The 68,533-nt window shown below is 49.2% G+C and overlaps 4 protein-coding genes, 1 long non-coding RNA gene and 2 pseudogenes across 15 annotated transcripts in view; 3 read left to right on the forward strand and 4 right to left on the reverse strand.

Annotated features, from left to right (window-relative positions):
- The first annotated feature begins 15,010 nt into the window (after positions 1-15,010).
- LOC143652553 (la-related protein 7-like) lies at positions 15,011-17,314 on the forward strand (annotated as a pseudogene).
- A 4,728-nt stretch (positions 17,315-22,042) lies between these two features.
- On the reverse strand, positions 22,043-23,092 carry LOC143651476 (spermine synthase pseudogene; annotated as a pseudogene).
- Positions 22,614-29,306, reverse strand: RCCD1 (RCC1 domain containing 1). The gene is made up of 7 exons (XM_077124246.1): positions 27,376-29,306; positions 26,803-27,199; positions 26,587-26,708; positions 25,040-25,138; positions 24,492-24,653; positions 24,029-24,058; positions 22,614-23,524 (listed from the first exon to the last, which is right to left on the reverse strand). Exons 1-7 carry the CDS (start codon positions 27,785-27,787, stop codon positions 23,373-23,375), a joined length of 1,374 nt encoding a protein of 457 aa, XP_076980361.1. The 5' UTR covers positions 27,788-29,306; the 3' UTR covers positions 22,614-23,372.
- On the forward strand, positions 28,551-40,527 carry LOC143652555 (uncharacterized). Its single transcript, XR_013160754.1, has 3 exons — positions 28,551-30,238; positions 31,472-32,075; positions 32,492-40,527. It is a non-coding gene; the product is annotated as an uncharacterized LOC143652555 (long non-coding RNA).
- UNC45A (unc-45 myosin chaperone A) lies at positions 29,433-42,523 on the reverse strand. Of its 3 annotated transcripts, XM_077124243.1 has the most exons (20): positions 42,395-42,523; positions 42,029-42,190; positions 41,774-41,810; positions 41,327-41,502; positions 39,579-39,671; positions 38,905-39,072; positions 37,430-37,598; positions 36,959-37,129; positions 35,978-36,149; positions 35,089-35,389; positions 33,818-33,912; positions 33,399-33,540; positions 32,882-33,022; positions 32,546-32,673; positions 32,304-32,370; positions 31,786-31,899; positions 31,446-31,561; positions 30,460-30,577; positions 30,199-30,354; positions 29,433-30,071 (listed from the first exon to the last, which is right to left on the reverse strand). In XM_077124243.1, exons 1-20 carry the CDS (start codon positions 42,398-42,400, stop codon positions 29,814-29,816), a joined length of 2,790 nt encoding a protein of 929 aa, XP_076980358.1. In that variant the 5' UTR covers positions 42,401-42,523; the 3' UTR covers positions 29,433-29,813. The 3 variants fall into 3 exon arrangements, with proteins under 3 accessions (XP_076980358.1, XP_076980360.1, XP_076980359.1); XM_077124245.1 differs by lacking the exons at positions 29,433-30,071; positions 30,199-30,354 and having other exon boundaries at positions 30,467-30,573; positions 31,442-31,561; XM_077124244.1 differs by lacking the exons at positions 29,433-30,071; positions 30,199-30,354; positions 30,460-30,577 and adding an exon at positions 30,599-30,905.
- A 309-nt stretch (positions 42,524-42,832) lies between these two features.
- Positions 42,833-46,824, forward strand: HDDC3 (HD domain containing 3). 3 transcript variants are annotated; one of them, XM_077124249.1, is made up of 7 exons: positions 42,833-43,043; positions 43,232-43,341; positions 44,347-44,426; positions 45,033-45,476; positions 45,687-45,742; positions 45,828-46,068; positions 46,370-46,824. In XM_077124249.1, exons 4-7 carry the CDS (start codon positions 45,365-45,367, stop codon positions 46,498-46,500), a joined length of 540 nt encoding a protein of 179 aa, XP_076980364.1. In that variant the 5' UTR covers positions 42,833-43,043; positions 43,232-43,341; positions 44,347-44,426; positions 45,033-45,364; the 3' UTR covers positions 46,501-46,824. The 3 variants fall into 3 exon arrangements, with proteins under 3 accessions (XP_076980364.1, XP_076980362.1, XP_076980363.1); XM_077124247.1 differs by having other exon boundaries at positions 44,347-45,476; XM_077124248.1 differs by lacking the exons at positions 42,833-43,043; positions 43,232-43,341 and having other exon boundaries at positions 43,510-45,476.
- A 14,066-nt stretch (positions 46,825-60,890) lies between these two features.
- The window catches only part of MAN2A2 (mannosidase alpha class 2A member 2), a 14,754-nt gene continuing 7,111 nt past the window's right edge, over positions 60,891-68,533 (reverse strand). For 5 of the 7 annotated variants that reach the window (XM_077124251.1, XM_077124252.1, XM_077124254.1 and 2 more), the window contains 12 exons: positions 68,329-68,443; positions 68,152-68,219; positions 67,774-67,939; positions 67,180-67,416; positions 66,882-67,004; positions 66,551-66,665; positions 66,121-66,254; positions 65,832-65,973; positions 64,798-64,931; positions 63,084-63,278; positions 62,747-62,857; positions 60,891-62,117 (listed from right to left, as the gene is read on the reverse strand). In XM_077124251.1, the coding sequence (XP_076980366.1) occupies positions 61,812-62,117; positions 62,747-62,857; positions 63,084-63,278; positions 64,798-64,931; positions 65,832-65,973; positions 66,121-66,254; positions 66,551-66,665; positions 66,882-67,004; positions 67,180-67,416; positions 67,774-67,939; positions 68,152-68,219; positions 68,329-68,443 (1,846 nt within the window). In that variant the 3' untranslated portion in view covers positions 60,891-61,811. Of the gene's footprint in view, positions 62,213-62,746; positions 62,858-63,083; positions 63,279-64,797; positions 64,932-65,831; positions 65,974-66,120; positions 66,255-66,550; positions 66,666-66,881; positions 67,005-67,179; positions 67,417-67,773; positions 67,940-68,151; positions 68,220-68,328; positions 68,444-68,533 lie in introns of all 7 variants that reach the window. The other 2 variants (XM_077124256.1, XM_077124255.1) reach the window with 1 other exon arrangement.

Genomic DNA, 68,533 nt, shown 5'->3' on the forward strand with positions numbered 1-68,533 from the left:
ATATTTAAAATAACTCAAACACAAAGCCAAGATGGGGTGAAATAAACTGGTTCCTAAGAAATTTCTACTCCAGTGCCAACAGCATACAAAACAGGTGAGTAAAAACAAATTAAGTAATTGTGCTCCCTTATCACGTTTCAAAAGAATCTGAAAAGAAAGAAACATGATGGAAATGGTGATATGAAAGGGAATGGATGTTAGCAGCACTGCTTTAATAATCAATCTATTCTCCATTTCATTTATTTTATTATCTTCATTATTTTTTTCTCTTAAATTTCCCTTCCCTCTGGGGGGTGCCAGCCTGACTTCACTCCCAGTATGTCCTGGGGTGTCTCTTATTTTGTTGTGGTTCTTGTTTTTGTGTTGCACATTTTATTATATTATTATTTTAGTCTATTATTATCTCTTATTTTTTCTTTTCTCTCTTTTTGTACACATAGGCTAAGAGTCCACCTTGGGTCTCCTGCATGGTATCAGCCATTCTGCCACTGGCGTACCTGTGCACAGGCCCACCTTATAACAGACTCGAGTTGAGTTGTATCCCCTACGTGAGATCTGGACCTTGATTTGGCAGTGAATAACTGACAAAGTGCAAAAGGAAACATTCAGCAAAAACTAAGTAAATACAAAACTTTAGAAGAGTAAAGCAAACTAACTTGCATAATAACTGTATCAAGATAATCACACGCTCCAAACACAACAGAAAATCACAAAACACACAAAGATCCAAGCAGAAATGGCCCAGCCAAATGACCAAATTAAACTTCCAGAGGGAACACAGAATATGGAACTGCTCAAGGATATTTATAAAGAAATAAAGGCTATCAGGAAAACACTAAAAGAGCGTAAAGAAGAATTCAGGAGGTTAAATAGAAAAATAGCAGATCTCACAGAAATGAAAGATAAGATAGACCAAATAAAAAATATACTGGAGACACAAAATAGCAAATTTGAAGAAGCAGAAGGAAGAATAAGTAAGCTAGAAGATACAACAATAGACCTAGAATGTACAAAAGAACAAATGGCAAGAAAGATGGAAAAAATACAACTGGATTGTAGGGAAATGTTGGACAACATGAGGCTCAAAAATAAAACAATTATTGGTGTCCCAGAAGGAGTAGACAAGACTAAAGGGTTGGGAAAGTTAGCTGAAGATATAGTCAGAGAAAACTTCCCAACCCTTATAAAAAGACACGAATATGCACATCAGAGAGGCCCAGAAAACTCCAAACAGAATAAATCTGAACAAGCCCACTCCAAGATACATACTAATCAGAAAATCAAGTGTTGAACAGAAACAGAAAGTCCTGAAGGCAGCACAAGAAAAGTGATCTACTACATACAAGGGAAAACACATAAGACTGACTTTAGACTACTCAACAGGCACCATGGAAGCAAGGAGGCAGTGGTATGAAATTTTTAAGATCCTACATGAGAAGGGCTTTTAACCAAGAATTCTTTATCCAGCTAAATAATCCTTCAAAATTGAAAGAGAAATTAAAATCTTCAAAGATAAAGAAAGATTGAGAGAACTGTCAACAAAAGACCAGCCCTACAAGAAATACTAAAGGGAGCCTTGTCAGCTGATAAAAAAAAAAAAGAAAGGAGACGGAAGTCTGAAGGAGTGCACAGACTTGAAGAATAAGGAATATGAGTAAAGGCAATTTACCAGAAAATAATATACAGATTTGATAAATAAAACCTCAGGGACAAGATGTAGAATCAAGAACTGCTTTTACAGTAATTACTTTGAATGTTAATGGATTAAACTCAGCAATTAAAAGATGCAGACTGACAGAATGGATCAAAAAACATAATCCATCTATATGCTGTTTACAAGAGACACATCTCGGACTCAAGGACACAGTTAGATTGAACGTGAAAGGATAGAGAAAGATCTTCTATGAAAGCTGTAACCAAAAGAGAGCAGGAGTAGCTATACTAATAGCAGACAAAATAGACTTTAAATGTAAAGGCATCTTAAGAGGCAAAGAAGAACACTACATATTAATAAAAGAGACAATTAACCAGGAAGAAATAACAATCATAAATGTATATGCTCCCAATCAAGGAGCTCCGAATACATGTGGCAGATATTGGAAAAACTGAAGGGAGCTTTAGACATATCAACAGTAATAATGGGTGACTTCACTACACACTCTCTGCTATTAGAGAGAACAACCACACAGAGGATCAACAAGGAAAGAGAGAACCTAAACAATAAGATAAATGAATTAGATCTAGTATACCTATATAGATCGTTACATCCCCAAACACCAGGATACACATTCTTGTCTAGTGCCCATGGAACGTTCTCCAAAGCAATAGGCTGAGTCCCCAACCTTGTGGTTTGTTCATATGAAACTTAGCCCCACAAAGGATAGGCTAAACCTACTTAAAATTAAGCCTAAGAGTCACCCCCAAGAGAACCCCTTTTGTTGCTCAAGTATGGCCTCTCTCTCCAGCCAACACAACAAGCAAACTCACTGCCCTCCCAAGGGACAGAAATATAAGAATGAGCTGGGACTCAGAATCAAGGGACTGAGAAAACCTTCTCGACCAAAAGGGGGAAGAGCAAAATGAGACAAAATAAAGTGTCAATGGCTGAGAGATTCCAAACAGAGTCAAGAGGTTATCCTGGAGGTTATTCTTATGCATTAAATAGATTTTACCTGTTTAGTTAAGGTGTCATGGAGAGGCTGGAGGGAACTGCCTGAAAATGTGGAGCTGGGCTCCGGTGGCCATGTTTCTTGAAAATAATAGTATGATGATATGGCTGTCACAGAGTGACTGTGTGGTTGTGAGAGCCTTGTGTCTGATGCTCCTTTTGTCTACCTTATCGATGGACAAGTAAAACATATGGATTAAAAATAAATAAATAATAGGGGGAACAAATGTTAAAATAAATTTAGTAGATTGAAATGCTGGTGATCAGTGAAGGGAAGGGGTAAGGGGTATGGTATGTATGAATGTTTTATTCTGTTTTCTTTTTATTGCTTTTTCTGAATAGATTCAAATGTTCTAAGAAATAATCATGATGATGAATATACAACTATGCGATGATAGCGTGAGTTACTGATTATATAACAAGAACAGAATGATCATATAAGAATGTTTATGTTTGTATGTAGTTATGTATCATAAATAAAAATAAATTTTAAAAAAAGAAAAAAAAAGCTAAAAGAAAGAAAAAATGACCTAAAGAGATGGAGAGATATTCCATACTCATGGATAGGAAGGTTGAGTATTGTCAATATGTCAGCTATAGCCAAACTGATCTACAGAGTCAATGTAATACCAATACAAATCCCAAGAACCTACTGTAATTTTTTTTTCATTAGATCTGGAAAAACTGGGTATCAAATTTATATGGAAGGGCAAGAGACCTCGAATAGCTAAACTTATCCTAAAAAAGAAGAGTGAACTAAGAAGTCTATCACTTCCCATTAAAGCTTACTATAAAGCCACAGTGGTCAAACAGCATGGTACAGGCACAAAAACAGAAGGACTGACCAGTGGAATAGAATTGAGAGTGCAGAGACTGATGACCAAATTTATGGACCTCTGATCTTTGATAAGGCCCCCAAATCCACTGAATTGGAACAGAATAGTTCTTTCAATAAATGGGCATGGGAGAACTGGATTTCAATAGCCAAATGAATGAAAGAGGACGCCTACCTTACATCCTATACAAAAGTTAATTCAAAATGGATCAAAGACCTAAATGTAGCAGCCAGTACCATAAAACTTCTTGAAACAAATGTAAAGGAACATCTTCAAGATTTGGTAACAGGAGGAGCTTCTTAAACTTTATGCCTAAAGCATAAGCTGTGAAAGAAAAGAACAGACAAATGGGAACTCCTTAAGATCAAGAGCTTCTGTGTCTCAAAGGACTTCGTTAAGAAGGTGAAGAGGCAGCCAGCCCAATGGGAGAAAATATTTGGAAACCACGTATCAGATAAAGGCTTGATATCCGGTGCTCACCAACAAAAGAACAACAACCCAACTACAAAATAGGCAGAGGAAATGAATAGGCAGTTTTCTGAAGAGCAAATACAAATGGCTAAAAAGCACATGAAGAGCTGCTAGTCTTCACTGGCTGTAAGGGAGATGCAAATTAGGACAATGAGATACCACCTCACACCTATAAGAATGGCTGCTAGTAAACAAACAGGAAACTATACATGCTGGAGAGGATGCAGAGAAATTGGAGCATTTATTCACTGCTGGTGGGAATGTAAAATGATTCAGCTGCTGTTGAAATCATTTTGGCAATTCCTCAGAAAACTAAATATTGAGTTGCCCTGTAACCCAGCAATACCAATATTCGGTATATACCCAGAAGAGTCGAGGATAGTGATGCAAACAGACATTTGCACACCGATGTTCATAGTGGCACTATTCACAATTGCCAAGAGATGGAAACAATCCAGGTGCCCATCAACAGAGGAGCAGATAAACAAAATGTGATTTATATACACGATGGAATATTATGCAGCATTTAGACAAAATGATGTCCTGAAATACATGACAACATGTATGAACTTTGAGGACATAATGCTGAGTGAAATAAGTCAGACATGAAAGGACAGATATTCTATGATTCCACTATTATGAGTCTGATAAAGCCACCAGTGTTTTGGAGCAGCTAGAAGGAAAAATCTGAGTTGAGGGCATGGTAGCCCACAAAAAGATGTGGGAACTGTTCTGTAGCTGCTTGTTGAAGTATGCTTTAAAGATTATTGCTTTTTTTCCTTTTCTTTGTATATTTGTTATATTTTACAATTAAAAATGGTTTAAAAACTATAGGCAGTTATAGTAATACTAGATAAAATAAATTCCTGAAATAAAAAATTTGAAAATATTTAGTAACTATTATAGTGAAATTGATATCTGTAATAGCTTTTTACCTGATATTGTGAGAATGCAGTTTTGATAGTTAATCAAATGGTATTTAAGATACCGTTAATATTTAAAATTCAAGTAATTCTGAAATCTGTATTTATATATTTTTTCCTTCCTTGTTTTAACTGTAAATTGGATTATGAAACATACTGTACAAACAGGCTTTATGATGATCAGATTTTTTTAAATATGTCAATGGATAAGCTAACATAGATACCCATTTTAGGTAGTTAAGATTTCCATATGTTAATTTAAAAAATATTTGTATCTTCATATTTTCCTGAAATCAGGCAAATATTTAGTAACATAGGTCATTACTATAGCAATGCAGATATTTGTAAGAACTTCCTACTTGATATTTTCAGAATATTCACAGTTCTGACAGCTGATCAAATAGTATCTAAGTTAGTGTTTAATACTTAGAAGTTAAGAACTTTGCTATCTGAATATGTAGATTTTTCCTTGTTGCCTTAATTTTAAATTGGTTTATGAAACTTAACTGCCCAACACAGGCTTTATAATGATTATATGGATACTTTATTTAAATATGCCTATGGTTAAGCTAAGATATCCACTGTTGGTGGTTCTAAGTGCATTGTTTCTTTTTTTAAATTAAAAAAAAGAGAGAGTAGACTAAAATACATCATATTCAAAACTGAATAGAGTAGACAGCCAAGACGGTGGCTTAGTGAGGTGTGAAATTTAGTTCGTCCTCCAGCGCAGCAAGTAAATAGCCAGGACAGTACAGAACAACGGCTGGGCTACGTCAGTGACCGGACACACAGTGTATACCAGCTGGACCGGCTGTGAGTCCCCCAAGCTGCAGCGGCCGCTTCCCAGAGGGGAAAAGAAAGGGATTTTACTAGCAGCAGGGGCTGAGCCCAACCAAACGCCAATTGTGGAATTGATTCACCAATTCAAACTACTACAGATAGACCCCCAGCTCAGCTGAACCTCGAGTAAAAGCTGAGGTTGCTGGGTTTTGCCCGTGCACAGAGAGGGCAGGGCTGACAGAAAAAGAAAACAAAACAAAACAGCTTTTTTCAGATCAGACAGCACAAAATACTCAAAAGGGTCTGGGCCCTGAAGGAAAGGAGGGGCACATAGGACCTGAGATACACAGAGCAATGTACCAACTTAAGCTCTTGATTGGCAAATCCGAGGATCACGGGTCCTCCTCTGATTTTTTTTCTTTTCTTTTTTGTGGCTGTGTTTCTATGGCTTGACTGCTCTTTGGATCCACCTGCAAGGCTTCTCAGGCTCCAACTGCCCCAGGCAAGGGTGGAATGAAGCTCCTCTGAAAGTTTGTCTGGGGCCTGGGCCTTCCCCAGGAGACGGGTGGGGCCCAGCTCAGGTGGAATCCCTCCCTTAAGGAGTTCAGACCCCAGGAACTGGAAAACTGAAGCGATTAAAACCAGCCTACAACCTCTCCTCTGTCTCCACCACGCCCCCAGCAGGGAGAGTCTGCCAAAGTTAAAGGTACCGCATCATCTTATGCTGGTGGGACCTGCAGTTAGACAAGTGCCACATACTGGGCAGGATAAGAAAAACAGAGTCCAGAGACTTCACAGGAAAGTCTTTCAACCTGCTGGGTCTCACCCTCAGGGAAAACCGACACAGGTGACTCTTTCCTCCTGATAGGAGGCCAGTTTGGTCTGGGAAAATCTGGCTGGGGTCTATAATACCTAAGTAGACCCTCCTAAGAGGGGGAAAAGGCACCATACAAGCAGGGCAAGAAACAAGAAATGAAAAATTCTGATCTGTTAAATAAAACCTAAGCTAGAGGTCCAGAATAAGCTGAACTGAATGTCAAAGAACAGATAGACAACAAAGTCATCCAGCAGGAAAATCCTAGGTAAAAAAGTGAAAACAATTTTCAGAATAAACTAATTAAGGTAATACCATAAGTACATGGAACCTTGAGTAGGGCATGAGATTTTATAGGTTTGTCCAGAGTGATGCCCCGACAAATCGCAGTGTGATTTGAACAGTGAATAAAAAATATTATTTGCAAAGTCCCCATGGGGGAATGGCAGGAAAGGGGGAAAATTCAGCCTCTCCATGTGGATTCCTGATATTCTCACAAGCAGTGGGGACAACCAAAGCAATAGGTTAAGTCTGCAATCTTGGAGTTTGTCATTATGAAACTTAACCCCACAAAGGACAGGCTAAGCCTACTTAAAGTTAGGCCTAGGGTGGGCCGCGGTGGCTTAGCGGGCAAAGTGCTTGCCTGCCATGCCGGAGGACCTCGGTTCGATTCCCGGCCCCAGCCCATGTAAAAAACAAACAAACAAACGAAATACAATAAAACAAGAAAATGTTTAAAGATGTTTCCCTTTCTTCCTTCCATCCTTCCTTCCTTCTCTCTGTCTTTCCTTCCCTTCCTCCCTCTCTCTTAAAAAAAAAAAAAAAAAAAAAAAGTTAGGCCTAAGAGTCACCCCCAGAGACCCTCTTTTGTTGCTCAGATGTGGCCTCTCAGTCAAGATGACAAGCAAACTCACTACCCTCCCCTTTTCTACATGGGACATGACTCCCAGGGGTGTAAATTTTCCTGGCAACATGGGACAGAAATCCTAGAATGAGCTGGGACTCAGAATCAAAGGATTGAGAAAATCTTCTAGACCAAAAGGGGGAAGAGAAAAATGAGACAAAATTAAGTGTCAATGGCTGAGAGATTTCAAATAGAGTCGAGAGGATATCCTGGAAGTTATTCTTACACATTATATAGATATCACTCTTTTTAGTTAAGGTATGTTGGAGAGGCTGGAGGGAAGTGCCTGAAAATGTAGAGCTGTGTTCCAGTAGCCATGTTTCTTGTATAATGATATCACTTTCACAATGTGACTGTGTGATTGTGAAAACCTTGTGTCTGACTCCTTTTATCTATGGTATGGACAGATGAGTAAAACATATGGATCAAAAATAAATAAATAATAGGGGGAACAAATGTTAAAATAAATTTAGTAGGTTGAAATGCTAGTAATTAATGAAAGGAAGTAGTAAGAGGTATAGAAAAAAATAGGGAAACAAAGGCTAAAATATATTGGGAAATAGGAGCAGTCAATGAGAGGCAGGGTAAGGGGTATGGTATGCATGAGTTTTTTTCTCTTTTATTTCTTTTTCTGAATTGATGCAAATGTTCTAAGAAATGATCATGGTGATGAATATACAACTATGTGATGATATTGTGATTTAGTGATTATATACCATGATGAAATAATCATATGGTAAGAATGTTCATGTTTGTATGTTATGTTTAGAGAAATTTTTTTAAAGTAAAAAAAATACTAAATTACAAAACTAATGTTACCATCAACTGCAACAATTTTTCCCTCACCAATGCAAGGGTTGGAGGTGGGATGGTGTATGGGAATACTGTATTTTATGCATGATTGTTCTGTAAAAACACAACTTCTTTAAAAATTTTTAATTAAAAAAAACTGAATAGAGTATCTAGATATAAGATTAGGAAATAGAAGACTTGAACAATACTATAAATTAACCAGATCCAGTTCCCATATATGGAATCCTTGATCCAGGAGCAGGAAAGTTCACATTATTAAGTGTACACGAGTCATTCTCTAGGAAAGGCCACAGGTTAGGTTACAAAACAATTCTCAATATTAACTTGAAAAGACTGAAATTATACAGTCTCTTCTCCAACCACGTTTGAGTAAATCTAGAAATCAGCATCAGAGTACTGGAAAATTAACAAATTTGTAGAAATTAAACAATAGAGTCTTAACCATTGAGTCAAAGAAGAAATCACAATTGTTCTTAAGATAAATGACAGAACACAACATGCTCATGTTCTCATGGGATGCATGAAAGGCAGTGCTAAGAGGGAAATTGATGGTTCCAACTACTTTCATTAAAAAAGAAGAAAGATCTCAAATCAGTAACCTAGTGTCACTCAGGTAATATCTAGAAAAAGATTTTCTAGATCTATCTAACCAAGGTGAACAGGATAAAGGAAATAATGAAGATTAGAGAAGAGATAGATGAAATGTAGAATTGAAAAAACAACAGATCTCTGGTAAGATCAATAAAGTCAACAAACTTTAGCTATACAAAGAAAAAAAGGACACAGATAAGAAAAATCAGAGGAAACATTATGACACCTCAAAAATAAAAAGGACTGTAAGAAGATAATATGAATAGTTATATGCCAGTATATCAAACAATCTGGATGAAATGCCTAAACTCCAGAGAAAGAGAAACTATCTAATATGACTCAAAAAGAAATTCAAACAATGGGGATAAATTTAAAGTAGAGTTGTATAAAGATGAAACAAAACATCTTTATTTTAGGAAGCCAGGAAAAACTTAGCAGGGAACCTGTATATAGCTAGTACTCTAAATAAATAAATAAGATCTAAGAGGCCAGTAAAATATAAAGAGGGTCAATTAATAGTCAGAAACCTCCCACATCTATTAGAATGACCAGTATTAAAAAACAAACAAAACAAAGCAGAAAGCTTCAAGCGTTGAAGCGGATGTGGGGAAACAGGCAAACTCGTTCACTGTTGGTGGGAATGCAGAATGCACAGCTGCCAAGGAGGACTATGCTGGCACCTCAGGAAGCGAAGGACTGCATGCCACCCGACCCAGGGATATGCTCAGGAGAACGGAAGGCAATCCTCTGCACACTCTATACTCCTCCAGCAGCAGATGCCCAATCTCTACCCTCTTTCTCCTGATAACCTGCGCTCTTAACTTTTAACTCTCAAAGCTCATTAATGACAGTTCATAGTGAGACCACACAGTACTTCCCTTTTGTTTCTGGCTAATCTCACTCAGCATTAAGTCCTCAAGGTTCATCTACTTTGTTACAAGTTTCATGACTTTATTCCTTCTTACAGTTGCATAATATTCCATCGTATGTACATAACACAGCTTGTTTGGCCACTCATCCATTGATGGACGTTTGGGCTGTTACCCTCTCTTGGCAATCATAAATAATGCTGCTATAAACATCAGAATGCAAATGTGTTTGTATCCTTACCCTCAAGTCCTCTGAATAGATACTTAGTAACTGGATTGCTGAGTCACATGGCAATTCTATACTTAGCTTCCTGAGGAACCTCCAAACTGCCTTCCAGAGCAGTTGCACCATTTTACATTCCCAACAGTGGGTACGTGTGCCCCTTTCTCTACATCCTCTCCAGCATCTGTTGTTTTCTTTTTTTTAATTGAGAAATCTTCACACAAATACATTCTATACATGGTGTATAATCAATGGCTCACAATATCATCACCTAGCTGCATATTCATCATCATGATCATTTCTGGAACATTTGCATCACTTTTAAGAATTAAAAAGAAAAAGAAGAAACTCATACACACTATACCCCTCACCCCTCCCTCTCACTGACCACTAGTGTTTCCATCTACCCAATATATTTTCACCTTTGTTCCCCTATTATTTATTTTTTATGATTTTTTATTACTCTTCTATCCATACCCTGGATAAAAGGAGCATCAAACACACGTTTTTCACAATCCCACAGTCACACTGAAAAAGCTAGATAGTTATACAACTGTCTTCAAGAATCAAGGCTACTGGAACACAGCTCAACAGTTTCAGGTACTTCCCTCCAGCCACTCCAATACACCATAAATTAAAAAGAGATATCTATATAATGCATAAGAATAACCTCCAGCCATTTCGCAAACTGAACCAGGTAAGTTGCAGAAATGGGAACTGAAATGGGAATCAAGATAAGAAAATAGAATAAAGATTTAGGCACTGTTCAAAAAAAAAAAAAAAAAAAGATAACCCAAAGATAAACATAGGTTGAAAGTGAAAGGTTGGGAAAAGATACTTCATGCAAATAACAACCAGAAAAGAGCAGGAGGAGCTATACTAATATCCAACAAATTAGACTTCAAATGTAAAACAGTTAAAAGAGACAAAGAAGGACACTATCTACTAATAAAAGGAACAATTAAACAAGAAGACATAACAATCATAAATATTTATGCACCGAACCAGAATGCCCCAAAATACGTGAGGAATACACTGCAATCACTGAAAAGGGAAATAGACACATATACCATAATAGTTGGAGACTTCAAGTCACCACTCTCATCAATGGACAGAACATCTAGACAGAGGATTAATAAAGAAATAGAGAATCTGAATATTACAATAAATGAGCTAGACTTAACAGACATTTATAGGACATTACATCCCACAACAGCAGGATACACCTTTTTCTCAAGTACTCATGGATCATTCTCAAAGACAGACCATATGCTGGGTCACAAAGCAAGTCTTAACAAATTCAAAAAGATTGAAATCATACACAACACTTTCTCGGATCATAAAGGAATGAAGTTGGAAATCAATAATAGGCGGAGTGCCAGAAAATTCACAAATACGTGGAGGCTCAACAACACACTCTTAAACAACGAGTGGGTCAAGGAAGAAATTGCAAGAGAAATTAGTAAATATCTCGAGGCGAATGAAAATGAAAACACAACATATCAAAACCTATGGAACGCAGCAAAGGCAGTGTTAAGAGGGAAATTTATTGCTCTAAATGCCTATATCAGAAAAGAAGAAATGGCAAAAATTCAGGAATTAACTGTCCACTTGGAAGAACTGGAGAAAGAACAGCAAACTAACCCCAAAGCAAGCAAAAGGAAAGAAATAACAAAGATTAGAGCAGAAATAAATGAAAATGAAAACATGAAAACAATAGAGAAAATCAATAAGACCAGAAGTTGGTTCTATGAGAAAATCAATAAGATTGATGGGCCCTTAGCAAGATTGACAAAAAGAAGAAAGAGGATGCAAATAAATAAGATCAGAAATGGAAGAGGAGACATAACCACTGACCTCACAGAAATAAAGGAGGTAATAACAGGATACTATGAACAACTTTACGCTAATAAATACAACAATTTAGATGAAATGGACAGGTTCCTAGAAAGACATGAACAACCAACTTTGACTCAAGAAGAAATAGATGACCTCAACAAACCAATCATAAGTAAAGAAATTGAATCAGTCATTCAAAAGCTTCCCAAAAAGAAAAGTCCAGGACCAGATGGCTTCACATGTGAATTCTACCAAACATTCCAGAAAGAATTAGTACCAACTCTCCTCAAACTCTTCAAAAAAATTGAAGTGAAGGGAAAGCTACCTAATTCATTCTATGAAGCCAACATCACCCTCATATCAAAACCAGGCAAAGATATTACAAAAAAAGAAAACTACAGACCAATCTCTCTAATGAATATAGATGCAAAAATCCTCAACAAAATTCTAGCAAATCGAATCCAACAACACATTAAAAGAATTATACATCATGACCAAGTAGGATTCATCCCAGGTATGCAAGGATGGTTCAACATATGAAAATCAATTAATGTAATACACCATATCAACAAATCAAAGCAGAAAAATCACATGATCATCTCAATTGATGCAGAGAAGGCATCTGACAAGATTCAACATCCTTTCCTGTTGAAAACACTTCAAAAGATAGGAATACAAGGGAACTTCCTTAAAATGATAGAGGGAATATATGAAAAACCCACAGTTAATATCATCCTCAATGGGGAAAAATTGAAAACTTTCCCCCTAAGATCAGGAACAAGACAAGGATGTCCACTATCACCACTATTATTCAACATCGTGTTGGAGGTTCTAGCCAAAGCAATTAGACAAGAAAAAGAAATACAAGGCATCAAAATTGGAAAGGAAGAAGTAAAACTATCACTGTTTGCAGACGATATGATACTATACGTCAAAAACCCGGAAAAATCCACAACAAAACTACCAGAGCTAATAAATGAGTACAGCAAAGTAGCAGGTTACAAGATCAACATTCAAAAATCTGTAGCATTTCTATACACTAGTAATGAACAAGCTGAGGGGGAAATCAAGAAACGAATCCCATTTACAATTGCAACTAAAAGAATAAAATACCTAGGAATAAATTTAACTAAAGAGACAAAAAACCTATATAAAGAAAACTACAAAAAACTGTTCAAAGAAATCACAGAAGACCTAAATAGATGGAAGGGCATACCGTGTTCATGGATTGGAAGACTAAATATAGTTGTCAATCCTACCTAAATTGATTTACAGATTCAATGCAATACCAATCAAAATCCCAACAACTTATTTCTCAGAAACAGAAAAACCAATAAGTAAATTTATCTGGAAGGGCAGGGTGCCCCGAATTGATAAAAGTATCTTGAGGAAAAAAAACCAAGCTGGAGGTCTCACGCTGCCGGACTTCAAGCCATATTATGAAGCCACAGTGGTCAAAACAGCATGGTATTGGCATAAAGATAGATATATCGACCAATGGAATCGAATAGAGTGCTCAGATATAGACCCTCTCATCTATGGACATTTGATCTTTGATAAGGCAGTCAAGCCAACTCACCTGGGTCAGAACAGTCTCTTCAATAAATGGTGCCTAGAGAACTGGATATCCATATGCAAAAGAATGAAAGAGGACCCGTATCTCACACCCTATACAAAAGTTAACTCAAAATGGATCAAAGATCTAAACATTAGGTCTAAGACCATAAAACAGTTAGAGGAAAATGTAGGGAGATATCTTATGAAACTTACAATTGGAGGCGGTTTTATGGGCCTTAAACCTAAAGCAAGAGCACTGAAGAAAGAAATAAATAAATGGGAGCTCCTCAAAATTAAACACTTTTGTGCATCAAATAACTTCATCAAGAAAGTAAAAAGACAGCTTACACAATGGGAGACAATATTTGGAAACGACATATCAGATAAAGGTCTAGTATCCAGAATTTATAAAGAGATTGTTCAACTCAACAACAAAAAGACAGCCAACCCAATTACAAAACGGGAAAAAGACTTGAACAGACACCTCTCAGAAGAGGAAATACAAATGGCCAAAAGGCACATGAAGAGATGCTCAATGTCCCTGGCCATTAGAGATATGCAAATCAAAATCACAATGAGATATCATCTCACACCCACCAGAATGGCCATTATCAACAAAACAGAAAATGACAAGTGCTGGAGAGGATGCGGTGAAAGAGGCACACTTATCCACTGTTGGTGGGAATGTCAAATGGTGCAACCATTGTTTAAGGCAGTTTGGCGGTTCCTCAAAACACTGAATATAGAATTGCCATACGACCCAGCAATACCATTGCTAGGTATCTACTCAAAGGACTTAAGGGCAAAGACACAAACGGACATTTGCACACCAATGTTTATAGCAGCATTATTTACAATTGCAAAGAGAAGGAAACAGCCAAAATGTCCATCAATAGACGAGTGGCTAAACAAACTGTGGTATATACATACGATGGAATATTATGCAGCTTTAAGACAGAATAAACTTATGAAGCATGTAATAACATGGATAGACCTAGAGAACATTATGCTGAGTGAGTCTAGCCAAAAACCAAAGGACAAATACTGTATGGTCCCACTGATGTGAACTGACATTCGAGAATAAACTTGGAATATGTCATTGGTAACAGAGACCATCAGGAGTTAGAAACAGGGTAAGATAATGGGTAATTGGAGCTGAAGGGATACAGACTGTGCAACAGGACTAGATACAAAAACTCAAAAATGGACAGCACAATACTACCTAATTGTAATGTAATTATGTTAAAACACTGAATGAAGCTGCATCTGAGCTATAGTTTTGTTTGTGTTTTGTGTTTTTTTCTTTTTCCTTTTTTATATATTTTTTCTATTTTTTATTTTTATTATTTTTATTTTTTCTCTATATTATCATTCTATATCTTTTTCTGTTGTTTTGCTAGTTCTTTTCCTAAATCGATGCAAATGTACTAAGAAATGATAATCATACATCTATGTGATGATATTAAGAATTAGTGATTGCATATGTAGAATGGAATGATTTCTAAATGTTGTGTTAGTTAATTTTTTTTAATTAATAAAAAAAGATAATACAACAGTGGAGGAAAGGATGTAGAAAAAAGAAACAATCTCCGATTCAGCAGGTGCTTAGTGATACTGTAAGCAGGTGGACTTCTGGTTTGGGGTGCGAATCTTCACAAGGGTAGATTTCTCTGAGGGGAAATAGAAACATGCAGAGCTGGCTATGCAGATATATCACTTCTTGTGTCACTTACCAGAATGAAAAATTAGAGCACTGATGGAAAGCTAACAGCCAGGGCAGTGAAAAGCTCAGCTGTCGACCAGGCTGAATGAGAAGGCACCAGGATTAGAAGAAAAACGGATGAGGATGAGTGGATGCAGATGCGCAATTACTTCTCAAAAACGTTCATCACAGCTAGACTGAAAGAGTACTGGGGAGCTGCGACAGTGCTCTTTACACAAGCATTCCACGTTACACACCTACTGGAGATCCGAAGGGATTTGCCTCCGTGGAATTTGAGACAAAAGAACAAGCAGTAAAAGCTATTGTGTTTCTTAACAATCTCCGGAAGCAGCCAGAAAGCCTGGGCTGTTTCCTAAGCAGTGAAGAATAAGCCCACGCCTGTCCCAAGAGTAGCTGAAGGAAAAAAGAAAGAGAAGAAAGGCCGAGTGAGAAGGAAGACAATGTCCAGGCCAAAGAGGCAAATGTGGACACGAGCAGTGAGAATATTTGTGACATGAAAGACCCAGGACATCTGAGGGCTCCGAACTGCACATTACTGAAAAAGCCCCAAAAGCCACCCTCAAAAAAGAAAAAATGCGAAAGAGCTGAAGCATCCAACGTACCTGAAGTCAGAACAGGAAAAAGGAAGAGCAGTAGCTCTGAAGATGCAGAATGTCTCGCTCCCAGATCAAAAGTAAAGAAAATGGCCCAAAAAAAAGACATTTAAAAAGAAGCTTCAGAAGTTAAAGAAAACAAAGATTTAGAATTCTCTACAGAAGAGGAAGAGGAAATAGGAGAGATAAAAGATGGATCCCTCTTACAATCAGAAAGGAAGCATAGCAGACACTCCCACCCACAGCCCCTCGTGCACAGCCATGGTCAGCCAACCCCGCCGTGTTCCTCCACCCCGCGACTGAAGGTGTGAGCCCTTGGGCCACGTCTTCTCTGACCTGTTTGCAGACAAAGTTCCAAAGACAGCAGAAAATGTTCATGCTCTGAGCTCTGGGGAGAAAGGATTTGGTTATAAGGGCTCCTGCTTTCACAGAATTACTCCTGGGTTTATGTGGCAGGATGGTGACTTCACATGCCATCACAGCCGTGTGGCAAGTCCACCCATGGGGAGAAGCTCGGTGATGAGGCCACCCTGACGCGTGCGGGTCCTGGCATCTCGTCCATGGCCAATGCCGGACCCAACACAGACAGTCCCCAGCTTTCCATCTGCACTGCTAGGGCTGCGTGGTTGGGTGGAGGCCCGTGGTCTCTGGCCAGGTGAGAGAGGGCGTGGACAGCGTGGAGGCCACGGAGCACTCTGGGCCCAGGAATGGCAAGACCACCATGGCCAACGGTGAACAAATCTAGTACATTTGATTGGGTGTTGTCCTCACCACGAGCCCATTCCTTCTGCAGCTCGGAAGAGCGTCCACCTTCCCTTCCGCCTCAGCTCCCATCACCGTGCTCTCACTGCACTCTGGGTTCTACAGCAGCTCCCTTCCCAGTCTACCTGGATGGCAGGTTAGGCTGATGATTGTGAAATAAAAACCTAAACAAAAACTTAAAAAAAAAAAAAAGAGGAAGCATAAGAAAAAGCACAAAGAGAAACACAAAATGGGAAACGAGGGTATGCCACGAAGAGCACTATCAAAGCGTGAATGGATGGATTTGAAAAAAGAATATTTAGTGCTGTGAATATATAGGCCAGCATGACCTATATATTTGAAAAAAAAAACAATATCTCAAATAAAAATGGAAACAGACTGCAGTATACCTAATAAATCAGGGGTGGAAAGTGAAAAGTCGAGCAATGAAGGATGCCGCCCCAAGGAGAAAGAAATGCTGCGGGACCACAGGTGGTGAGAGGAGTAATGTGGAGACTGCCAGCACGGAGACCCCACCCGGCAGGAAGCAAGGCCCGGTACCCTGGCAGCCACCTCAGAAGCTGTTCGTGTTGATATGCCAGGAAAGCTATAGAATGCCACACGAGATTTAGACCTCTCGAGGATGCTCCAACACTAATAAACGCATACATGGACACTGAAAGGCTTTCTGGCGATTGTGACCAGAGAGGTATTGGCAGAAGATTTTGGGAGACAGGCAGGTCACGCTTGCTCAACCTCGAGAAAATAAAAGAGGCGCTGAGAAATTAATCACCAAAACTGACAGATTAGACTGGCAAAGACTCAACAAGCAAGTAACCGTGTTAGATATACTGAAGATGACTGATCAAAAAAAGCAACGACTCACCTGGAATGGATCACTGGGTACTTGAGCTATTCATAGGAAACCAACGTCTCTTATGATTGTGCTGCATAACGAACATTGCTCTAAGACCTGTATCTAACTAAAAGAAATATCTTTGTTCCTCAACTCATAAATAAAACTTTTTTCTAGAGACAAGTACATTTTATACCACAGTTTTTCATTAGTCATTTTATTGGTTGAAGTCATCTTATGTACATCAATCTCAAAGTGATTTAGTAAATAAATGTCTTTTGAACATTATCAAAAGAGAATAACCCTTCTATTCTGTTTGAAATCTCTTAGCAACTGAAATGGTATATTGTCTCATTTTTCTCTTCCCCCTTTTGATCAAGAAGGTTTTCTCAATCCCTTGATGCCAGGTCCGGGCTCATCCTGGGAGTTCTGTCCCATGCTGCCAGGGAGATTTATACCCCTGGGAGTCATGTCCTACATAGGGGGGAGAGCAGCAAGTTCACCTGCCACATTGGTTTAGAGAGAGAGGCCACATCTGAGCAACAAAAGAGGTTCTCTGAGAGTGACTCTTAAGCCTAATTTTAAGTAGGCTTAACTATCTTTTGCAGGGATAAATTCTATAAGGGCGAACCCCAAGATCAAGGGCTCAATCTATTGATTTGGTTGTCCCCACTGCTTGGAAGAATATCAGAAGTTCTCCACATGGGGAAGTTGAATATTTCCTCCCTTCTCCCCAGTTCCCCAAGGGGACTTTGCAAATACTTCTTTATTCACTGTCCAGACTACTCTGGGATTTCTGGGGGCATCACACTAACCTGGACAGACCAACAAAATCTCACACCCTACTGAAGATTCCATGTACTTACGGTGTTCAACTATACTGACCATACAAGTTAAATTAGGAAATGCACTACCCAAAATATAAATTTTGCACCAAATAAACACCCCTTCCTTTGGTCTCACATTGAAGTTGAAGTTTTAAAATACAGACAATGTCACCCTTTACCCTATATTCTGATTTACCTTAGTCCTATTCAGATCAGCTTCATTTATCTCTAGTCGAAATGTGAGCCCTTTTTCAACTTTTTAAACAGTTCCTGTATGGGGTAGTGCTGACTTTCACAGCTTCAGGGCTCTAACTCTGAGTTTCAGGTGTCATATAAATACACAAAGTTTCTGGGAACAAGCAGGTTATATACAGAAAGCTCAGTATCTCAGAATTTAGAAATATCAGTTACAGCTCCTAAACATATGTGACTGCTTTAAGAGTTTACAATCTAGGAACCTTTACAATAGACCCCACCTGATAACCCACTATAGCTCTCGACTTCAGTTCACTGAGTTTTTATATTATAGTTAGTCCCTATGAGTTAGGCATGATAAAATTTTCCTTTTTGTTTCTGACATTTCGTTCGATATACAGTCCTTAAGGTTCATTCACCTAGTTGCATGCCTCACAACTTCATTCCTTCTTGCAGCCACTCAGTAGTCTTTTGTACGTGTAGGCCATAGTTCCCCCTTCCTCAGCCATCGCACCTTTAGGCCACCTCTATCCACTGTGGATCACAAACACAGCCGCCATTAAGACCAGTGTGCAAATGCCCATTTGTGTCCCCGCACTCAGCTCCTCCAGGTGTACACTGAGCAACGGGGTTGCAGAGACCCATTAATTTTTTGTTGTTGTTGCGTGGGCAGGCACCAGGAATCGAACCCGGGTCTCCGGCATGGCAGGTGAGTACTCTGCCTGCTGAGCCACCATGGCCCACCCAACCATTAATTTTTTGTTGTTGTTGTTCTTTGAAAATTATTGCTTTTTATTTCTTTTCTTTGTATACATGTTATATTTCACAATAAAAACTTTTTTAAATTTATTTATTAAAAAATAAGAAACAAAATAAAACATACATAATCAGTAATTCATAGTATCATCACCTAGTTGTATACTCATCATTTCTTAGAACATTTGCATTAATTCAGAAAAAGAAACAAAAAGACAATAGAAAAAGAAATGAAACGAACACAGGAAAAAAAAAAAGATTATACCTATCATACCCTTTACCCCTTGCCTTCATTGATCACTAGCATTTCAAACTAAATTTATTTGAACATTTCTTCCCCCTATTATTTATTTTTATTCCACATGTTCTACCCGTCTGTTGAAAAGGTAGATAAAAGGAGCATCAGACACAAGCTTTTCACAATCACACAGTCACATTGTTACAGCTGTATCATTATTCAATCATCCTCAAGAAACATGGCTGCTGGAACACAGCTCTACATTTTCAGGCAGTTCCCTCCAGCCTCTCCATTACATCTTGAATAACAAGATGATATCTACTTCATGCATAAGAATAACCTCCAGGATAACCTCTCCACTCTGGAATCTCTCAGCCATTGACAGTTTGTCTCATTTCCCTCTTCCCTCTTTTGGTCGAGAAGGTTTTCTCAATCCTTTGATGCTATATCTCAGCTCATTCTAGGGTTTTTCTCAATCCCTTGGTGCTGAGTCTCCGCTCATTCCAAGATCCCTGTCCCACGTTGCCAGGAAGGTCCACACCCCTGGGAGTCATGTCCCACGTAGAGAGGGGGAGGGCGGTGAGACTGCTCATTGTCCAACCACTAATTTTTAACTATTGCCACACCATTCTATCTATCCGTCTATAAACCTTTCTATTTATCTATTTTCTAAACATTTGAGAATAGATTATATGCATCTGCTCCTGAACACATAACACCTCCATTTACATTTCCTGCATAACCCCAGTGAAGTATAGTTAATGAGCTCAGGAAATTAAAAATTGATACAAAGTTTAGAGTCTATAAAGCTTAGAGTCTACATTCCAATGTTTTCGTCTGTCCCTAGGATGTGAATTTTCTCCTCCACTGTTAGGTTCAGCCTGGGATCATGTATCGTGTTGAATTGTTGTCTCATTAGTCTCTCTCTCTCTCTTTTTTTTTTTTTACAGTATGCTGTGGGAGGTCACATTTTATTCTTTTCCATGTGAATGGTGGGTCAGGAATTGAACCTGGGTCTCTGGCAGGATTCAGGCTTTCTTTTGCTTTATAAAAGACATTATTGGAACATCTGGAAAAGTCTGAACAGTCTGTAGATTAATAATGTATCAATTTTAATTTTCTGATTTTTATCATTATATTGTGGTCATATAAGAAATTGTTATTGTTAGGAAATATGTACCAAACTATTTAGGGGTAAAGGGGAATCTAATAGAAAATAGACAAAAAACATGTGAGTATCTTAGAGACCTCATGCTGGGGGAAAATGTCTTAATTCTCTCTTCTTCCCCCCTTTCCCCCTCTCCCCCCGCCCACAAATTAACCATAAAGGAAACTGCTGACTACATTAAAATGACAGAAAATATTCTGAGCACAGAACAAAGAAGACATCACTAAGAAAAACACAGAAAATTTAAAAAGGTTAAAAACTTGAACAGCTTCTTCACAACAGAAAAACTCCAAACAGCCAATCAGCAAATGAAAAGCTGCTCAACCTCATTAGCATTTAGGGACATGCAAATTAAAATCCTCAGCACCTGGAATGTGGGCCACGGAAACCCCAATTATCTTGTAAAGTTAACCGTCTCCCTTCCCCCCAAGTCTACTCTGAATGGACTGCAGAGAACCTGTGCCCATGGGCCCAAGACTGCTCGTGGCAGAATCTATGTGTAATCACAAAAACACAGAAACAACAGAAAGCACCAACATCAGAGGTGAGCGGAGGGAGGTGTATGCACACAGCAGTGATAGTGAATGCACGCGGCGCACAATATGGATGGATCAACCAGGTTTGGTGAAAAAAATGACACAGGATTCCACTGACCTCAAGTTCTAAAGCTGACACTAAGCTATGCTGCATGAGAACTTACGCAGGGGCTGATGCCAAGATGGGGGCTGGGAGGTGTGTGTGGGAGGGTGCTGAGCCTGAGGACGGGGTGGCGCCTGGTCTGCTCTCCCCAACACTGAGTAGGGCCCCGTGGCCCTCAGTCTTTTTGCCCTGGCAGCTGCCCACGGCCCAAATCATGCAAGAGGAACTGCTAGGGCTTCACGATTTGATTCGAGTGATCTGTGACCCAGAGAAGCCCAATACATTAGAAGAAACTGCACAGAGGCATATGAAGGCCATGTCGTTATTGTCAGGTTCACGGTGACAGGACCTCGCTGCTCTCTGCAACTCTTACTGGGCTTAACGGTAAAATCTGAGTGGCGTTTATGCTTAAACACAAAGTGGAACTCGACATCTGTGAGGGGACCACCCAGAAGAGGGCATGGACAAGCAGAGAGAGGACGAACAGTGGGTGGCAGTTGCCGTGGAGGCCCCAGCTTAGGGGACATGGCAGAAGAGTGCATCCTTGAACCTACTTAGCAGCTGGTTAAGTGATGCTGAGCTGTGATTTTATTTTTTTCTCTTTTGCAATTTTAATGGAAGTGATGCTATTCATTTTTTTTTTTTAACTCTTATAAGCACCAAATTGTAGTGTCTAAGTCAGTTTTTCGACAAGAAACACCATCAAGAACTTCCCACAGGAACAAAACAGCGATGTTTATTCTTCCTAACATTCAAATTGAAGGCCTACCAAAACCAAAACAGAAAAGCCTGCACAGAAACGAAAGCAACAAAAATTACATTCCAGGGGTTCAGTGCATTCGCCTAAACATCCTTTGGTGGACTTTCAAAAAATAACACCGTAGCTTACCAAAATATACATTTTCCATTTCCTTTTTCAAAATTAGAAATAATAATTAAAAAAGAAACTTTAAAGGAATTCACAATCAATTGCCTGACTCATTTTGGTGTCACAAATAGCATATAAAGGTCAGGACGGCTATTTGCAGAACACATGATTAGGTGATATTACTCTTCGAGGTTTCGTTTTCTTCCAAACAGTTTAAAATACCCACAACTCCAAGTATGAAGGGACCCAGACGATCTCCTTCGAGAATTCTGTGGGACAATACAGGTGCCCAAGCTGCTCATAGAGAAACAGTCCCCCTGTGTAAAATATTCCCTATCCTGTTTCAATACTTTGATTGAAAGGTCAAGAATCAGTCTGAGAAACTCCCATGTGGAATCTTCTTCCGGAGACGAGGGGAATGGAACGGCTGTCAAATCATCAATCACATAATCAAACTTTCTCCCTTCTTTGGGTACTTCTTCAGTGCCGGGATACAGGCTTCTATTAGACCTGGGAGCATTCTCCTTTAGACTGTCTGAGACATCACCACAAGTTTTTCTTACACCCATCAAGCACCATTTGGTCCAGCTCTACTACAGTGACCATCTTTGGTTCCGTTGGACTGTGTCACACGATGTGCCCCCATCTCCGCCCCCCAGAAGGGGCAGCGCCTCCAGCTGAGCTCTAATTTTTTGATATTTTTGCTTAAACTTTTTGTAAAAGACTCCTGTTTAATAACTAAGTGATTTGTACCTCAAAGCATTTTTTAAAGGATCATTTTCAAGCAAGGCTGAATTACAAATGACAACCTCATTTGCTTGGTGTACAGCATTCTCAGGGTTTGCAACACTTGAGTGTTCAGACAGGAACGTTTTCTAGTTATTACATGCAAGACGAGTTGCTATTTTTCTGATACAACCACTTTTCATGTGGAGTATCTCCTATGCCCCAATGTATCCAATTTAAATCACCAGTCTGTAAAATTTAAATAAAATAGGGATGATTCTTGTAAAAAAAAAAAAAGAAAGAAAAAAGAATTCACACAAGGGTGTTAAAATTCTAAGTGAAGAGTGGACCTGAATGAGGAAAGGAAGCCCAGCTCCAGGGCTTCTGACCTTGGCTGTGCATCTGAGCCACTGGCTGGCCAGGTCCCACCTCCAGGGGCACCCGGCCCCGATGGTCTCTAAGCTCTCCAGGCATTGGGGTCTCTAAGTGCTCCAGGTGTTTCTAACTGCAATATGAGGACAAGGCCCAGAGGTCAAGGGGGAGGGCAGAGGCAAGGAGGGACACTTAGGGGTGCTGGCAGTATTTTCTCCTTGACCTAAAAGGCTTCAGTGGTGTTCACTTAATTTTTTTAATCTGGTATACATTCAATTTATACACTTTCCTATATGAGCTATAATTAAAAAGAAATATACATACAGTTAAGTCAAACATGTTCTTGGCTGAACTCAGGTTTAGCCGTCCTGGTACAGGAAGATCAGCTTTCCCCCCTCTCAGCAGCATACACGCAGGTGCTCCAGGGGCCACAGGCCACAGCCTGTACCCGGAGGTGCTGGGCCACGAAGAATTCCACACGGCAGGGGTGGTCCACACTGGCCAGGTCCTCGTGGCCAAGCTGCCCGTATTTACCTGCATTGAAGCGAGCCCCTTCGCCATCCTCTCTGCTGTAGCACCGTGCCACTGCCCCTCACCGCCACCCTGATGCTGTCTGCTCTGTGACTCCAAGGAGCTCCGGGGCCAGGCCGGCCCAGAGGTCCCCAAGAAGCCAGCAGCCACCAGGCACCCTGGCAGGCTGCTCCTCTCAGCTCCCCTGCTACCCAGGCTGAGGTGCTCACAGAGGGATTTCTATTTTATCTTTTTCTCTACCCAGTGCCAGACCTACCTTACCCCCTAAATAAAAGATGTTTTATAACTGTTGCCTAAATAAACACTCCCACAGGGCGAACAGTCTTTCAGAAAAGCAGGCAGAAGGAATGGGCATACCCTTATTTCTTCCATCTGGCCTCTTGATGAGTTCTGACCCACACGTGGGGGCCCACAGAGCTTCCGGGAGCCCCCCAGCACCCGCTGCCTCTACTCCCTAATCTTTCTTCCCCTCGGGTTCAGCAGCACAAAAGCAACCCCTTTACTTACCCCAGCCCCACGTGTAGAGCTCCCCCATGCCTGCAACCAGAAAGACAGGGTGTGCTATCGCCGCTGCCCCCTCGGTTGGACATTTGTCCTGTAACTACATCAGCTCCTGGCCTGGCACAGACCACAGCCGGTGGTGTAACCAGCCACACCTGCTTGATGTAGAATGAATACCTTGCTTTTCAACTGTCTAAGCACCTTTGATGTGGCAAAGGATTCAGACTGAGAAAGAACTTTCTCTTTCCATTTGTCAACTATTTAGCCTGAGATAGGAGTCTTTAAAGCTGGCCTGGCCAGCCCTGCAGGCAGGCGAAGCTCCGGTGGCCGTGTGGCTGCAGGCTACAACCCCAGCCGTGCAACTCAGTCTACGACAGAGGCACTTACAATCCTAGCTTTACTGACCACCCCTTCACTAGAACTACCAGCTAGACAGCAGCCTGCCAGAGTCCGCCCCAGCCCGACTCACGCGTCACCACTGCTGTGTGCCGGGATCCGCAGCTGGCCGCGGCTGCCTCTGAGCCCCTGGGGAGGTCCAGGAGGGCTGGGAAGGGCTGGATAACTACGAACGGGGAAGGGGCTCCCTCCTCGTCCCCAGCTTCCTTCCCTTCTGAGCCATCCTCATGCAGCGCTTCCGAGAAGCAATAAAAGTGAGAATAGTGATGGTTAACACCCACCGAGCGTTGTTCTAACCTGGTTCATAGATTAACTCATTTAGACCTCACAGCAGCTGTGGAAGCCATCCCCCTCCCCCAACTCTCCAGCTGGAGCAGAACTTCCCACCCCCTCCATCATGCAGGGCGGGCTGGAGCTAAGGGATGTGTGGGAAGTGGGGAGCGGAGGACGGCATCAGCCTTGCCCAGCTTTCTCCCCTAAGGGTCCAAGAGCTCTGTGGTACCCCAGGGTCTCTAAGTTGTCATGTGTTCCCTGTGTGCACTGGAGCTGTCCTGCCCGCCCATGGCCAGGAGACAAAGAAGCGTCCTGGGGAGAAGGCTGTGGCAGTCCAGTCACCCTCACCTTCCCGTGAGACTGGCTTCCCATCCTCTGCCAGGCTCCTGGAGGGCAGGGCCAGCTGTCCGGCCTCATTCCAGCCCCAGCTGTAAACATCCCCGGCCTCTGAGAGGGAAAGGGAACCCATCAGACGGGAACCCATCAGACAGACCGCGCAGCCCCCGCAGCCCCCGCACCCCCCACACCCGCCGGCAGCCCCCGCACCCGCCCGTGCCTTCGGGCCCTGCAGCTGCCTTGTCTTAACAGGTGCTTCCCTTCCCGGGAAAAGCCTTCAGGTGGCCCTTTTCTTTCAACTCAGTCTCTTGCAAGACCCTCCTATCTTTTTTCATCCTTTCTTTTGGTGCTAAATTGCCACATACACTCACATGCTCCTGAAATGTGTCACTGGACGTTCTCCAAGGGTCTCGTTTCCACCCCCACCGAGCCACACGGCTTTCCTCAGCTCCTCTGCAGCTCTCGCTGCCTTCTGCCTCCACACATTACATGCACGCGGGCAAAGCCACACGGCTAAGAATTCACTAGTGAGAGCAGCTAATTTTTATAAAGTGCTTAATCAGAGCCAATGTCTTCAGCACTTTTCAAATAAAATCACTTCACTCTCACCGCAGCGCTATAGGGGATTATGTGACAATATCCCCATTTTATTCATGAGAAAACTGAGGCAGAGACCTTCTGCCCAAGATTACAAGGGGCAAAGCAATGTTCTGAACCCAAAAAGTCTGTTTTTAAGAGTCCTTCCTCTGACCGCTACACCAGGCTTAAACCCTCATCCACCTAGGCCTTAAGTGAGAGACCTCCCACTGGACTGCCAGTCTCTTCTCCTGCACCCAGCCTGATGACTCTCGAATCCAGTTCATGAGAATGTGTGGGGTGTGGGGAGGTGGGAAGCGGGCACGGGTGGCTTCAAGTAACTCCTACTTGTTCTAAGTAGCAGCCAGCTTGACAGCGTCACGTCAAGATAGATCCTTGTCAGGCCTCCTGCTCCAGCTCTACCCTCCCGGAAGGTTCCAGAAGGCACAGCCCCTGCCCGGGTTCTCCAACAGCCAAGGAAGCAGTTGTACCCTGGCTGAGGAAAGGCTGCTCCCAGGTAGGGCAGTGAAACTGGGAGGCTAGGGTGGCAGGGTGGCAAACTCAATGCATCCAAACAGAAACTCCTCATTCCAGCCCAAGCTCACCACCACGGCCCCAGCAGGGGCTCAGAGCTCCTCACCATCACCCTTCTAGCAGCACCGGCATGCCCACTGCAAGCCACCCATAGTGGCCAGTGGGGCCCCCTTTTGCACTCCCCGTGTCCTGGCTGCCTCACCCCTGCAGCAGGCTCCCCTGGGTTGTATTTTAGAGAGACAGCCCTGGCTGGTGCAGGTGGACATGTGGGCAGTGAGGCTGGGAGCAGACAGGAAACAGTTGCCGAGTCCAGATGCAGGTGGGTGGCAGTGGGACAGGTGCAGGTGGCATCGAGGAGACCTGGCTAGGCCACCAGCCAAAACCAGGAGAGAAAGAAAAGGCCTGGAGCCCACAAACTCATGGCCTTGGGGAAGTGCTGGGTCACTCACCACTGACACATACAGAGTGCCAGCCCCCTGCCGCCACTTCAGCCACAGGCAGGCCCTGCAGTGCTTCCAACAGCCTCGGCTCCGGCTCTGCCTCCAGGGTCCCATGGCCTAGCTGACCGTGCCTAGGCAGGGGAGACCGGAGTCAGCCCCATGTATGCCCTGCCCCGCGGGAGCCCCGCTGGCCCCAAGCAACCACAAGAACACACCCCAACTCACCTGCCCCCGCCCCAGGAGAACACCTGGCCGGCCGCATCCAGCAGCAGCGCGTGCTCGGCACCCAGCTCCAGGCGGCGCGCCCGCAGCCCGGGGGCCAGTGGCCGGAAGAAGGGCGCCCGCGGGCTCACGTAGGCGCTGCCGCCGGGCAGCAGGGGCAGCGAGGGGGCCCGAGCCCGTCCCCCGGATCCGCGCTCCTCCGCGCAACCGGACTCCACCGGCTGGGACCACAGGGGCTTCCCGCGCAGCGCCGAGCCGGGCGTCCAGATCTGCAGCTCTGCGCCGGGCCCGGGCCCCGGCCGCGCGCGCAGCACCGCGAGGAGCGCCTCGGAGGCCCACGCGTCCGCGCAGCCGCCCGCCGCGCCGCTCGCCGCGCCCGCCAGCTCCGCGCGGCCCGCACCTGCGGCGAAGGGCAGGCTGGGGAGGGGCCGGGGCGCACGCAAGGCCTGGGCCCCCAGGGGGGGTGAGGAGTGCGGAGCGAGGGGCGCCGGCCGGGGTATAGGGACCCGCCCCAGGACCCAGGGTGGAGGGCGGCCTGGGAGGACGACCCAGGTCCGGAGGGGGAGGGGCGCTCACGGGTCACGTAGGCCGTGTAGCTCCAGCTGGCGCTCACGCGGCAGGTGTCCACGGGCGCCCCCAGCAGCTCCGGGCCGTGCACCTGGCGCCCGCGTCCCGAGCCTGGCGCCTGCCCGAAGCCGCAGAAGCCAAAGCCGTACCAGGCCCCGGGCCGCTCCTCCGCCATGCCCGGCAGCAGCCTGACCTGCAGAACCCGGGGCACCGCCCACCTTACCAGGGGGCTAACGCCCGCCGTCCCGCTAGCATTCCTGCGGGCGCGCCCTCGCCGAGCACCCACCAAGTTTAGGAGGAAGAGGCTCAGCTGCCCGGAGCGGGGCACTTTCCCCGCCCTCGCTTTTGACTCAAGCTCAGCGCACCACAGAAAGCGGGCGGAGAGTGAGGCGGCCTCTCCCCCACCTCCAAGGGACGCCATAGGGCTGAGACCCCCTCCTGCTGCCACACACCGAGTTTCTAAGCACTTATTCAACGTAATCCTGGCAATGAACTAAAGTCGCCCCATTTTACAAGGGAGGAAACCGACTCCCAGAGAAAGTAACCCTCACACAATCACCCAGCCTGGGTGGAGAGGGCGGCGGGCTGGACTTCACATACAGTGCTCTTCCCACTGGCAGTGGAAAGCAGCACAGCGTAGGGGACGCAGGACCGTGCACAGCTGCCAACCACCCCACACCTCTGCAGTGGCTTCGTGTCTTTAGCCAATCCAGGTTCTTCAAAAGGGCTGGGATTGTTAATTGTGCCTGAATGCAGTGTTCAGCCCTGGCCCAAATAGTGATAAGCATCCAATGTTAGCTTACTAAATCCAGCTGAGTTAAAGAAAAAAAAAATCATCATTGGCGCTTCTAACTGATTTTCTGGGCCCTATTCAGTCAATAATTCGGTCAACAAGCATTTACTGAGCCCTCCCTCCGGGTCGGTGGGAAGGAGGCGTGTCTGCCCCCAGGGAGCTCACTCTTAATTGGGGAGAGATACACTACCTGGTGGTTTAAAACAACCACGCCACTTCCTCCCGTCACCAAACGCGGCTCGCCAAGCCTTTGGAGCCAGATCCCAAGTGTCACCTGCAAGCCCGGCGGCAGCGGCGAAGAAGGGAAGAGGTTTGAGGGCCCGCGCCCCGGCCAAGGCGGCCCATTGGCTGCAGCAGCCTCCCGCGGGCCAATCGCTGGCGAGGGCGCTAACGTCACCGCCCGGGCGCCGCGGGGGCAGAGACCGTTTCACCTCCGCGCAGCCAGGCCCCGAGGTTGTCCGGCCGAGTCCGGCAGCCTAAGGCCAGGCCTACATGGGGCCGTAATGGCCTCGTCCGTGAAATGGGGCGAAACCTCCCGCGGGAATGGACCTAAGACAGAGGTTGGACCACATGGCCCCCGCAGGACACGGAGCTCGGTTGTGTCGCCACTCCAACTCGGATTACAACCACGCGGCAACACCTATAAAGACCCCAAGCTAGGCGAAGAGCGACCGCTGGGACGACGGGACCCCCTCCCACCCTCTCACTGCACCCAGTCTCGGGCCGCGGCGGCTCCCTACTGGACACGAGCGCTACTCAGCTTCAAACAGGAAGCGTCCGACGAGGCGCTCAGCTGACCCTAGCTCCCATTGGCGCGGGGCCTGTCACTCATCTGTGTTGCGCCAACGAGGTTCAGGCTAGACTCGGCAGTCGCAGCGGAAGCAAGCTGTGGGAGGCGGCCCCTCCCGGCAGGTGGCGACGCATCCGGGTCCGGTCTTCCGCCGACTGAGTGGCTCCTGGAGACCCGCGGTTCTTCCCCGGCTGCCACACCTATCCCGGTTCCCGAGCATGCCCGAGGAGGGTCACTCAGTCGGCTGTGAGCTCAGATGAGAGCTCACAGCGCTGGATGGTTTTTTTTTTACTGATGAGCTTCCTAGCTTACCCCCCTTTCCTCCATCAGATGCCTCCCGGGGTGGGGGGAGAATCCATTGGACTCCTTCCATAGTGGTTCTGCTGCTGCAGTAAAACTCCCCACGTGCATTCATTCATGCCCAGGTCCTACTCCAGAGGGCCAGCCCACAGACCACCCTCCTGGCCCAGCACAGGGCACACGTTTGCGTTCCACACACTTTTATTACAAGGTAGGGGCAGCCCTGCTAGCAGGCCTAGGTGATGCTCCTAGCTGTTAATGCTGTTCCATGTGCCATTCCCGATGCTGGGGAATTCACAGGCTGAGTGGAGATGTCCCTTCCCCATTCCCAGCTATCTACAGTATTACAGGAAAAGTGTCCAGCTGGGTGAAGGTAGACTCTGGCAGAGCAGGGATGCATGACAGAATGTGCCCCTGGCTCAGAGCAGAGGAAGCCAAAGAGCAGCTGTGAAAGACAGGAAAAAGGGTTGGTATCCCAGGCCCCATGAGCCCAAGCTGCTGCAGGCCCTGCTCCCCATGCTGTAGCAGGGAACGTCTGCTGAGCCTTGGACCAGAAGCAACCCTTCACTCTCCATCCTGGTTGGGTTTGATAAGCCCATATTCCACTGCTTTCTCCAGGCAAGCCACAACCACACTTCTGATGGGGTTTGCCTCGCCCTTGGCCAGCACGGACAGGATCTCTAACACCTCGCTCTCCATCAGAGTGATGGCAATCTCCCTCGAGGCCTCCATCATGTTCAGCACCACCACAGCACCCCGGTGCTGAAGCTCTGGGTTTGAGCTCAGAAGCAGGGCCTGCAGGATCTCCAGCCAGTGTGTGGTCTGCAGGAGACAGGCAGGTGCGACCTCTGAGCAAGAGGTCCCCACCCATCAGGGAACCTGGGGCTCCACCCACTATGAAGTGAGCTTTGGGCCCACCCCTCCCCCACCACGCAGAAGAGTTGCTGACCACTTGGGGGATGCGGCTGCAGAGCGAGGGCCGAATGGAGGTAAGCATGGCCAGGCCCCCCGCAGCCGCCCGCCGTAGCAGCTCATCATCCTCTCCGCTGTATAGCACAAGCAGCTTCAGCCGGTCATTGCCTGTGGCTTCAAATAGGTCCTGAACCTGTGGCCAGCAAAGGGAGTGGGACAAGTCAGCTGGGGACAAGGCCTAGCCAGGGGACAGGTACCTCATCACTGCCCACCATGACCACCTTGGGCCAGCTCTCACCTCCTTGCTCATGGCCAAGTTACACATGCACTCTGTGGCTGCCCGGCGGATCATCTCATGCTCCTCAAACATGTAGCCCTCAATCATGGGCACGGCCTTCTCTTTCAGAATCTTCTGCCTGTACGGCCAGGGGTAGATGTGTCAGCATTCCTCAGAGACTCTGTGCCCACCTCCTCCTCTCTACATCCCCATAAAAGTCAAGCCCTGGGCCAAGAATTTCCTTTGCCAATGGCTAAGGGGCCAGGACCCTCCCACACCAGTATGAACTGCAATGGTTTCCAGCCATACAGCAGGCCCAGGAGGGAGCAGGGGACCCTGGAAATGCTCTGAAATAGGAGGTAGGAGACCAGGCTGGTGATGATGCTAATTTCCTAGCATTTGAGTATTTATCCTGACCTGGGCACATGGAGTAGGTTACTTGCATGGTACAGGTGCAGGTATCATTACTGTCATGATTGTGCAGAAAAGGAAAAAAGAGACTGTGAGTATGAGTAATGTGCCTGAGGTCCCAGTTAGGAATAAAACTAATATGTACTAAGCACATTGCTAAGGGCTGACATCTCCCTGCTAAGTACTTTCACATGTATTTTCTCACTTAATTCTTACCATGAGGCAGGTACTTTAATCATCCCTATCTCATAAAGAGGAGAAACTGAGGCACAGAAAGGTTAAATAACTCGCTTGAATTTACACTAGTAACCAGTGAAGCCTGGATTTGAACCTAGGCCGTCTGACTCCAGAGCTCACACTTTTTTTTGGCATGGGCAGGCTCTGGGAATCGAACCCAGGTCTCCGGCATGGCAGACGAAAATTCTGCCACAGAGCTACGGTTGCATCACCAGGAGCTCACACTTCTAAACCCCAATGCTGAGTGGCTTCTCAGGACACAAACAAGCCCATGACCAAGGAGTGCTTTCCAAAGTGTAAGGTGCTCTACTGAGTGTCATCCAAATGCAGATGCCCTGCCCACCTCCTGATAGACTTACCGGAGCCTCTCGCTGATCCCCGCCAGGTTTGTTAGAGCCATGAGTGCCTCGAAGTTCTGCAGGCCTGAGCAGCTGAGGTGCAACAAGGAAACAAGGGGCCGGACCACCTCATAGATCTGCGACATGGACCCCGCCAGTCAGGGCAGCCAGGTACCCCCGGCCCCCACCAACCCAACAGGGAAAGTCCACCCCATGAGAGAGTGCTGCCCTCCTCACTCTGAGGCTCAGCAAAGCTGCCACTTCCTGCTAGTCCCAGGGGGTAGTCGCAGGCCAGCCCAGAGGCTGTCAGGGCCCAGTGAGGGGGTGAGAAGTGGCCAGGGCGGGGTGAGGACATACACACCCGCTCGCCAGGAAAGGTCATCTCCGGGTTGGAAGTGATGGTGAGCTTGGCAAGGGCTTGGGCTGCCTTTGTTTGCCCCACGTCAGTACCTTCCAGAGCCAGCGGGAGCAGAGCCTGTAGGAGCAAGGCCGTCAGTGCCCAGGAGAGGCCTTGGACCGTGAAGCCCTAACCCATCAGGCCCTGCGGCCCTGCTTGTGACTCCTTCTCCTCTCTCTTCAGGCTCAGACTCCCTGCTCCGGCCCTCTTCGCCTCTCTGTTTCTCACAGAGCTTCCTGAAACACCTACTAAGGGTAAGACATGGACTAGAGAGGGAAACTCAAGACCCAAATAGGCAGAGTACTGAGGGACTCTGCAGAGGCTGCCTGGCTCAGCATCGCTCACTCAGCTGACATTCCTGCTGGGCATTTATGATGCTTTCCTGCTCCACATAGAATTCTGAGCTCCGGCGAGCAGCCACTGAGTCATGCTTTATAGACTCAAGGCTCAGCCACCAGGAAGGAGTCATTAAGGCAGCTTACCTTGCCCCCTCCTTGAGCCACCACAGTGCCTCGGTCCTCCACCTCTTCCACCAAAGCCAGGAAGACCCTGTGGGCAGCAGGGGGAGACGGTGGTGGGCGGGTGAACACTACACTGCATGGTACTGCACTGCAGGGGCAGGCAGCTGTGTGGTGGCCCCTGTACTCCAGTAAGCCTCCTTCCCCGCCAGGACCCGCTCCTCTGCAGGCACGCGGCAGCCCGAGGCCGGGGATAGGAAGGTCACCTGGAGAGCAGCTCTCTGCAGGAATTTGTCAGCACTGGGCTCTCCGTCTTCACCATGCAAGTCAAAGCCGACACCACGCCCACCGCCAGCAGCTTCTTCACCCGAGCCCGCACGAAACTCGGCTTGTCCTGGGGGAGAGACAGCTTAGCAGAGGGGCCTTGGTGGACAAGACAGGGCAGAGTAGAAGTGTACCCTCCTCCAGCCCAGCTGACAGCTTGGAAACAGCCAAAACAACGGGTCAGACCCACTTAAGCTGGGGCTTCTCTGCTGTGGATGACCCAGGTCCACTGGTCTCAGTGACAGGGTAGCCCCCACCCCTTCCAGGAGCCCCCTCACCTTGGGGTGCTGCTCAGGCACATGCTGCTTGGCATACTTGGCCAGTTCCACCATTTTGGGATCGGGTTCCTCATAGTCATAGCTGTTGGTGCAGTTCACCAGTGCTGAGGCCACCGCAAAGAGCACAGACCGCTCCTCAGACTGCAGGGTCACAAGGGCGTTCAGCTGGGACCCCAGCAGCCTGTGATTAAGGCTGCCAAGGCCCAGGCACCCAATTTTACCCTTGGCTGGACCACTTGGGCACCAGGGTGGACCTGGGAATCCCCACAGCCTCCAGCCTGGCCCTGACTTCAGAACTCACAGACTTGACCTTCCCAATTCCTCCCACGAGGCGGTTGTTTCTGATGCTGCCAGTCAGGCCGGCATGACCAGGCCACACAGAGTGGCCACCTGGCTACCAGCCCTCCCTCCTGGTCTCCAGGAAAGGTCACAAGAGCCTGTGGCCAAGACAGGCCAAGAAAGCCTGGGAAGCTGTGCTCCTAGATGTCCCCAGGACTGCAGAAACCCACGGAGCTACCCTGCCGAGCTGGAACAGAGCCTTCAGAGCAGCCTCATCCTCTACAAACTCTTCCTTCACATCAGCATCAAAGGTGAGGTAAGCCAGGCCCTCCACAGCCCAGCGCCGAGTGCCCGCATCGATCTGGTCATTGCACAGCCACCTGGGGACATGGCAGGGAGTGGACAGCCATCAGAACTGGGGGGCAGGAAGAGGCACACAAGGAGCCCAGGGGAAAGCCAGGGGTTCGGACATCCATCCCCACTATATGGGAGTGGTTCCTGTGCCAGGATCCAGGAGAGTCTGTCTAAGGGAGAGCAGCCCCTGCCGGAGACAGAGCTCAGGGTGATGAGAAGCCACAGGAGGCCCATCACACGAGACCCTCCTCTCCTGAGATCTCCCGGACAGGTGGGGAGCCATGGCAAGACCCAACAACTCACTTTCGACACTGCTTGGCGAGTTTGAGTGTGGAGCCTTCAGCAAACTGTTTCATGCTAAAGTCAGTGCCTCCAGCCGAGCCGAGCTTACAAAGCCCCTGGAAGAAGAGGACAAGGACCAGCTGCTGGGCCTCTGGGGATGAGGACAGGCACCGGGCTTGTCTATGCAGCCCGTTTCCCTCTGTCAGGGCTCTCTGGGCTCACGCACAAATATCAGCCCCCTGACCCCTACGGCCAGCTGTCATACGGAGCACTGGGCAGCAAAACAGATGTCCAGTTGGCCACATGACAAAGCACCTGGTAGAGCCTGGCACATTGGCAACTGTTCTAAGCCCCGTCCCTTTCCACCCTACACTTCGCTCCATTCCTTTCCAAGTTGGTGCCAAAAAGCCCTTTACAAGTAGAGCCGACACATATGTGGCGAGAAGACAGGTGCTCCAGCAAAGCGAGAATCCCTATGAGGTAGAGAAATCCAGAACTAAATGCACCAAGGAACAGGAGCAACTTCTGCCAGGCGCATGGCTGCAGCAGGCTCACGGAAGGCCACCAGACAGTCCCCAAACCACAGTCCCTGGGGACACTGGCATGACCCCTGCAGGCCCAGCCTTTTCACCCAGCTGCATCATCCAAACTCCATCATTTTCTCCTGGGACTCCTCCCAGTGCCTCCAAGGGGACTGGGGATTGAATTACTACTGGGGATTGAATTACATCCCCCACAAAAGGCCTGTCTAGATCTCAACCCCTGGTCCTGTGGTGAACCCATCATAAACAGGACCTGTTGATGAGGTTACTTCAGTTAACCTGTAACCCAACTGAATCAGGTGAGTCTTAACCTAAACCTTTAGGGAGGCCACAGGGAGAGAAGCCACAGAGAAGGAGGAAGTCAACTGAACCTGAAAAAAGAGGTACATTGCAATGTGACAGAAAAGCCAAGGACCAAGGTTCACTAGCTCCAGAGCGCCACAGCCTTTGAGGAGAAAGTATTGCCTTGCCAATGCCTCCATTTTGGACTTCTCAGCCTCAAAACCACGAGCCAGCGGATTCTTGTTGTTAAGCCAACCCTTGTAAGGCACCTGTTTTCACAGCCGGGAAACTAAAACCTGTGCAGTGTCAGGGGTCTCCCAGGTGGGACTCATCTCCCTGACGTGACTGTAAGCCCCGTGGTGGAAGGAACCAGGCCCCACACTTCTGGCCCCGACGAGCCTGAACCTCATGGATGTTCACTGAGTGCTGGGGCCACACTGAAGGCCCCCGGCACTGGCCTTGGCTTACCACCAGGGCCCGGATGCGGATGCTGTCCTTCTCGCTGCGCTTGTACAGGTCCTTGAGCAGCGAGACGCCATTGGCGGTGATGAAGGAGGCCCGCTTGGCCTTGCCTGCTGCGTGGATCAGGGCCTCCACAGCCACCAGCTGCTCTTCCTCCTGCTCAGAGGCACACAGGGCAATCACGCTCTCCATGACACCACTCAGCTCCAGGACCCGGTTGCCAGCCTCGCTCGGGCCCTGCAGGAGGCAGGACACCGTCTGGATGGCCCTCAGCTTCCCGGGCAGCCCTTGGCCCTCAAACCAGCTCCTAAGGGGCACAGGGTGACAGCTGTCATGCCAAGGCCAGCACAGAGGGACCACCCTTCCTTCCACTCCCCTCCCCTGGCCAGGACCACACACTGCTTGGGCACAAACGACAAGAAAAGCTGCCAACGAGGTAAAGACCAGGACATTCCAGCCAGCCAGCGACCATCAGTTTCGGTTCTCTAGGCGTTTGTTCGCACCTTCCCTGACGACACAGCGTCTAACACAGGTTCCCCTCTTACTCCCGCTCACACCACCCTATTTCCTTTCCTCTACTTCTTATGATCTGAATCATTTATTTCGTAATTTATCAGCATTCTTTCCCTCAAGCCGCAAGCCCCTTACTGCCACGCCTCACTGCTGTCGGCAGATACCGCGAGTGCTCAGTGTGTGCTTGGGGACGATGGTGAGAAGAGACCCCCGGCTGAGGTCCCTCTGAACACGGAATGGGCAGAGAGTCACCCCCTCGAGCCCCCACTAGTCCTCTCCAGGGCTGCTCTCCTTACTGACAAGCTTTCGGGGCTGAACCCTTGAAGGAGCAGAACTGTTTTGTTGGAACCCCTGGCAATGGGAGAAGAGAGGACGCCCTCACCTGATGCAGTTTTCACAGAGTCGGTGGAAGTTCTCCCTCTCGGCGTCACACTGCAGGTCATCGAAGAGCTTGCTGAGGAGAATGGAGGCGCTCATGCGGCTGTTCGCCGTCACTGCGAGCTCCCCGGGGGGGGCCTGCACAGAGCCCCCCACCTCCAGAATCTTTTTCAGACCTGAAAAGACACCCTATTTAGCCAGTTTAACCCTAACTCTAATCCCTCCAGATAAAAGGGAAGGTGATTCCTGGGAGATGCACAAAAACGATGAGGCAGTCACAGAGTTGCACAGCGGTGCTGAGGGCAGGGCCGAGAGAACTTGGCTGGCAGGTGCGGCAAGGAGGGGCCCACACTGCCAGGTGACCCCGGGTCTACTACCTGCAGGAAGCAGTGCAGGGTCAGGGAAGGACCTCAGGAGGGAGGCCTGTGTCCCCTCCCTGCCCATGGGTTGTGGGGTGCCTCACCTGCAAAGCGGGAGGGGACTGTAATAGCTCCCCCCATAGGATTATTGGAATAAAAAAGAAGAGGCACGTGAAAGCTCCCAAGGGATGTGCTTGTGCAAGGCCCGCAAAATTATTATTCCTCTTTTCAGGGATAAACTGAAGTTTGAATTTATCTATTAAACTTTAAACATTTTTTCCTGAGTAGAGAAGTAACATGTGCTGGCTGACAAAACTTCAGATCCAGAAAGCTAATGTCGCCTCCAGTGCTTGGGGCTGACCTAGGCTGACCCTTGCTGACCTGCGAGCAGGCCTGCCTAGCTCAGCTGCAGGGTCTAACTCTGAGTCCCCGAGGGCACTGAGTGCATTTCCATCAGACCCGTGTGTGGGTCAACTTGCTGCTCTTCCCATCACTCTTGCGGATAAGCAGGTCTCAGCCACCCAAGCAAGAAGAGACACAGCCACTCAGGCTCTTTTAAAACTGTTCCCCATTCCCAGAGCCTGCCCATGCCAAAAAAAAACAAAACAAAACACAGCTTCCCCTACCTTGATCAATAACCCAGAGGGTGAGGCTGTTGTTGGGGTCCTTAGGAGACTTCCGGGGCACCATTTTAATCAGGAGGGTCAGGGCATTGTCCCGGCCTTGGCCTGAGACCCCCACCTCTGCCAGCAGCTCCAAAAGGTTGCTGATGAGGACCTTCAGCTCTCGGGCGGGATCTGCCAACAAGAAGACATCAGTGGGCTCCATGGTGGCCTGGACTGACCGACCATTGAGCTGCCCCAACAGGGCAGGGAGATATGGGGAAGGGGTGATGGCAGGCTGGGCTCTGGGTCTATGCTGCAGCCTTCCCCTCAGATGCCCTGGCTGTTTGGAACTTAGCATTAAGTACTGACACTAATACACATTCCTAATGACCTGCAGATGCAAGTGGACTCAAAAGCGCTGGCCTGGCTGGGTCAGGTCTGTCATCCCCAGGATAGCAGTGTCCAGAGGACCACAGACCTGATTCCACTCACCCACGATGATAGCACCTTCTTTCCCTCGGAAGCCTTTCTTGACCCCTTCCTTGAGGGCATCAAACATAACTTGCAGCAGGTGGCAGGCAGCGAGGGACACAGCCTGACTGTCCACCCCGAGGAAGGAGACCACTCGCCGAGTGCCCAGCACGCTGAGGGTCGCCACTGTCTGGGGTGGGAGGAAGTGGACAGGAGCCTCCGGTTAGTGAAGAGAAGATTCCTAGCTATGAGCCAGAGAGCGTGGGCAAAAGGTGAGAGAAGACATCAGGGTGGAAGGACCAGCTTCAAGTGAAAACAAAGTGGGTCTTTCTGAGGCTGGGACCCAGGGTCGTGTCAGGATTATCTTGCTGGAAAACACTCCTAAAGAAAACATTCCAGGGGAGCCCATCACCATCTCTCCTCTTTGGCTCAATCAGAGAAGACAACAAGGAATGCTGTGGCCCTGAGAGCAGCTGCTTTGATTTACGTGTCCACAGAAAGGAAATATAAAACTTGAACAAAGCTACTGACCATCAGGCCCGAGGACGCCTAGTTCCATCCCAATCCCAACCCTGGGGTTCTGGCCACACCCTGGGAATGTGGACATGCATCAAGTGGCCTGCAAGGTGTCTCTCCCCATTTCTAAGCTGGAGCATGCAGGAGGCCCACTTGGGTCCACCCTAGTTCACACTGGGACAGGCAGGAAGGCTGATGGGGGCAGACGGATTTCTCATGGTTTTATCATCATCAGCCCTGGGGGATATGAGCTGTGTGCAGCCTCTGTACCTTTCAGAGAACACTTTACAGTTCCACCCCAACGTAAATATTGTAGGTGCCTCTAAAAGTGACCCAGAGGTCAAGTCCTTGTCCCCTGACTCAGCCAAGAGCTGAGGGCTTGGATTTAACCATATTCACACCAGGGATAGGGTGACTCTTATTAACCTGCACTATGTGAGATAGACGTCGTAGACTGAAAACCATTTTGAGGTTGAGCTTTTCTACACACCCCATCACGGTCTCAATGATAAAGCTGCTGTGGGGTACACTGCTGACCACGGCACCACACTCCCCTCTGGGGGCAATGACAGAGCTTTAGAGCAAGGGCAGGTGCCTTTTTCTGGGCCACGTGCCTGTTTTCAGCACACGGAAGCTGAATGAGTCAATGATCAGGCGCCTCTTTGTGAACTGGCTGTGGGAAAGCCTGGCTGACACTTGTAAGCTCATCAGCCCACCCAAAGGAGATGCTCAGGTGGTCACAGGGCTGATTGTGCTCTTTCCTGGACCCACTCCGCCCCAAATCATGTTGATCTTTTTTGTGCCACTTAAATTTTTCCTCTCTTGTATCCCCTTGTACACTGCCTGAAGTTCTTTTCTGAATAAGATGAGGGGTAGAAGGTTGGCCGGCTGGTTGTCTGTTGGACGGATGCATGGACAGATGGACAGACAGATGGACGGATGGACTAAAGAAGCAGTACCAGATCCTCCACCCCACCTACCCGCGACTGGTGCTCGGAACAGATGCCAACAAGAGTACGCAAAGCCGCCAGCATCAGGTCGGTCTCCCCTGTGTCCAGCAGGCGTTGCAGGAGCTGGACCCCATTGCTCTGGAAGATCTTCTCAGCCCCAGCATCCTCCCGGGCCAGCACCACCAGGTTCTGGGAAGCCTGCGTTGGAGGAAGCACGCTGTAACGCACACAGCGTGAGGCAGGCAAGCAGGAGGCCTGGCTGTGGACCTTGTCACTTCCACTTAGCAGCTGAGTGAATCTGGCCGTGAATCTAGCCCCTCTCTGAACCCCAGCTTCCTCACCGGTAAGTGGAGGGAACAGTTTCACTCAGAGTCAGGGTTAGAGTAAATGGTATCCTGAGTCACCAGCAGAGCCTCTGGGGGAGGGACAGAGCCTCAGCCACCTCTGTATGTCTAGCTCCCAGCACAGACCTCGCCAACAAAGCATCCAGTCACCACCCGCTCTCTGTCCTCGGTTCCCACGAAGGCCCTGGGTCCTCGAGTTCCCGCCCAGCATCCATGAACACAGCTGCGCTTTCTGAGGAGCAACAAGTAGCAGACCAGGCGAAAAGGAGCTTCTGCAGCCAACGTCAGCCAGCAGAGAGGGTGCTGGTTAGGCAGCCCAGAAGGAGTTCAGCCCCTAGTGGCTCAGTCCAGGGCCTATACCTTTTGCTTCTTCTCAGTGCCTTTCTCTTCTGGGTCCAATAATATCTGAAACATCTGTTCCACTTTGGCATCTGTTGAGGACATGTATCGCACCTGTGACAAACCAACAGAAAGAAATCACCTCTTTTGGAGAGAGATAATACATTCCGGTTTGTCCCATCTGGCTTGTCCCCGGACCTGGCTCCCATCTCAGGGAGGCACAGTGAAGATGTCTGGGCTCAGGGCTGGCACCACGCAGCCTTGTACAGGAAAGAAACTCTCCTGGCAGCTCTTCCTGAACTTCCCAGGCCTGTTTTTCTCTCTGACCTATTTCCCGCTTGGGCAGCAGAGGCAGCACTGCTGCTGAAAGCAGTGCCATTTGGAAGGGGAGGCATCCTGTTAGCCTCAAGGTAATCCACTCCCTGGAGCACCAGTTACATTGTGGCAGCATGAGTGTACTGCACATGGCCTTGGACTTGCCGTTTATACTTCCTGCAAGGGAACACTGTGAGATGGTTGTGAGATAGTTGCTAACGCTCCCTTTAGCTTCAGAATTCCTTTTCTGACAGTCTCTTAAGTCATCTGTTGGGCAAGATCACGCTAAGCCGACTCTCCTCCCCCTGGGTCCTGAGCGTGGAGGGCACATGCTTAGCACTCGTGCCATCTCCTCCCCTGTCATCCATGGCAGACATCACACATCACTCATGGCACATTCTCTTGCTAAACTCAGACAACCTGACTCTTAATTCTCAACAGAGGGCTCTAGGCAGTCACTGACAATGAAACAGAGCTGGGGCCAACAGGGAAACTATGCTTTCCCAGGTCTCAACCTTTCAATAAAATATTTGTCATCCATTACTTGTCTCCACTTTGTCACCATTTTAACACCAAATGATCTGCTTCATTCGAGCTTGGTTACAGCTCATCATAGATTCTCTTCCTAAATTAATATTATAATTATACTATTCATAGACGCTATTTCTTTTTTAAAAAGTCTTCTCAATACCATTCCTTTCCTCAGGGATCACACTATTATCATTTTGATGTATTACATTTTAAAATATTTTTCTTCATATTTACTTACCCACACGTACCCATAGAAAAAACAGAATATTGTTTTCGGTGTGAATGTGGGAAGTATTTTAATATAAGTGGTATCATACTGCATTTATTAATGCGTAATTGGCCTTTTTCATTCAATAAGGGCCAACTTTCCACATCAATACTTGTGGCTCTATCCTTGTTAACTACTGCATAGGAGTACTAAGGGCATCATCTGGATTATTTAGTCATTCCCCTATTGCTGGGCAAGTTCTAATTTTTCATTGCTACAAACAAGACTGGAATAAGCACAGACATGCCTACTTGTGCACATGGGCAAGGCTGCTCTAGGGCAGGCAAGAAGCAAACATATTAGATCCTAGGTCATGCTTGTTTAATAGAATGCTAGAGTACCCTCCAAGAGCTGTACCAATTTATACACCGTCTAGCACTCATGATGGCATCGTTGTCCCCTCAACCTCACCACTTAAGTGTCTGCCTCCTTCCTTTTAGCAAAGTGTACAAACTTTTAAATGTTTGCTAAACAGACCACTTTGCTGATATTTTCTTCTTCTCTAACACATGGACAAGGCTCAGCATCTTTCTATCTGCTTATTTCAGCAGCATCAGCTCACCCATAAAGTGACTGTCTCCACCTTCAACCCAGATGCCTATACTATGCTCTCCTACCACCAGCCAATGCCTTGAGCTCTGGGTCACCCATATACCTTCTCCTGAATCTGGCCACCAATATTCCGCAAGGCCTCCTGGAAAACTTTGTTCTTAGGCTCCAGGCTCACACATCTCTGCAGGTCAAGGACAGCGTGGTCGAGGCGGCCCAGCTTCTCTAGGGCCTGGCTCCGCCGGTAAAGTGCTTTGACATCTCCACCGTCCTTTTCAATGGCTGAGCACAAACAGGAGCTCTGTCAGCACCTGTGAGGCCACCATCTCCAGGCAAGAGCAGTAGGGACAGATCTCCAGGGCCAGATAGAGGAGAGGGGACTGATGTGGGGCGCGGTACTTCAGCTTCAGAAAAGGTGAGAGCAGCTGCAGAAAAGGAAATGCCCCAGAGAAAGAAGGGAGATGTGTTTCAGGGGCCAAAGGAGAAGACTGTGATGGAGCGGCGCCCACCAGAGAAGCCCCACAGCGCCACACAAGGGTCCTCGCTCCCCTACCTTTGGTTGCCTCCATTTCTGCTTTGCTGTAATCTTCCTGTAAGGGAGAGAAGAGGAGCCTGAGGCGCTGGTCCTCTCCCTTTCTGGGCACTAATGTAGCAGCAGAGGGAATCCCGATCTCCAGAGCCATCTGATCCCACCGCCCTGAGGCCCAAAAGACATCTGAAAAGCCTGCGTGGTCTGGGAAGGTGACTGGGCTGAAAAGGGCAGGTCGGGGGCCTGGACGAGCAGGGGTGGGCGGCGGAGCTGCCTCACCAGCTTGAGGTGGCAGGCGGCCCGGTTCCGGTGCAGAACGGCCTGGTCCTGCGGCGCCGCGCCCAGACCCAGGGCCTGGGTGTACGCCGCCAGCGCGCCCTCGTAGTCTCCGCATTTGAACAGCTCGTTGCCCTCCTTCCGCAGCTGCTCCACTGAGCTGGCCTGAGGAGAGAAGCGGGTGGAAACCTCGGGGGTGGCCGCAGGGCAGAGCCGGGGAGCTAGGGGCAGCGGACGCTGGGGTCGGGGCGTGTCCCAGGGAGGCCTAGGTAGGGGGAGGAGGCCGGGAAATGGTCAGGACAGACGCGAAGGGGAACGGCGCCGGGGCTGGGGGCGCACCCCGGGGGTCGGCGGGCCGGGGCCACTCACAGTCATCGCAGGACAGCCGTCCGGGCCGTGCAGGCGCAGTCTGAGAAGGGGGTGGCTTAACCTCGGGAGTCAGTCTGGGCAGGCGACAGCAGGAAGGGGCGGGGCCGAGGAGGGCGGAGAGCGGAAGGGGCGGAGCCAGCGGGAGCGCAAAGGGGTGAGGAGTGGAGCGCGGGAGGGGCGGGGCTCAGAGGCCCGAGGAGCCGGGCCAATGGAAGCGCGGAATTCCGAGGGGCGGGGCAGAGGGGAGGGCGCAGGCCCGAGGGGCGGAGCCGAGGGGGACCCGGAGGCCCGAGGGGGACGCGGAGGCCCGAGGGGCGGGGCCGAGGGGAGCGCAGAGGCCCGAGGGGCGGGGCCGAGGGGAGCGCGGAGGCCCGAGGAGGGGCGGGACGCCCAGCCCCGGTCCGTGGGCGCTGGGCAGCCGGCGCGCTCAGTCCGTTCCCGCGGGGACCTGCAGCGGGCGCGCGGCCGAGGACCAAGAGGGTGTCGGCGGGCGGGTCCGGCCCCGACCGCGGCAGAAGTGCAGCAGGTCTGCGATCATCAGCGCCACGAGCAGCAGACTGTAGAGCCCCAGCACCAGGAGCGGGCCGGGGCCCCTGAGAAAGAGGCGATGTCAGGGGTCCGGGATAAACGTCGACATCTGTGCTCACAGGTACCCGGAAGCGGCCCGGGACACGCTCCGAGTTAAAAACGCCTAGGTCGAGCGTGTAATCCACGGACTACAGGACCCTCTCAGCCCGACACGCCCCCAGCACCCACTGTGGCTCCGTTATCCGCCCTACAGAACCGCTTACCGCGTACTCACGCGGTTTTCTGTCTGTCCGTCCCTCCCGTCTGCAGACACCGCCCCCACACCGGGTTTTAGGAACAGAGCCCGCAGCCCTGGGACACCCGAGAGGCCCTGAGCCCGGTCAGCCCGGTGGATCGTCTACACCGCCCACCAGCGCCGCGTAAGCTCTGAGCCGGGTTAATCCGGCGGGGTCGTCTACACCCCACCTGCTCCCCCCTGCCCGGGGCTCTCACCTGAGGACGGGCGGCGGCGGCAGGGCGGACAGGTTGACCTGGTGCCGGGCCTCGAACTCAGCCCGGGTGCAGCAGGAGCGCCCTGCGCCCCGCGGACCGCAGCAGTAGGCCTCCTCGGGCTGGTCAGACAGCCGAGGACAGAAGAACCCGGGGTGGTGGCGGCCGTCAGCGTCCCGGGTGGTCTGGCACAGGTGGGGGTGGTGGGCCAGTGCTGGAGGAAGGGCAGGGCAGCTAGAGACAGCAAGGGTGGCCCATCCATGGCCCACCCGCCCCTGCAGGAGCAGGGAAGGGCTTGGCCAATCCCAGGAGCGCCTGTCCTCCCCTGCCCTCCAGCTCCCAGTGTAGCCCAATCCGCCTGCAGAGAGTAAGGGACACAGGGGTTGGGGGGTCGTGGCAGGGTGGCAGGAAGTGCTGTACCTGAGGGAGAGCTGGGTTGGGCAAGAGTCACCCAGCTGAAGAGGAGCAGTAGCCCCGCCAACAGGCTCGTTAACAGGGGGCCTGGCCTTGTCTCCTGGAAGCCCATGGGAGGTCACCTCCACCTCATCCCTGCTCCTAGGAACCCCACATTTCTTTTTCTAAGCCATGGCTGCAAACAGTAAGGAAATAAAAAGCAAAGACCTGAGGCCTCCAGACATTATTAGCACAAACCCGAAGCTTCTCTGGCACAGGCCTTGGGAGAGAGGGGGGAGTACTGAGTTGCTATCTCCTGTTGGAAAACATGGGAGCTGTGGCTCCAAGCTAAGGTTTTCTGAGTTGAAGGGCAAAAGTCTCAGAGGACAAGAGCACAGAATGAGGATGAGAGAAAATTTGAGCCATCAGTCCAAAGACCAGATGAGCATTTAGGATTAAATGATTCTCTCTTCACCCACTTTCCAACTTCCAAGCTGCCATGAAAGCACTTGGAATTCTGACCGGTCCATTTATGGCCCCAGGGACCTCAGGTCCAGTGTTTGCAGCCTCCCTCCCAAACCTCTGCTACGTGGCAACCACCAAGTCTAACTGAAAAGCAAAGGTGAGTCCCTTTTTGTTCATTTTCCCCTGAACCCGCACCTGCCCAGCTGCTAATCAAAGCACAAAAGCTATCTGTCGGGCTGGAATATCCTTAGCAACTAGCCAATCCCTCTCTGGGAGTCTGCAGGTCTCTCTTACCCCCGATACCTCATAGCGGGTGTCCACTGAGACAGGGCATTTCTCCAGAAGGCCCGAGGCCAGCAGCCAGTGGCATTAGGTGTTGTCGCAGTGCCTTCCCCAGCCTGACAACATCATGCTCCCAGAACACCAGTGATGACACTGGACTCCCCAGGGGACCCCAGTAGGTGCCTGGGGGCTGAAGCCAGAGATACACAGCACAAGAAAGTAAAGCAAGTTCCATCCCAGAGAGCAAAGAGGACAGTTTCCACAGGTCATCTCGGCTGGCCAGGACCCCAAGTCTGAAGTCAGAGGGTGGGGGGCGCCCCGGGGTAGGATCCAGTTACCAAGCAGGCACGGCCCAGGGTGTCTGGGGCCAAGATGCGGTTCCTGTGCGGGCTGCACCCAGACCTGTCCTACCCGGAGAACCGTGGTGAGAGCACCTGGAGAGCTCCCGGGGCACTGACAGGTGGAACATTGCCTTTTCAAGGGCACAGAGGCCTTTTCTGGAAGAAGCCATCTCAGACCCAGATACCTCTGACCAGCAGAGGTGCCCTTCCCCCAGATACCACGGGGTAGTTGTTGGTGGGTGTGGTGAAGGGCGGTGTAGACAAAGGGCCGGGCTAACCCGACTCAGAGCCTCCGTGGCGCCAGGGGGCGGTGTAGATGACCCCACCCGGCTAACCCGGCTCAGAGCCTCCGCGGCGCCAGGGGGCGGTGTAGACGATCCGCCGGGCTAACCGGGCTCAGAGCCTCCGCGGCGCCGGAGGCGGGGAGCGGTGTAGAAGACACGGGGGCTCCCCGGCTCCGACCCGGCCCGGCATGGCCTCCGAGGCGGCGCGGCTGCTGGACGCGGCAGACTTCGCGGCGCGCAAGCACCGGCAGCAGCGGCGGCAGGACCCGGAGGGGACGCCCTACATCAACCACCCGCTGGGTGCGCGCCCGCGGGGGGTGTGGGGGTGGAGGCCGCGGGGGCGGGCGCTGGTAGCCCGGACCGTTTGGCCTCAGCGCTGCCCGGCGCGCCCGGGTGGCTGCGCCCTTCCCGGCTGGCCTCCGGAGCGGGAGGTAAGGGAGCGCCCCGGCTCGGTGCGGAGCCCAACCGCGGCTCCCCCGGGTCTGACTTCGCCCTGCTTTGCCCGCTCAGGGGTGGCTCGGATCCTGGCGCACGAGGCGGGCATCACCGACCTTGCGGTGTTACAGGTAACCACTCCCGCGGCCAGGGGGCTGGGGCTGGGTCAGAGGCCCCACTCGGCTGGTGTCACAGGGCTGAGGGCCCTGTCCCCAGGCAGCCCTGCTCCACGACACGGTGGAGGACACAGACACCACCCTGGAAGAGGTGGAGCAGCACTTCGGGGCACAGGTGCGGCACCTGGTGGAGGAGGTGACAGATGACAAGACCCTGCCCAAGCTGGAGAGGAAGCGCCGGCAGGTGGAGCAGGCGCCACACAGCAGCCCCGGGGCCAAGCTGGTGAAGCTGGCCGACAAGCTGTACAATCTGAGGGACCTGAATCGTTGCACCCCAAAGGGTATGCTTCCCCACCTGCTCGGAGGAAAGGGGAGGGATGGCCGCCTTTTGGAAACTCCAGTTGGTCAGTTCCCCTGAAAAAAAAAAAAACCAAACAAACAGACTCAGTTGGTCCCCAAAGTAACCCTCTGTCGCCTCTCTCCGTCACCTTTCATAAGGTGGAAGCAAATAGCCGGGCCAAGGAACTAATCATTCCATGGGGAACCTACTGCATGGCCCTGCACCCAGGTCCTCCAGCAGGGGGCAGGAGCGAGTGGTGTCCCTGACGCCGCCTGAGCAGGCTTCTGTCCACGTCTGTGCAGGATGGCCAGAATGTCGAGTCCAGGAATACTTCGAGTGGGCGGCGCAGGTGGTGAAGGGGCTCCAGGGAACCAACCAGCAGCTGGAAGAGGCTCTGAAGCAGCTGTTCCAGGAGCGTGGACTGACGCTCTGAGCCCCGGGGGCAGCCCTGGCGTGGCCCCGCCCAGGCCAGACGGGACTCAGCCTTCAGCCTTCCAGCCTGGGCTCCCTGGTGGGCTCAGCCCAGAGAGCAGAGAGCCCGGGAACCCTTGTCTTTGCTCACCCTGGACGTCTCCCACCTGCTCAGCGGAGCCCTGGGCCGTGGGGATGGATATGCCCCACCCGTCGCTAGTGCACTCAGGGCCCTGCTCCAGCCCTCGGGCCAGTTTGCTTTTTCAGGTGCTGGGGACTTGGGCTTATATAAATATGGGTGTGTACGTCATTATGGAGAATAAAGCATTTTGGGTAAAAAGTTTAAGTTACTGCTGTTCCTTCTCAGGCCTCCTGAATGGGGCCCAGTAGGTGGGCTGCAGCCAGGACTGTGGGCTCCAGCAGAAAAGAGCCCCAGTTGTACCCACGGGCAGGCTGAGGGCCTCAAACCCTCTGCCCAGATTCCACATTGCTGAGATGGGTTGTGTAGGGATCGGGTAAGACTATGTGAACATGCCTGACAGAACCCGACACGTGATGGTGCGAGCTCGAGAAATGGTAGCGACCTTCCCTGTTGAGAAAGTTGGGGTGACAGATGTATTTTGGAAGGAACTGCCATCCTCTTATTGGCGGCGCTTGCTGGGCAAGGGAGGAACCCCAGCAGCAGCGTGAAAGGGCTGGTAAGGGGGTTCTAAGATGCCCAGAGCAGAGAGGAAACTTTCCTGCATTTGCGGCCACCCTCTCTGCCCTCTTAGGATTGGGGGTTCCTTTGGCTGCGAAGCAACAAGAATTCCCCGGCGTGCCAGGAAGTGGCCGTAGGGCAGCCCTGTCCATGGCACCTGAAAGAAGTGGAGATCCTGGGAGGGGACAGAAAAGGGTGCATCTTGGGGAGAAGGAAATTGCTAGGTGAAAGGCTGCTTTACCTGGAGGATGATGGTTACTTGCCCAAAGGAAGCCCTGCTGTGTTACTGATCCAATACGAGGTTCTCCGCCGACGCCCAAAACAGCCCATCCACGACACGGGGTTTCGGAGGAAGAATACACTTCTTGCTATGTGAAGCAGATCAGACAGCCTGTCGACCTAAAATCTATCTTCCTGAGCTGCAGCACCTCTGGTAGCTTTACGGTATCAGAAAAAGATACAGGTTTTAGGATAATGAATATAATGGCTTCAGATGACCTTGGAGATGATCTAATTATTGAGCACGCGCAGATTGATTACACAGTCAGTCACAGGACGTATGGAAGAAAACGGCCTTAGCATAATGACAGGCACGAGTTTTAGTGTCTCTTGAATATAGGTCACTTATAGGGTCAAGTTTAAGCTGCCATGAACGTCAGGTGCTCTAGCTTTGTCTAGCAGGATAGTTTAGGAATTGGGGTCATTTCTGAGCTGGCTCAAATTCCTTCATTAATAAACATTAGGGGCTTTCTTTAGTGGTCACAAGAGCTGAAAAACAGGTACAAGAGGGGCCAATCACAAGATAAAGTGTGGTTACACAATCATTATGAAAGATCAAGGCAGGGGTTACAATTCAGTAATTTCAGATACTTCTTTGTCTTGCTACTCTATGAGATACTAGAAAGTAAGAAAAAAAAGCATCTATATAATGATTCAATCATAACAATTATTTGTTAGTTCCTAATTTCTGGTTATAATTCCTCCCTCCTGTTTGGAAGGATATCTGAGCTACAACCGCACTGACTTCTTCATGGTGAAAAGGGATGTCCGCCTTCTCTGGTAGAGGAATGACACCGGTTGATATTTTTGGAGATACCATACCCCTGGGTTTGGGACTTACTTGGCGTAGAAACAATCCAGAGGCTTTATGTTTCTGAAAAACAAGCTTAAGAAGTAATTTGAAATTTACAGGTTTAAATAGAAAGATTATTATTAGATGACGTATAATTATGTTGCCTTGGGGAAATAATTTTTAACAGATTTTTAGATAGAACCTGGGGTGTTCCTTAGTTTTTCAGGACCCCACTGTTGGCGGTATCTGGCTGAGGGCTGCATGAAGAGTAACCTCCAGTATAACCTCCTGACTCTATTTGAAATCTCTTGGCTATTGAAACTTTATTGCTTTTTCCATTTTTGATTAAGAAAGCATTGTTAATCCTATGGTGCCAGGAAGACTTACCCCTGAGAGCCACGCCCCGTGAAGGGGAGGTAGTGACTTCATTTGCACATCTGGTAACAAGGAGGTTTGCCAGAGTGACTCTCAGGCATTAATTATAATTGGGCTTAGTTTTGTCATGATGGAAATAAGTTTCCTAAGTGCAAGCCTCAAAACCGAGGGCTTGGCTTATTAGTTTATTTCCTTTTCACGAGCTAGGGCTCATGTATTCTGGAGTTTATTTTCATGGGTCTCCCTGTTAGAAGTTTAAGTGGGGATAATTTATGTTTTCCAAAAAGGAGTGGATTTAGAACTTGCACTGTTTCTTGGTTACAGTTTTAGTAAATAGGGAGAGAGACTAACAGGAATTCCCCCAGGTGGGGAGGTTTAATAGTTTCTTGCTTTCCTTCTCCAGTCCCTCAAGGGATCTTGAAAGTATTTTTTATTTTATATCTAAAACACTCTAAAATGTATCAGGTTATTACATTAACCTGTACAGAATACTAAGGTCTTATCTCCTATTTACAATTATATGCTAAATAAAGCTGAGTTAGGTGTTTAAGTGACTAGACAGATTAATTAGTGTGCTATAGAAAATTTAACATTTTTCTCTACAATAAATTACTCCTTTTTGGTCCTTCATAGAAATGCAAGTCGTAAAATACAGATATTACTTTTTACCCTTGTAATCTGATTCACCTTAATCTTTAGTTAGATTAGCCCCATTCACCTTTTCAACTGAAGTCTGATTCTTTCTTTAACTTCTTTTACAGTCGTTATATGGAGTGATTTTTCAGAATTAATGCTGCCTCTCTAGCTTCTTTAGCACTGTAGAAGTTTGACTTCGAGTCTCAGGTGTGTCACACAGACACCCAAAGTTCTGGGGAGTGGTGAGTTTACACATAAAGAGCAAAGCATCTCAGAACATAGAAATAATAAAGCTTAGGAACAAATGTGACCGCTGCACGAGGATTTGATTGTATACCATGTATGGAATGTTTGTATGTTAGAAATGTATGTGCTTGTATGTTGTTTTAGCAATAAAAATTTTTTTTAAAAAAGTAAAAAAGATATCTTCTGGGATGGGGGTATCTGCTTATCTTTCTTAGCAAGCAGCAGTGCCACTTGCAATGCACAGGTTTTCTGGAGAAAAATTTATGTGGGCATCTAACTTGCTTAGCAGGTTTTTTTTTTTAGCAAGGGAATTGGACATTTTAGCGATGTTACAAGAAGCTATGATTTAAATGTTTGCTTTAATTAGGCAGTATAGTGGCTGTAGAAAGGGTTTCTTTGCATTTTTAACAGGCACCCCTGATGTAATAGCTGATCGGATAGAAATCGTGTTAGGCTCTAATTTACTCTGCTGTGTTGATAAGAAAGTCTTCTCCCACCTGCACTGTCACCCGAGCTCCTGGCCGGAAGCCGAGAGCAGCGCTGTTTCTTTCAGCAGAGCCCCTGGGCCCCTTCCTTCCAGGGTGCCCTCGGCTGCATTGTTTCCTTGGGGGCCTCTGGAACTTGGAGTGCCTAGCTCCCCCTTTTATTTTCCCTGGGGCAATAGGGCAGGCTCTCTTCTAGAGCCCTTCTTTCTTGCAGTATGCACACTGGTCGGTTTTTAATTATCTTCTTGCATGGGAAGGCACTGGGAACCCGGGTCTCCAGCATGGCAGGCAAGAACTCTGCCACTGGTCCACCATTGCCCGCCCTGGTTTTTTATTTTTAAACAATTATTCCTATCCCTCAAGGGGCCCTGGGGTGTCTTACCTTTCTGCTCGCTCTTGGTTCATCAGAGCCGCGGGAGTGCCGTCTGCCTTTTGAACTTCGTCTTTTTAAACTTGGTCTCTGTTATAATAAACTTTAAAGGCGATCTCAACCAATCAGGGATAGGGAATCTTAGCCCTCCGTCTATTTTCTGTAGCTCTCTCCTTCTATCAGGAAAACCGTGAGTAGTAAAGGTTATGTTTAGATCGTTGGCATTCTCTGGACTTTTCTGATACTTATCAGTGTATTGCTGGTAAGTAGTACAAATGCTTTCAAGGAAAGCTGAAGGATTTTTCCTTTGATTCTTGTATTGTTTCATTAATTTTTTTGTAAGTTTATAGGTTTAGGAACATCTTTCTGTAAACCTGCACCAGGACATCCTTTTTAATGCTCTAATTTAGCCCACTCAGAGCTCATCTGGACTCCACTCAGGATCCTTCACTGGAAGTGCTACATTTGCTCCCACATACACTGGGTTGCCAGGATTTTCTCCTGGTTTCTTACCTGCTTCCTGCTTTGCCTTTTCTAATACCCCTTGTGGTAGTCAGGCTCAGGGGTCAACTTGGCCAGGTGATAAGGCCCTGCTGCTGTGGACTGAAGTCACCAGCATGTGAAACTCACCCGTGGCTGAGTGCATCAGTGGCGGGCTGAGGGGAGTGCCGTCTCCAGTAAGTGAGGTTTAATTCAAGTAGCTGGAGGTTTAAGAGAGAGAGGTCAGGAGAGAGTTCAGCAGCTCAGCACACCTCAGCTCAGCCCCAACATTTGGAGATGCAGAAAGGAATCGCCCTGGGGAAGCCACTGGAACCCAGAAGCCAGGGGAGAAGCCAGCAGATGTCACCATGGACCTTCCCATGTGATAGGGAAACTCAGACGAAAGCTAGCTGCCTTTCCTCTGAAGAACGATATATACATATATATTTTTTTCTTTGCAGAATAATTCTTTTTTTATTAATTAAAAAAAATTAACACAACATTTAGAAATCATTCCATTTGAAGAACTATATATTTTTAACTAAATAAATCCCCATGTTAAAAGCTGATCCTTCTCTGTTCTGTTGCATTCTGGCAGCTTTAGCAAACTAAAACACCATTCGCTGTTCTTCTCCAGTTATTAAGGTATTTAACGAGGCCTGAATATCAGCCCAATTTGGGTTATAGGTTGCTAATATTGAAGCAATTAAGCGTTCCATTTTCTTCTCTATTGAGGGATATTGTTTGCCCAGTTACATAAGTCTGATGTGGAGGATATGCTACGCACAGGTACAAATCTTCTCGGGCCCCCCCTTCCTGTCGGTTTCCTGCTACAGCCCTTGCGGAAGGGGTGGAGGTTTGGCTCAGCTGCTGCCCTTGGAGAGTGCCCTGGCGGAATGGGGCATCCTGCGGGTGGGAGGGGAGGCTATTCTTATCTCAGGCTCTTTTAAACCTGATAAAGAAGGATACAAAAGGGGACGAGGTAGGGGAGATTCCTTCTCTGGGGGGGTGGGCTGATATAGGGTCCAGGTGGAGTTAATAAAGGCACTATAGGGGCCGCTAGATTTGGGTCAGGAAGGACATTTCTCTTTTTCTAGGTAAAAGAAAATTCATATTTTCATAGGTAAAATTTTACATTTTCTCATCAATGATGATTGCTGAGAGAGATAAAGGAGTGAAGATACATAATCTCATCTCATTTCTGTTCTCCTTTGCAAAACAACTCTAGCTGTAATACAGAGCTCTTTTCTACAGAACCATTTGCAGGCCATTTCTCCCCTGATCTTAAGGCATAGTGAGGTCAGACTGTTACAGAAACAAACCACTCTTTTGTCTTTTCATAGGCTCATAACTAAGTTCTTTCACATTTATCAAACTACAGCCCAAAGGGCTCCACTCAGGAATGCTATTAGGATTTCCCATTTTAAAAGAATTTTAGTGATCGGTAACCAGTTAGGGACACCTGAATAATATAAATGCAATGACACACCAATCAACAATTTAAACTCTAAATGTCATTAAATATTAATTATTATTTATTTTAATATATATATATTAGTATACTTGACAGACTCAGGCCAGGGCCTTGGACCCCATACAGAAAGGTACCCAGAAAGCAGGTACACAGGCCAAAGGAGGGGCATCGTTCTGGAAGTGGGACTTGCGGCCTTGAGTCAGGTCCAGGGGCTTCGAACCCCTATACTAACTTCCCGACCCACTTCCACCTGGTTGCCCCCCGCCCTGTTCCGATGTCGGACCGGAACTCCGGAACTGTTTCTCCTTTTGAAGCTTCAAGGCACCGATGGGGCACCGGCAGGGAGGAGACCCGCGGCCACTAAGCACCTAGACTATCTGCAAAAGCCTCAACCAGGCTTGTCTGTCCTGCGGAGCTCCAGAACTTTAGTCACTCGGACTCCTTATTCCTTATGTCCCATCTGGGTCGTTGCTCTAGTTTGCCAGCTGCTGGAATGCAATATACTGAAAACAGAAGGCTTTTAAAAAGGGGAATTTAATAAGTTGCTAGTGTACAGTTTTAAGGCCAAGAAAATGCCCCACTTAAACAAGTCCATAGAAATGTCCAATCTAAGGCATCCAGGGAAAGATACCTTGGTTCAAGAAGGCCGATGAAGTTCAGGGTTTCTCTCTCAAGTGAGAAGGCACATGGCAAACAGTCAGGGCTTCTCTCTCTCAGCTGGAAGGGGACATGGTGAACACGGCGTCATCTGCTAGCTTTCTCTCCTGGCTTCTAGTTTCATGAAGCTTCTCGGGAGGCGATTTCCTTTTTCATCTCCAAGGGTCGCTGGCTTGTGAGCTCTTTGCTTCTTGTGGCTGTGTCACTCTCTGCTCTCTCTGAATCTCTCAGTCTCCAAAATGTTTCCTCTTTTATTTTGTAAATAATACTCCAGTAAACTAATCAAGACCCACCTAAATGGGTGGAGACAGCTAACCCAGTTTAACAACCACTCTTGATTAAATCACATCTTCAGAGAGATGATCTAATTACAGTTTCAAACATACAATGCTATTGAATAGGGATTAGAAGAAACGGCTGCCTGTACAAAATGGATTAGGATTAAAACATGGCTTTTCTAGGGGACATACACATTTCAAACCAGCACAGCCGTCCAATTGTTATCCATCAAATATGGGGTCTCGGCCTGATGCGTGTTAACAGCCAATCTGTGACACTGGGGTTTCAAAGGGAGAAAGAGCTTGTTGCTACCTGAAGCAAGGAGATCAGACAGCCTGTAGGCACAAACTCTGTCTCCCTGAACTGCGCTAATTCTGATGGTTTTATAGTATCAAAAAGTGGGCAGGTTTTAGGGTGAGAACAATGGCCCAAGATGACAAAGTTAGAGGTGATCTGATTATTGAGCACGCCCAGACTGATCCCAGTTTAGCCACAGAACCTGTGTAAGAAAGTGGCGGCTTTAATGTGAAGATGAAGTGATTTTTAGTGTTATAAGGAGGTATAGGGCATTTACAGGTTAAAGTTTAAGCTACTGTGCATGTCGTATGGCCAATTTTGGTTAGCTCTAGCTTTGTCTAGCAGGATAGTTTAGGAATTAGGGCACGGTAGCTCTGAGCTGACTCAAGTTCCTTCATTAATAAACATTAGGGGGGGAAGCCCAAAGTCAGCAGAAAGTTATAAGTCAGGGAACCAAAAAAAAAGAGAGAGGCTATCACCATTTGACAAGAAAGACAAGGAACAAGGGATTGCCAGCCGGCCAGCCAGCTTGCTACCAACCCCAGGAGGAAGTAGGCCTATCCAGCCTCCAAAACAACGATAAATTCTGATTATTTAAGCCAATCCACTGTGTGCTATTTGTCATAGCAAAGCCAAGATAATTGGTAAAGAACCATCTTATTTTTCGAAGATAATTGAACTATAGCAGATATGCCATTATAATTTGATCACCTTGTTCATTGACATCCACAATATCTGCCTTTTTTGTGGTGGTGATGGTAAGGATGTACCCTGGTGGAGCTGTGAGGATGAATTGTACCAAAATACATCAAGATAGTAGAATTAACCTACCTGTTGGAAAGAGGAATTTGCTATTAATTTAAACATTGAGACTCGTCGGTAACCTGGTGAGCCCTCAGCTGAATTTCTTCTGATGACAGATCATCCATGATGAATTAAAACTCTTGATAGGCAGATAAACCAAAATGTGGATATTCAAGCGGAGCCAGCCACTCCTCTCCCGGCCACCACAGATCTGACACCCCCCTGCAGTGGTTTTTGAGTGATTAGGAATTGTCAGTAATTTTCCATTCCTGTGAGAGTGTGCAGGTCTTTGATTCAGAGACACATCTCATGTATTTTATATCACTATGGCTGCACCTGTAGTAAGTACGCAGGAATGACAGACAAATTGAATTAACTACTCTCTCACTTCTGAATAAATCTAACTTGTTCGTTGGTGTTTGTGCTTAGATCAGATAACATAACTAATGACACTTTCATCTTTAAAAAAAAAAGTCCTGGTTATATGCTTCTGTTTAAATTATATAATTTTTCTATCTCTTACTAATTTTTATGCTTGAGACATTTGATTAGAACAGACCCTCCTTATGTAATGAACTCAGATGGAAATTTGTACTAATTAGCCTCTATTTTAACATCCACTCAACTCCTGTGGCAATGATAATACTAACTCTTAATAAACATTATTAAAGTATTACTTCAGATTAATTTGTATTACTTAGTTTACACACTGGAATTAATTCCAATACCTATCTAAAAAGGCATAGCATAGACGTGAACCATATGTAAGCCCCAAATGAACTTAAGAAAATGAAATCTCTGAGAATGTGAGATATGGTAAAGTAGTACGTTATAATGATTTGCATCTGATGTTAGGCATTAATGCCTAATAATTGCTTACTCTTTCCATAAAAGAAACTTTCCATTTTGTTTCTATAATTATAATACTGGCTCAAGTTGTGACCAAGTTCTCGGTAACCTACAAATATATTTTGACACTTTGTTTATCTATCAATGGACAGTTATAATACTGGATTTTTAAATGCATATGTGTGAAAAGGTTTGATTATAAAGGAAAAATAATCTTTGCCTTTAGTTATTTAATAATATAGAAAGAATATATATATATATATATATATATATATACACACACAGGCATGAAAACACATACAATATTGATGTGTGATACACTTGGACTTTTTTTGTAAGTTGACATTTCTAACACATACTCAATTAGTCATGAGCTCAGCACTCTTACTCCTTCATTTGAGATTTAATTTAAAAACAGGATTCTAAGAGGTAAGAATGAATTTTGTCTCAAATTTCGGATTTGTTACTTTGCAATTTTGTGGTTTTTGTTTAGATAAACAAAGTCAAATCAAATACACAAAAACAAAATCAAATCAAAATGAATAACATGGCATAATGTGTCATTTATTTAATATTTCCTCCTATGCTTGCAATAAAGAGTACTGTTAGAAGTTATTATGCAAAGAGGGAATATTAATTCTGAAGATCTTCCAAATATAGCATAAGGACAGCTTTGCCTAAAAGTATCATTTAATTCAAATGCAAAATGTATTTGAATACATAACTGGCCTTGGCGTCAAGTAGTTATTTGATTCTCGTGAATTAAGCCTGCATTTGTACATGTGATTGCCATATAAATCCTTTGTGACAAAATTATTACATTAGCATAATTTGAAAGCATGAACTATATTTAAAGTTGACTGCAATAATTTTCTAGTTTTATAACTGATATATTTATATGCATATATGTATATATTATGCATGTATTTATAATCATGAATGGATCATTACCAATTAAGAACTCAGAAAAATGTACCGTATTGAGAAGACTTTTCAAACCACAGCTTGAAGGCTCAAAAGTTTGACATCCTAAAACAGAAGTCGGCAATTAATTTCAAATTGGATTATACCACACACGTGCTTTCTCCTCATTCACCTTTTTAGATCTTTAAGCCATTTTATTTTCAGTAATATTTCATTCATAAAGTAAAATATAATATTATATTAAAATTAGCTTACTTTCCCAGAGCCTGCCTGTGCCAAAAAAAATTTTTTTTTTACTTTACTTACACTTAAATCTGCATGACTTCTCTGTATAGAATGTCTAAAATTTAGAACAGTGTCTTTTCACAGAATAAAATGTAGTAAGAACAAATATGGGTGAAACCTTTATAAAGCTGAACATTTTTACATTATGTTCATAAAAATTAGAAACAGGAAACATTGATGAATAATAAAATACTTCTCTTGACAGTAAAAAAATAAATAAATAAATAAATAAATAAACATTAGGGGCTGTCTTTTGTGATCATAAGACTCTGGAGTTGAAAAACAGGGTAAGGGGGTACAAGTGGGGCCAATTAGAAGGTTTTTACATTCACAAGATAAAGGTTACATAGTTATACTATCATTGTTAAAGATCAAGGCAGGTGGGTTACAGTTCAGGATTCTATAATAGAATAGAATAGAACAGAAGGTAAGAAAAAAGCATCTATATAAAGATTCAGTCATCATACTTATTTGTTCCTAATTTCTTGGTTACGAATGCAGGCTGTTTGCAAAAAAGATGATGACGCGAAACAAAGAAACAATTGAAGAGAAAAGGAGTTTGAGGTTAGTCACAGAGAAATAGATAAATGAAATTCAGTGCAATCCACTTAAGGCAGGCCTGGGTGTGGTACGTTTTGAAGAACTGTCTTGCTTCTAATCTGAAAACAAACTTTTGCAGGAGAGGGATTACAGAAATTTCACATATATCAGTAAGTCTGTAGTTTTAAATGGTTTAAAATGAGTTTCTGGGCATTTAACAAACACTGATCCTTTCTGTACATTTAGACTACAAAGATGAAAAGATTTTCACAAAGTACTTGATGTTTTACAAAAACTTTTCCTGGTGAGATAGAAAGGGTAAAGGTTATTTTTCTCATTTTACAAAGAAGAAATCAGAAGTTCACAGAGGTGAGAAGACTTGCTCATGGTCAAATAAACCAAGAGTGACACAACTCAGGGCTCTGGACTGGCCTCGCTGCTTCACTGCCGGGCTTTTTTAACCAGAGCGGAGTGACTGCAGTCGAGGTCAGTGCCAAGCACTGGACACCCTAAAGGTCAGGTCAGATTCGGCCAGTGGGTCTGGATTATGAGCCTGTGGCTCCCTAGAGAACCTGTTTGATCTGAGGCAATATAGTAGATATTTTTCTAATAAGATAATTTTTAGAACAATTAGAAACACAGAAGAGTTGGAAGTAAAATATAAATAACTTTTTTCTTTGAACCATTTGAGATTAAGTTGCTGATTGACGTCCCATCACCCCTGTACCAGTTTGAAAGGATGTGCCTAGAAAAGCCATGTTTTAACCCTAATCCCATTTTGCAAAGGCAGCCGTTCCTTCTAATCCCTATTAAGTATTGTTTGAAGCTGTAATTAGATCATCCCCCTGGAGATGTGACTCAATTAAGAGTGGTTGTTAAACTGGATCAGGGGAGATGTGTCTCCACCCAGTCAGATTGGTCTTGATTAGTTTACTGGAATCCTATAAAAAAGGAAACATTTTGGAGAATGTGGGAGATTCTGAGAGCAGAACGACATAGCCACGAGAAGCAGAGAGTCCACCAGCCAGTGACTTTTGGAGATGGAGAAGGAAAACGCCTCCCAGAGAGTTTCATGAAACAAGAAACCGGGAGAGGAAGCTAGCAGACGACACCGTGCTCACCACGTGCTCTTCCAGCCGAGAGAGAAACTCTGTGTTCGCCATGTGCCTTTCCACTTGAAAAAGAAACTCTCAACTTCAACAGCCTTCTTGAACCAAGGTATCTTTCCCTGAATGCCTTAGATTGGACATTTCTATAGACTTATTTTAATTGGGACATTTTCTCGGCTTTTGAACTGCAAACTAGCAACTTATTAAATTCCCCCTTTTTAAAAGTCTCCCATTTTCAGTATATTGCATTCCAGCAGCTAGCAAACTAGAACCCCTAAACACTTGGGTGCATTTTTTCTACAAAGACTTGCTCCCGTGAAACCCAAAGCAACCATCCCCAGGCAGTAAGCGCCATCACCATCATTACCATGCTAAGTCTGTGACCAGGGGGCCGCACAGCCTCCTTGCACACTGCCTTTGGCTTCTGCTGGGTTGGGAACCAAAAGTCTCACTAATGACAGCGAATCAGAGTGGCCAGAAGAGGCCTGGCTGCCCTGAGGTCTGACGCTCCCTCCTAACAGCTGTCAAGCGAGCACCCAGGACCCGTCAGAACCCAGCATTTTCTTCCTTTTTCCCTCCTTCATCCCCTCACTGTCTTTCTTTTTTCCTTTAATTATAATTAATGCAACCATTATAATTGCATTAATTATAGATTAGATTAAGATTGCTTTTCTAATTTTTCAAAATTACATTTCTATACTTATATAATAGTACAAAGAACAGCAAAGACATACCTGCCCACTCACGGGACAGACCCCTTCATGTCAACTTCAAAAATCTTGCATTTCACATTTTGAGAGAAATTCAGTTCTGTCTCTTCTTCCCCTCCCCTCCCTCCTCCAGCGCTGCTCCTTTGACCTTCACCATCTCTGTGTTTTTAAATACGTGTTTTAAACATATACATCTACTTTCTAACGTATCATTTTAGGTTGCTTGTATTTTGTGATGTTTGCCTGTAGCCGGTTGCGTGCTTCTCCTGCCTGGCTGTGGGCTCCCGATGCTGATGCCCCGAGCCCGATATTCCCACTGGGTGCAGAGGCTTAGCTCCCCACAGCAGGTAGCAGGTGGGTTTGGGCCCACCCCGGGGTCAGGGACGTCACTGTCTACATGTGTTCCTGGCTCCACCCCAGGCCCGGCCAAGTCAGTGGGGGGCCTGGCCAGGAGAACCCGGTTTGTGGGTGCTACTGGGCCACTGCCCTTCCTCCTTGATGGACACTTGATAGCTGTGCATAGATGGAGGGTTGCAGCGTGGGAAAGAATTCTTTTTTCATTATGGAAGTTGCACATGTTGCCTCTTGGTTTCAGCTTTGATTATAACTCCTGCAAACTGTGAGATTTGGGTGCCAGAGTTCCCTGGTAAAGGGTTCCTGGTTTTCTCAAAATAATAGATTTACAAATTGTGTGTGCCAAAGAATAACCCGGAGAGCTTCCTTTGAGTCCACACCCAGAGAGTGGCTGAGGAAGCTGTGCCCAGGCATCAGCCTTCTCATACTCTACCTACAGAAACAAGATTCTGTTTCTTGCACGTGCTACATGCTCGTCTCAGAGCAGCCGCAACCGCTCCACGAGTCATCACTCCAGCGTCCAGGCTGAAGGGACAACCCTGGTCAGCCAGGCCAGGAACCCGTGCTTTCAGCCACCAGCTCTGCTACTCGGCCTCCGCCACGAGCCTCGTGCCTTAGGAGGCGCTCAGAAGCCGGGGTGTCCGATTGGGCAACACTGGCTCACGGCAGAGGGCTCATTCCACCACACACCTAAGATGTCCAAAGAGAACATCCTACGGTCTGCTGAAGTCTTAGGGGGCCACGGACTCCCCCATCATTTAATTCCAAATTGCATTAGACTAGCAAAGAACACCCGCTGCCATGTAACAGCTCATATTCATTGGGCGCCTATCTGTACCAAGCCCTTCACATCGATCATCTGACTTCCCCTATGGTACAGATTTTGCTATCCCCAGTTCACGGCTGGGGAAACAGGCTCTAGATGTTGAGAATCGTGCCGTACTCATGTGAGTGCCGAGACAACCCAAGCCCAGGCGATGCAACATGCTGCGGTACTGGGCCTGTGCGGACCTCACCCGGGGGCCGGCTAACCTGCAGCCCCCAGGCCTGACGTCGGCAGTCGCTGCCCAGCCCCGCCACCTGGCTCCTCAGGCCGCTCCTGGCAGGCAGGGCCTTTCTCTGAGGACCCCAAAGCAAGCTTTTCTATGCTGATTGCAATCATTGGCTCTTTTCACGGGCTGCAGATGGTTTCTCCAAATCTGTCATGTGTGTTTTCTAACCAGGATGTTTTCCATCATACAGAAGCTTCCTATATTTCTTTGTGGTAAAAAAGTCTTTACCCTTGTGTTACTTTTCCCTTGTGTCTGTCTATGTTCTGTGTCTCAGACAGACCGCCGCACCGGAGGGGTATAAAGATATCCTGTACTAAGTAATTTTGTAGTTTTCTTCTTTCTACTTGGAATTTTTTGTGGAAACTGAGGTAGAGTTAATGATCACTTTGATAGCCAACATCTCCATTCTACCACTTACTAAATAATCTACTTTTCCCCATCTGAAATACTTTTATCCTATACACTGAATTCTCACAGACCCAGGTCTGTACGGGACTTGGTTTTGTTCCATCATCCGTCTGTCTGTCTGTCTACCCCTACTCCAGTACCACAGTGATTTAACTCCTGGCAGCTTTTCAGTCCTATCGGAAATCTTTACCTTCTCCTACTGCTGACTCAGGATAATCATTCAAAATTTTCTTAGTATTCTCACACATTTACTCCTCCAAATGAACTTTGGAACTTGTCAAATTCCAAAAAGCATCCAATCCCACCGGAATTACATTGAATTTATGGGCTGATTTGGGGAGAACCAAAATCTTCACAGAACATGATATGCAGTTCACTCGGTCAGCTCAGAGGGGTGATCTCCAGCTGCCCATCCTAGGCTTTCCAGGTGGGCCGTTCATAAACTGCAAACGATGACAGTATGACTGTCCCTGCTCTCTCCAGGGCACGCCACGGGTCAGCAGTGCTGGGCAGCACTGGGCAGTGCTGGGCAGCGCAAGTCCTTTAAGATGCCAGCAGCTGCTGCTTTCTGCTGGAAACCTTAATCTAAATCAGGATATTTTCTTCTAGTCTTAACTGACAAAAGAGTTTTAATAAGGGATGGAATTTTCATAAACGTTTCTCTATTTAACCGAGGCTGGAATGGAGGCCGCCTCCCTGGCTGCTCCACGCAGCCCACGGACAGCTGTCTCGTGCCCAGACACACGGGGCCGGGCCGGGCAGGGACTCCCCAGACAGTTCAAGGAAGCAAGGAGAGGTCAGGCAGGGTGGAGGGGGCTGCGGGCCCTTCCACCCCACCTCACAAATCAAGACCCAGGCTAAGTGCCCGGTCTGAATGGGGACGGCTGAGGAGCCCGCTGATCTCTGGCCACGACAGTCCCTAGTCCTGAGTCCCTTCTGCTTCACTGCGGACTGGGGTGTGGACAGAGAGACCATCACAGAAAGCAGCTGGGGACAGAGATTCCTTCTCCCCCGCTACCGCTCAGGGTGCCCGGCCCTGACCCGGGGGCCCCTGGGGCCTGGCTTGTCACGCCAGGGCAAGCAGCACCCCCAGAGCCATGGGCGCCCCTGGAGACTGCGCCCCATTTCAGAGAACCCAACGCGGCTGCCACCCACCCTCCTCCTGCTGCTCCTACATCCCACTTTGCAGAAAGGAGGGGGCTGAGCCCTGCGGCCCCTGGGCAGCCCTCACTGTGCCAAAACAGGGTCCAGCACCGCCCAGGCTGACCAAGGCCTCCTCTCCCTGCCCTCACCAGCTCTGCCCTGAGATTCCGACGCAGGCTGCGGTAGCCCCGGACACAGAAGCAACAATAAACAGAAAACCAGGGCAAGCCCAGTCTGTCGCAGTTCTGAAGCGATCGAGTCCCGGGGGCTGGTGCAGCCCAGTCTCGGGTTAGGAGGCGCCTGTGAGATGACCCTTCTCAGGCCGCGCAGACCTAGCCCAGGCGGAGGCGGAAGGCGGCCAGCTCCATGGGTGCCACGTGGACGTCGGTGCTGTTGGAGGGCGAGGCCAGAGGGTAGAGCAGCGTCAAGGAGGTGGGCTGCAGGAACCCCACGTCCAGGCCGTGGAAAAGGCTCCCCAGGGCCACCTGGACAGAGGAGAAAACGAGCAGGGCCGCTGGGCAAGCAGTGCTGCATCCAAGTAACCTGTGCCCTCGCTAAGAAGCCGTGGTGGCACGCCCACACGCACGTGCACACACGAGTCTGCGTGCAATCGTGGGGTTCACTGCACCCCGAAGCCTGCCCCAAGGACCTCACACTAAACCGCGAGCTGCTCCAGGGCAGGGACCCTGTCTCGCCTGGCCACGCCCAGCAGAGGCCCTAACATGTGCAGGGACAGACAAAGCCAGGTGGCACGAGTGTCGGCAGGTGGAGTAGTTACACAGATACGTGTGCACAGACACAGAGAGACGGGCAGGTCGACAATCAGTGCCAAGACAGTTTTAGTGTTTTGTTTCTGGTGTTTTCTATCTTGCTCATTAGCCAGGCTCTGTCCTGGGACAGACATCCTCGAGCTACGCGCATCTCACCTGGACCCTCACCAGGATCGGCAGTTTCTCTTTCGCCCCCATCCCAGCCTTCCCCGCCCCCGCTCCCCCCCGCCCCTCCCCGCCCCTGCTCACCCTGCCTTGGCTGGTGGTGCAGTTAAAGCCCAAGTTCTTGGCCTCGAGGCCGCAGTCAAAACCCTTGCGGTGTAAGATGAGCGCGGTCTCTGCCGAGGGCGAAGCATCGTCCTGGACAACAGGACAGGGGGCAGTGGGGGGCTCCGAGGGGCGCTGGCGGAGGGGTGGTTGGGGGAAGGCAGGCAGGACCGGGGTGGGAGGAGACGGGGGAGAGGCAGGGCGTGGACTGGCGGAGGGGCGAGGCGTGGCGTGAGCAGGCGGAAGGGCGGGACACGGGCTGGTGGAGGGGTGGGGCATGGGCGGGGCGTGAGCTGGCGGAGGAGTGGATCAGCCTCACCTGGGCCTGCAGCGTGCGCAGATTGAGCAGATGGAAGTCACAGGGCAGGGGGGCCGCCAGGGGTCGGAAGGCACGCAGGCCCGCGGCTGGGAGCGGCCTCGGGGCCACGGGCATGGCGAGGACCGGCGCGTTTAGGTGCGCAGAAGTCAGGTGGCTGAGAAGGGACGGGTGGCTGGTGGTTGGGCCGTCTGGGACCTGCAAGGTCGGTCCGGAGAAGTGGGTGAGAGGCGCAGCCCACTGGGGCCAGCGGCATCCGGGGAGAGAGAGGCAGAGATAGATAAATGAAACGTGGTCCTGCACCAGCTCGGATAATGGAGAAAAAATGCCCAGAAGGACTTTACTGGGACAAATGAAATAACTGAAATACAGACTGTGAGCTTCACATCCTGAACTCACTGCACTGAGGGTGGTCGTGGGAGTGAGTGGCCCGTTCTCAGGCCCACGGCCAGGACGTGCCCCGCACAGGGCTCACTGGACAGCTCACACACAGGCCCAGGAGGGCTGCGCTTCCAAAGCGGCCACTCCTCATTCCGATTCTGTGCCCAGCGCCGCCTCCTCCTGAGTGCCCAGGACTCTCCTCCTGGATCTGCAGGCCAAGGAGCTGTGACCACGGCAGTGTCCCCATCCACCCCTGACACAACCCACACACACACCTGAATGGCCTTTGAACTGTCACCCCTGCTGCCAGCACCTCTCCTTGCTCAATACTCCTCCAGAAGGAATGCCAGCTGCCTAGGCCCAGCTGCACCCTCCAGGTGCTGACCAGAGAGCTTTCCGCAGTAAGGGAAGTATCTGGGGGCTCCATCTGCACTCTCCAACCCAGCAGTCATTAGTCATCCGTGGCCACTGATCACTTGTAATGTGGCTAGTACGAACGAAGAACTGAACCTTAACCGTGTTCAGTTTTAAATAGTGCGGCTAGTGGCTACCGTTTTGTAAGGCACAGCCCTTGCCCTGCTGGATGAGCCCACGGCCCCCACCACCCGGGGCTGGTACGTGTGTTGACGTCCTGCTCCCAAGCAGCGAAGCCTAGCGCAGATGCCACCTCCTCCAGGAAGCTGTCTGTAACCACTCAGCCTCACTGCACTTCGGATCAATGGGACCCACCATCCTCTAGCTAGCATTTTCAGACACCTTACCCCAGCACCACTCACGAGAACCTTGACGAGTGGAGTCTGCACCTTCGGCCCTGCCCTGTCCCTCTCTGTCCTTATGGCACAGCGGGGGCTCAGGGCCCACCTGGGGGCTGAAGCCCTTCTGCCTCCTGCGGGCCCTATCTGCAGCAAGGTGCTTGCCGAGGCTGGCCCAGCCTCCACCACGGGCCTCAGCTGGGGTTACTGCTCCACCCAGAAAAAATCAAGTCCCTACACCTGGCTGCCAGTTTGGCACGAAAAACCAGGCTGACGGGCGAAGGCGGTTGGATGACTGTGGCGGGGAAGGAAGGGTTAGAAACTGCTGGGACCAGAGGCGTGGCCAGGAGAGCAGCCCAGGGGGAGGTGGGAAAGGAGCACGAGGGGGGGCGCAGGGGAGGGGGCGCAGAGGAGAAAGGTGCAGGGGAGGGGCCGGGGCCAGGCTGCAGGCACTGGGAAGGCAGGATGCTGAGCCTGCTCACTGTTCCTGGAGCAGCTCTGAGCCCCCCAGGAAGCCCCAGACCACCCCAGCCCCCCATCTGCCCAGCCTGCCCTGCCTGCCCGGGGCTGGGCCCCGGCTCTACCTTGCTGCCCGCGGTGCGCCGCTCCAGGAGGAGGCGGAAGCGGTTGCAGGTTCTCTTGTTGTCCTTGAGGCCCTGGCCGAGGCCGCGGTTATCATCCTGCATCAGCCGCCGGTCCAAGATCACCTCCAGCTGGCCTGGGGAGGCTGCCCGTGAGGCCCCCGCCGCACCCACCACCACCCACCCAGGCCTCTGCAGGGGAGCAGGACCCCCACGCGCCTGCCTCCCAGGCCTGGCAGGTTTCCGCTCGCAGAAAGCCCCTGCTCTCCTGCCCCGGCCCCAGGCGGGCAGCCACCAGGACCAGCTCAAGGGGGTCAGTGCTGCTTAGGGAGAGGCGGCCGAGGGGCACCTTGGCAAGGGGCTCACGGGGAGGTGGAGCAAGGCCCCCCAGAGGCTGGGCCCCCCCCATCTCCACCCCTGAGCTGCACAGGAAGCTCCCTGCACAGACAACCACTTCAGACACTCCCCCAGAGGGGTGGGGGACGACGCCCACTCGCTGCCCCATGACCCCGCCACACTCAGCCCCCCAGAGCCCTGCACCCACAAGGCCAAGGTCAAGGGCCTGAGCGGTCAGAGTCACTGCTCACTTTACAGCAAGGATGCGGGGCTTTCCCAGAACTGCCAGCTGACCAGGCAGGCCCTGGGCCTTGCTTCAAGGCTTAATAACTTCCTTCTCTCTTTTATGACCATTAATATGCATTTTCTCCTTCTCTAAATATTTCCTGATGACACTGAAAGCACTTTCCAAACGACCCCTGCAGCCATCCCTGGCCAGGAGAAGGGGCTGCGGGCCTGGGCCGGGGAGCCCTGCTCAATACCTGAAGCTCCCCGAGGGGATCCAGCGGGCACCCCCACCCAGTGAGCAACCTCCACCAGGGAGAGGGTGCTGCGGGGCTGTGATCACCTGCCCCTTTGCCCCACTTCCAAGCATGCAGGTGGTGCAGCGAGAGGAGAGGGAGGCTGGCGTGGCAGTGGCCAGGGCGGGGACAGGCCTCTGTCCCTGTCTCCCTCCCTCGGCCGGCCCCGCCCCCACTCACCCTCGCCAAGGCTGGAGACCCCCAGGGCCTGGGCCGTGAGCAGGGTGAGGCGGTGCTGCTCGTCCTGGACGTAGGCCATGGCCGGCATTGGGTAGAAGTTGGCCTGGAGGGGCAGCTTCTGGAGGTACCGCCGGGGCTGCATCTGCGGAGGGCGGGCTCGGAGGGTGGGCACACCTAGGCACGGGGGCTCCCAGGCTGCCCACTCCCTTGCCCGAGTCCTCCCTCCTCACTGGCTGGCCCCCACCCCGGGGGGGGGTCCCCGCTGAGGGTATGGCCTGGGGCCTCCCACCTGGAAGCCGTTGAGGTCGGTGAAGAAGATGCCCTGGCTGTGGATGTCCGTGCGGATGTGCAGTGCCAGCTCCTTGTTGACGTAGTCCCGGATGTCCACCAGCAAGGACACGTCCAGGGAGAGCCCCTCCACTCCTAGACACAGGGGCCAAGGGGAGGCGTGTGCAGGCATGAGGGCGGGACACGGCCTGGGAGGCTGGCCGGAGAGCTGGAAGCCAAGCTGGGGAGGCTCTGCCCGATGCCTCCGGCCATACCCAGGTACCTGGGCCACCATCCCTCCTGCAGAACTGAGCCTCCCCATCTCAAGAGGTCCCTCAGCTGGGAGCCAGTGCCAGTCCAAGGGCGCAGGGGCCAGAGGGAGATAGCGTCCGGCCGTGGGGCCCAGCCCTCCTCGGACCCTCCTGTCCCCAGGCCGCCCTCTCGGGGCCCACCTGGCAGGTTGTAGAGCCGGAGGACCTGGTGGAAGTGCTCGTAGTAGGCGGCCACCTCGGAGAAGAGGGGGCCTTCGGTGACACGCAGCACCGGGGGCTCCTTGGGGACGTAGGGCTGGGGAAAGAGCAGTGGGAGCTGAACCCTGGCCCTCCTCAGACAGTCCTGGGCTGGCCGTACCCATGCCCCAGCGAGGGGCCCCGGCAGTGGGGGCGTCCGGGAGGCAGGCTGACCTGGGCAACGGCCATCCTGTAAGACCTGCCCTCCCGCCCTGCTCCCTGGCCCTCCTGCCCTCCCAGCCCTGCTGGCTCGGGAGAGACACCTGTCGGGTACCTTGGCCTCGCCATCAGGCAGGAAGAGGTAGGCCCCGCTCTTGTCTTTGGACGTGCGGGTGCCGTAGACGAGGAACTCGGTGTCTACCCGCAGCTCCTGCTCCTCGTCCACCCTTCGGATGCTCTGCCAAAGAACACAGCCCTGACCCCTGGCCCCACACCAGCATGTCAGGCCTGCCCCCGGGAGGGCACGGACGAAATTCCCCAAGGAGCCAAGCCCAGCTGCCCCGCACCCAGGGGCCATGCCGGGGGCCACTCCCAGGCCCCCCAGCGCCCCCCGCCCCGCCCTGGCCCCTTACCTTGAGGAGCCCCGTGAGGCCCGAGAAGCCGGCCTGCAGGTAGCGGCTGCTGAGCACAAAGTCGCCGGGGCCAGCGTCGATGACGCGCACGGGGAAGGCCTCGGGCCTGCTGACGGTCAGCCGGCGGCCGTGCAGGTAGACGCGCGTGGAGGAGGGCAGGGCGCGTGGCCCATCTGGGCCCAGCTGCAGCTGCAGCACAGTGAGGCCCAGGGCCGGCAGCCGCAGGGGCACAGACAGCTGCTGGCACAGGGTGGCAGGGCCACGGCGGGGGGTCAGGGCACCACTCACAGACCTCTGCCACCCCCCAAAGCAGGCGTGCTGCCACCCGCCCCTTGATCCCCACAGGCCTCTCCTGAGTCAGAACGGAGCGTGGAAAGCCAAGAGGTGGGGTGCACATGCTGCGTGCACCGCACACACCGGCTAAGGGGGCGTAGGGGCGTCACAACACCACCCTTACAGCCATCGCTGCCGCAGGACCTTCGCCCCCTCCCAGGATGCGCCCCTGATCCAGGAGCACCATCCTCTGGGCCCCTCTCTCCCCACCGCACCCACTGTGGGCCAGGCACAGGTGCTGGCAGGCAGGTGCAGTCTCACCTGGTAGACGCCGGGGACCGCGTCGGTGGCGGAGCTCCAGTGCACACTGATCTGCGCGGGCAGGGGCTGCCCCTCCTCGGAGAGGACGCGCACACGGGGCGCGCTCACCAGCAGGGACAGCACACTGAGCCGCTCCTGCTCCAGCGGGTTGAACAGCACCACGTACCTGCGGGCACAGGCTCTGGTGGGGCGCCGGCCGCGGGTGCAGGGGGTGGGGAGGGAGGCATGAGCCCGGGGGTGGGAGGGGTCACAGAGACCTGAGGGGAGCCTTGCCCTGTCTTTGGGGAGGAGTGGGGGGACATGGATACCTGGGGGCCTCACCCTGTAAGCAGCCCTGGGAGTGGGGGGAGACACGGAGACCTGGGGCAGGGCGCTCACCTGGGAGAGGCCTCCAGCTGGATGACTGTGCGCTCGGGCAGGGCGTCGTGGCTTGGGCGGGTGTCGTCCTGGAATCCAGCAGGGCAGGAGGGGGCAGCGTCAGGGCCAGTCCTGGGGGTGGGGTGGGGAGGGAAAGTGGGGGGCAGCCCCCCCAGGTGGCGCTCAGGGCAGGCTCACCGTCTGCAGGAGGGGCGCCTTGGGGTCCACCTGGAAGGCGTCCTTGTCCCCCAGCACCAGGAAGTGGGCAGCGCTGGCGATGACCTGCTTCAGACTCACCAGGGACCGCAGGAGCCTGGAGGGCGGAGGTTGTGGGGGAGGGGAGGGGGATGACGAGGGGGGGGACCGTGAGGGGGGTGGCCATTGTGGGGGCTGACCACGGCAG

Source organism: Tamandua tetradactyla, chromosome 12 (genome assembly GCF_023851605.1).
Source record: "Tamandua tetradactyla isolate mTamTet1 chromosome 12, mTamTet1.pri, whole genome shotgun sequence".
Taxonomy (NCBI): domain Eukaryota; kingdom Metazoa; phylum Chordata; class Mammalia; order Pilosa; family Myrmecophagidae; genus Tamandua; species Tamandua tetradactyla.

What these genes read in the sequence shown, in the direction of transcription:
- RCCD1 (XM_077124246.1), bottom strand. Translation starts at nt 27,787, where the DNA reads ATGGCGTCCCTTGGAGGTGGGGGAGAGGCCGCCTCACTCTCCGCCCGC. An exon ending in GCACTCTGTATGTGTCAGTG is followed by an intron (nt 25,139 to 26,586) that starts GTGAGTGACCCA and finishes TTTCCCTCTCAG; the next exon opens with AGGCCGGGGATGTTTACAGC. An exon ending in GCACACAGCAGTGGTGACGC is followed by an intron (nt 24,059 to 24,491) that starts GTGAGTCGGGCT and finishes TTCTGGTTGCAG; the next exon opens with GCATGGGGGAGCTCTACACG.
- UNC45A (XM_077124243.1), bottom strand. An exon ending in GTTCCGAGCACCAGTCGCGG is followed by an intron (nt 37,599 to 38,904) that starts GTAGGTGGGGTG and finishes CTCCCACCCCAG; the next exon opens with ACAGTGGCGACCCTCAGCGT. An exon ending in CCTCTGGGTTATTGATCAAG is followed by an intron (nt 36,150 to 36,958) that starts GTAGGGGAAGCT and finishes GTGTCTTTTCAG; the next exon opens with GTCTGAAAAAGATTCTGGAG.
- HDDC3 (XM_077124247.1), top strand. Translation starts at nt 45,365, where the DNA reads ATGGCCTCCGAGGCGGCGCGGCTGCTGGACGCGGCAGACTTCGCGGCG. An exon ending in CTACATCAACCACCCGCTGG is followed by an intron (nt 45,477 to 45,686) that starts GTGCGCGCCCGC and finishes TTGCCCGCTCAG; the next exon opens with GGGTGGCTCGGATCCTGGCG. An exon ending in GAATCGTTGCACCCCAAAGG is followed by an intron (nt 46,069 to 46,369) that starts GTATGCTTCCCC and finishes ACGTCTGTGCAG; the next exon opens with GATGGCCAGAATGTCGAGTC.